Here is a 68,187-nt window from a genome sequence, read left to right on the forward strand (position 1 = left end):
AGGGTGTGTTCTCCCAGCTTTACACAACTGTCTGCTATTTGATTAGCATTAGTCAAAACATATAATGCAGATGGAAACTGTGTGCTATTGCCATGTATTTACAATGTACAGATGTCTCTTATGTCTGATACCAAATGATACCAAAACAGCACAAATCCTGTATTTTAAAGTAAGACATTCATCAAGTTGAATTTGGTCTCAGAACTTGAAAAGAAAGTAGATGTTTCTTGAATTACTAAATGAGTACTGTATATTTGGTGGGATAATGCAGTTTGCCATGTGTGAATATTAAAACCATTTCAGGGTCAGAAAACAAATGAGGAAGTAGCAGCACAATAGATGTAAACACGCTATACAGTAATAATGTAAACACACTATACAGTAATAATGTAAACACACTATACAGTAATAATGTAAACACACTATACAGTAATAATGTAAACACGCTATACAGTAATAATGTAAACACGCTATACAGTAATAATGTAAACACGCTATACAGTAATAATGTAAACACGCTATACAGTAATAATGTAAACACATTACAGCTGATTTGTTGTGCGTTGCAGAGTTACATCTGCCTTCAATACTATAGCCCAGTTACATCTGCCTTCAATACTATAGCCCTGTTACATCTGCCTTCAATACTATAGCCCAGTTACATCTGCCTTCAATACTATAGCCCAGTTACATCTGCCTTCAATACTATAGCCCAGTTACATCTGCCTTCAATACTATAGCCCAGTTACATCTGCCTTCAATACTATAGCCCAGTTACATCTGCCTTCAATACTATAGCCCAGTTACATCTGCCTTCAATACTATAGCCCAGTTACATCTGCCTTCAATACTATAGCCCAGTTACATCTGCCTTCAATACTATAGCCCAGTTACATCTGCCTTCAATACTATAGCCCAGTTACATCTGCCTTCAATACTATAGCCCAGTTACATCTGCCTTCAATACTATAGCCCAGTTACATCTGCCTTCAATACTATAGTCCAGTTACATCTGCCTTCAATACTATAGCCCAGTTACATCTGCCTTCAATACTATAGCCCAGTTACATCTGCCTTCAATACTATAGCCCAGTTACATCTGCCTTCAATACTATAGCCCAGTTACATCTGCCTTCAATACTATAGCCCAGTTACATCTGCCTTCAATACTATAGCCCAGTTACATCTGCCTTCAATACTATAGCCCAGTTACATCTGCCTTCAATACTATAGCCCAGTTACATCTGCCTTCAATACTATAGCCCAGTTACATCTGCCTTCAATACTATAGCCCAGTTACATCTGCCTTCAATACTATAGCCCAGTTACATCTGCCTTCAATACTATAGCCCAGTTACATCTGCCTTCAATACTATAGCCCAGTTACATCTGCCTTCAATACTATAGCCCAGTTACATCTGCCTTCAATACTATAGCCCAGTTACATCTGCCTTCAATACTATAGCCCAGTTACATCTGCCTTCAATACTATAGCCCAGTTACATCTGCCTTCAATACTATAGCCCAGTTACATCTGCCTTCAATACTATAGCCCAGTTACATCTGCCTTCAATACTATAGCCCAGTTACATCTGCCTTCAATACTATAGCCCAGTTACATCTGCCTTCAATACTATAGCCCAGTTACATCTGCCTTCAATACTATAGCCCAGTTACATCTGCCTTCAATACTATAGCCCTGTTACATCTGCCTTCAATACTATAGCCCAGTTACATCTGCCTTCAATACTATAGCCCAGTTACATCTGCCTTCAATACTATAGCCCAGTTACATCTGCCTTCAATACTATAGCCCAGTTACATCTGCCTTCAATACTATAGCCCAGTTACATCTGCCTTCAATACTATAGCCCAGTTACATCTGCCTTCAATACTATAGCCCAGTTACATCTGCCTTCAATACTATAGCCCACGTGCATGACGTCGTAGAGTATCTTTCATTACAACTAGCTCTGGTCCAGGGCGTTACTGCCGCCTCAGCATTAACAAGCTGCACTAAACGCCCTGGACCAGAGCTAGATGACAGCCATTGTGCACATACAGCATTAGATCTGCCAAGGGGTTTGAACATAGAGTATCACTCCAGACATGTCTCCCATGGAGTAGAAATGTGAGTTTCTGAATATAGGCCTACGATATTATTGTTTGCTTTTGGAATTTTAACTAATATATACACCCACAAAAAAAAGAAATGTGATTTTATGTGTGAGTTGACACGCTTTTGTTTTTTATTTCTGAATTCATGGTGTTTTTTATGATGACTTTATGTATCATTGTAACAAGAAAGGCTTTGCCATCCAGAGTGGAGAGTCCTGTGGGCTCCATCCAGAGTGGAGAGTCCTGTGGGCTCCATCCAGAGTGGAGAGCCCTGTGGGCTCCATCCAGAGTGGAGAGCCCTGTGGGCTCCATCCAGAGTGGAGAGTTCTGTGGGCTCCATCCAGAGTGGAGAGCCCTGTGGGCTCCATCCAGAGTGGAGAGTCCTGTGGGCTCCATCCAGAGTGGAGAGCCCTGTGGGCTCCATCCAGAGTGGAGAGTCCTGTGGGCTCCATCCAGAGTGGAGAGTCCTGTGGGCTCCATCCAGAGTGGAGAGTCCTGTGGGCTCCATCCAGAGTGGAGAGTCCTGTGGGCTCCATCCAGAGTGGAGAGCCCTGTGGGCTCCATCCAGAGTGGAGAGCCCTGTGGGCTCCATCCAGAGTGGAGAGTTCTGTGAACCACCACCCAGAGTGGAGAGCTCTGTGGATAGAAGGCTGCCTGTGGGCTCCTCCATGGAGTAGGCCTAGTGAGAGAATCACTGGTGTAATAAAGAAATCATCTTCATATGTAAAGCTCTGTTAATATGTTAACCAGTTCTATGTTTATATTCTGCTTGTATTGGTTTAAAGTAGGCTACTTGTAAGGCTCACAGTTATATAGCTATATAGTTATTTTCTCATTAAAAAGGAAATCTGTCATTTTGTGACTATTGATTTATTTTACCTATTCAAATATTGTCATCGTTTTTTTACACACACACACACACACACACACACACACACACACACACACACACACACACACACACACACACACACACACACACACACACACACACACACACACACACACACACACACATCAGCTGATATCTCAAAGTGCTGTACAGAAACCCAGCCTAAAACCACAAACAGCAAGCAATGCAGGTGTAGAAGCACGTTGGCTAGGAAACACTCCCTAGAAAGGCCAAAACCTAGGAAGAAACCTAGAGAGGAACCAGGCTATCCTCTCCGGGCTGTGCCGGGTAGAGATTATAACAGAACATGGCCAAGATGTATATAAGATGTATAAGATGCATAAATGACCAGCATGGTCAAATAATAGGTCTGGAACAGGTAGCATGTCCGGTGTACAGGTCAGGGTTCCATAGCCGCAGGCAGAACAGTTGAAACTGGAGCAGCAGCACGGCCAGGTGGACTGGGGACAACAAGGAGTCATCATGCCAGGTAGTCCTGAGGCATGGTCCTACGGCTCAGGTCCTCCAAGAGAGAGAAAGAAAGAGAGAAAGAGAGAATTAGATAGAGCATACTTAAATTCACACAGGACACCGGATAAGACAGGAGAAATACTCCAGATATAACAGACTGACCCTAGCCCCCCGACACATAAACTACTGCAGCATAAATACTGGAGGCTGAGACAGGAGGGGTCAGGAGACACTGTGGCCCCATCCGATGATACCCCCGGACAGGGCCAAACAGGCAGGATATAACCCCACCCACTTTGCCAAAGCACAGCCCCCACACCACTAGAGGGATATCTTCAACCACCAACTTACCATCCTGAGACAAGGCCGAGTATAGCCCACAAAGATCTCCTCCACGGCAAGGGGGGAGCGCCAACCCAGACAGGACACAATGACACAATAGCTTATATCAGGGGGGGGGCTAACTAATGTTCCTACAAAATAGGTGTATAAATATATGATTGAACCCAAAAAGATTGTATAGGCAATTCACTAATGTGGACGTTTGACTCGTGAAGTAGCAGTGTTCATTTCGTTAACACAAATAGTGACCTACTTTTCAGTAGCAATTGATGAGACGACAACTGACTAAATAGACCCAGACAAATCTATAACTAAACCAAAAATGATTTTTAATTTCACTAAAACAAGAAGAGACAAAATTTCCTCTGTGACTAAAATCAAACTACTAAATGGACAAGAGTTGTTTTTTTTGAGAGAGAGATTTAAGAGCTTTTCAGTGATAAGCACAATGAATATTAGCAGCACAGATGCGTTCAGCAACGGGAAGGAAACATCACACCTGGAAAAAAAACAGCCTAGAAAATGATTTGACACACTTGACGGCAATGGATGTAGATATTGGATGGTACAGAGGGTTTTTGTATTACAGCACATCCTCCTATCTACACAGGTGACCTCTCAAGGAATTTACCCTCCTGCTCCGGTGGGAGGAAGAAGATCCACTCAGAACCTGGAATAACGTGTATCTTGGTCGGAGACTCACAAAGCAGCACTTCCTAAAGAGAGATCTAGGAAACCTTTGAATTCGTATGAAAGGAAAGACACCTCATCCTAGTTGGTGAGCTGCGGGGGAGAAAGCGATGAGTGTGGGCAGACAGGTTGCTCCAATGCATTGAGCAGGCGACTCTCTTGCTTCGCCTTAGCTAACCTGTACCATCAGCCTTCTAGTGGCTACCTTTTGCCTGGTTAAGAAACACAAGCTGCCTTACGAAATTTTAAAAAACAAAGCAGCATTTTAATAGTTAAAACAACAGTCTAACTGTTTTTCTCTCCTTTGAGTATAGAAAAGTGGGCGGTCTTTGAATTTGTAATCTCTCTTAACCCCTCCCACTTCATTTCATATACAGACCTGTAGCGTCAGAGAAAACGGCTTGATTCTCAGGCTAGCTTCAGGCTAGCTTCAGGCTAGCTTCAGGCTAGCTTCAGGCTAGCTTCAGGCTAACTTCAGGCTAGCTTCAGGCTAGCTTCAGGCTAACTTCAGGCTAACTTCAGGCTAACTTCCAATATGATCCATAATACCAGCACTCCTTTTTGGTTTATTTCTTCTAGGCCTACAACAGCATTGGTAGGCAACATTTTACATTCATTAAGGATATCGAGGGCCGTTCTAAAACTAGGCTAGTTGCAGGACAGACCGTTAAAGATTCGTTTAAGTTACACCTTGTTCAGTCATGGTACCTCATTAGCTAGCTAACAACTTGGGGCACGTTCAGCAAGACGCAATGTGTTGGAACGTTCAGATAGAAATATGTTATGTTGAACAAACCTACTTCTCTGACATGTTGAATAAGGAAGGCTCTATTCATGGCCTTTCTATCTGCTACGTTGGAGACTGAACCGGACTCTGCATTACCAGTGGCTAAAACATTGTTTAGAAGCGCTTTGAGATTCCCTTCTGTTATGAAAAGTGCTATAGAAGTTTAATAAATCATTATTATTACCATCATATTGGGAGAGTTCAGTGACCATCCTGAGGAAGACGACACGACAGCACCCTCCTCAGGGGATCGGTACTCAGTGTACAGCCAATTAGTACACACCTGGGCCCACTAATTGCTTTGTGTCTTCCTCTATATAAACTACAGTTCAAAAGTTTGAGGTCACTTAGAAATGTCCTTGTTTTTGAAAGAAAATCACTTTTTTTTTGTCCATTAAAATAACATCAAATTGATCAGAAACACGGTGTAGACATTGTTAAAAGGTCGTCTGAAAGCAGAGTGGAGTTAGAGGGGTGAGGTGCTGACTACTAAAACCTCTGTTAGCTACTTAGGATGTATCCTTGATGGACTACGTTTTTGGCCAATAAGGTGCTAGGGAAGGCTAATGCCAGGACTACGTTTTTGGCCAATAAGGTGCTAGGGAAGGTTAATGCCAGGACTACGTTTTTGGCCAATAAGGTGCTAGGGAAGGTTAATGCCAGGACTATGTTTTTGGCCAATAAGGTGCTGGGGAAGGCTAATGCCAGGACTACGTTTTTGGCCAATAAGGTGCTAGGGAAGGCTAATGCCAGGACTACGTTTTTGGCCAATAAGGTGCTAGGGAAGGTTAATGCCAGGACTACGTTTTTGGCCAATAAGGTGCTAGGGAAGGTTAATGCCAGGACTACGTTTTTGGCCAATAAGGTGCTAGGGAAGGTTAATGCCAGGACTACGTTTTTGGCCAATAAGGTGCTAGGGAAGGTTAATGCCAGGACTACGTTTTTGGCCAATAAGGTGCTAGGGAAGGTTAATGCCAGGACTACGTTTTTGGCCAATAAGGTGCTAGGGAAAGTTAATGCCAGGACTACGTTTTTGGCCAATAAGGTGCTAGGGAAGGCTAATGCCAGGACTACGTTTTTGGCCAATAAGGTGCTAGGGAAGGTTAATGCCAGGACTACGTTTTTGGCCAATAAGGTGCTAGGGAAGGTTAATGCCAGGACTACGTTTTTGGCCAATAAGGTGCTAGGGAAAGTTAATGCCAGGACTACGTTTTTGGCCAATAAGGTGCTAGGTAAGGTTAATGCCAGGACTACGTTTTTGGCCAATAAGGTGCTAGGGAAGGTTAATGCCAGGACTATGTTTTTGGCCAATAAGGTGCTAGGGAAGGTTAATGCCAGGACTACGTTTTTGGCCAATAAGGTGCTAGGGAAGGTTAATGCCAGGACTATGTTTTTGGCCAATAAGGTGCTAGGGAAGGTTAATGCCAGGACTACGTTTTTGGCCAATAAGGTGCTAGGGAAGGTTAATGCCAGGACTATGTTTTTGGCCAATAAGGTGCTAGGGAAGGTTAATGCCAGGACTATGTTTTTGGCCAATAAGGTGCTAGGGAAGGTTAATGCCAGGACTACGTTTTTGGCCAATAAGGTGCTAGGGAAGGTTAATGCCAGGACTATGTTTTTGGCCAATAAGGTGCTAGGGAAGGTTAATGCCAGGACTACGTTTTTGGCCAATAAGGTGCTAGGGAAGGTTAATGCCAGGACTACGTTTTTGGCCAATAAGGTGCTAGGGAAGGTTAATGCCAGGACTACGTTTTTGGCCAATAAGGTGCTAGGGAAGGTTAATGCCAGGACTATGTTTTTGGCCAATAAGGTGCTAGGGAAGGTTAATGCCAGGACTATGTTTTTGGCTAGAAAGTCCAAGCTGCTTGATAAGGACTTTCTTGTATACAGGAGCCTCAGAATGGAATGAGTTGAGTTGCCTCTGCCTATAGTTGCCTCTGCTTTAAAAATACATTAAAATATGTTTGATGTCCTCTGTGCCCTTATGAATAACCCCTATGATGTAACTGGAATGATGAGATGGATGTTCTTCTTCTCTGTTTTTGATGAGATAGATGTTCTTCTTCTGTCTTTTTGATGAGATAGATGTTCTTCTTCTCTGTTTTTGATGAGATAGATGTTCTTCTTCTCTGTTTTTGATGAGATAGATGTTCTTCTTCTCTGTTTTTGATGAGATAGATGTTCTTCTTCTCTGTTTTTGATGAGATAGATGTTCTTCTTCTCTGTTTTTGTTTTATTATTTCACTTCCATACTGTGTTCCATCTTGTCTCAAGAGGACCACAAGTGTTATCCTCCATGATTTAACAGTGGAAATAAGTCCCAGACTGTATTGTGTGTTATCCTCTATGATTTAACAATGGAAATAAGTCCCAGACTGTATAGTGTGTTATCCTCTATGATTTAACAATGGAAATAAGTCCCAGACTGTATAGTGTGTTATCCTCCATGATTTAACAATTGAAATTGAAATAAGTCCCAGACTGTATAGTGTGTTATCCTCCATGATTTAACAGTGGAAATAAGTCCCAGACTGTATAGTGTGTTATCCTCCATGATTTAACAGTGGAAATAAGTCCCAGACTGTATTGTGAGTTATTCTCTATAATTTTATTCATGTGCTGTATGGCTTTTTCAAGTTTTAAGTGTGCTTGTTTTTTTAAATGGTCAAATTAATAAACCAAACTAAAAAACTAAACTAATGTTGTAAATGACTATTGTTGCTGGAAATGGCTGATTTTTAATGGAATATCTACATAGGAGTACATTTATTATGGAATATCTACATAGGAGTACAGAGGTCCATTATCAGCAACCATCACTCCTGTGTTCCAATGTTACGTTGTGTTAGCTAATCCAAGTTTATAATTTTAAAAAGGCTAATTGATCATTAGAAAACCCTTTTGCAATTATGTTAGCACAGCTGGAAACTGTAGTGCTGATTAAAGAAGCAATGCAATTGGCCATAAATACAGAGTTGCAAACAAAAAGCCATATCTCAGACTGGCCAATAAATATTTTAAAAAATGTTTAAAAAACCATGTTTTTAAATTTGATTTCACCTTTATTTAACCAGGTATTTATATATATATATAACCCTAACCCTTTATTTAACCAGGTAGGCTAGTTGAGAACAAGTTCTCGTTTACAACTGCGACCTGGCCAAGATAAAGCAAAGCAGTTCGACACAAACAACAACACAGAGTTACACATGGAACAAACTAAACATACAGTCAATAATACAGTAGAAAAAGTATTTATACAGTGTGTGCAAATGAGGTGAGATAAGGGCAATAAATAGGCCATAGTGGCGAAGTAATTACAGTATAACAATTAAACACTGGAGTGATAGATGTGCAGAAGATGAATGTGCAAGTAGAGATACTGGGGTGCAAAGGAGCAAAATAAATAAATACAGTATGGGGATGAGGTAGTTGGATGGGCTGTTTACAGATGGGCTATGTACAGGTGCAGTGATCTGTGAGCTGCTCTGACAGCTGGTGCTTAAAGTTAGTGAGGGAGATATGAGTCTCCAGCTTCGGTGATTTTTGCAGTTTGTTCCAGTCATTGGCAGCAGAGAACTGGAAGAAAAGTCAGCCAAAGGATGAATTGGATTTGGGGGTGACCCGTGCGATATACCTGCTGGAGCGCGTGCTACGGGTGGGTGCTGCTATGATGACCAGTGAGCTGAGATAAGGCGGGGCTTTACTTAGCAAAGACTTATAGATGACCTGGCAATGAGGCAGTGATCGCTGAGATCTGATGGGCAAAAGAACACAGACACTGGACAGAGGAACTCTGCCTAGAAGGCCAGCATCCCGGAGTCGCCTCTTCACTGTTGACGTTGAGACTGGACAGAGGAACTCTGCCTAGAAGGCCAGCATCCCAGAGTCGCCTCATCACTGTTGACGTTGAGACTGGACAGAGGCACTCTGCCTAGAAGGCCAGCATCCCGGAGTCGCCTCTTCACTGTTGACGTTGAGACTGGACAGAGGAACTCTGCCTAGAAGGCCAGCATCCCAGAGTCGCCTCTTCACACGTTGAGACTGGACAGAGGAACTCTGCCTAGAAAGCCAGCATCCCAGTCGCCTCATCACTGTTGACGTTGAGACTGGACAGAGGAACTCTGCCTAGAAGGCCAGCATCCCAGAGTCGCCTCATCACTGTTGACGTTGAGACTGGACAGAGGCACTCTGCCTAGAAGGCCAGCATCCCGGAGTCGCCTCTTCACTGTTGACGTTGAGACTGGACAGAGGAACTCTGCCTAGAAGGCCAGCATCCCAGAGTCGCCTCATCATAGTTGACATTGGACAGAGGAACTCTGCCTAGAAGGCCAGCATCCTAGAGTCGCCTCATCACTGTTGACACTGGACAGAGGAACTCTGCCTAGAAGGCCAGCATCCCAGAGTCGCCTCATCACTGTTGACGTTGAGACTGGACAGAGGAACTCTGCCTAGAAGGCCAGCATCCCAGAGTCGCCTCATCACTGTTGACGTTGAGACTGGACAGAGGCACTCTGCCTAGAAGGCCAGCATCCCGGAGTCGCCTCTTCACTGTTGACGTTGAGACTGGACAGAGGAACTCTGCCTAGAAGGCCAGCATCCCAGAGTCGCCTCATCATAGTTGACATTGGACAGAGGAACTCTGCCTAGAAGGCCAGCATCCCAGAGTCGCCTCATCACTGTTGACACTGGACAGAGGAACTCTGCCTAGAAGGCCAGCATCCCAGAGTCGCCTCATCACTGTTGATGTTGAGACTGGTGTTTTACGGGTACTATTTAATGAAGCTGCCAGTTGAGGACTTGTGAGGCGTCTGTGTCTCAAACTAGACACTCTAATGTACTTGTCCTCTTGCTCAGTTGTGCACCAGGGCCTCCCACTCCTCTTTCTATTCTGGTTAGAGACAGTTTGCTCTGTTCTGTGAAGGGAGTAGTACACAGTGTTGTACCTCTATGCATGTGTCTGTGTCTATCTTTGTGTTGCTTCACAGTCCCCGCTGTTCCATAAGGTGTTTTTAATCTGTTTTTTAAATTCAGATTCTACTGCTGCATGAGTTACCTGATGTGAAATAGAGTTCCATGTAGTCATGGCTCTATGTAGTACTGTGTGCCTGCCATAGTCTGTTCTGGACTTGGGGACTGTGAAGAGACCTCTGGTGGCATGTCTTGTGGGGTATGCATGGGTGTCTGAGCTGTGTGCCAGTAGTTTAGACAAACAGCTCGGTGCATTCAACATGTCAATACCTCTCATTAATAAAAGTAGTGATGAAGTCAATCTCTCCTCCACTTTCAGCCAGGAGAGATTGACATGCATATTATTAATATTAGCTCTCTGTGTACATCTAAGGGCCAGCCGGGATGCCATGTTCTGAGCCAATTGCAATTTTCCTAAGTGGTCACGTTGAGGGAGAGGTTGTTGTCCTAGCAACACACGGCCAGGTCTCTGACCTCCTCCCTATAAGCTGTCTCATCATTGTCGGTGATCAGGCCTACCACTGTTATCGGCAAACTTGATGGTGTTGGAGTCGTGCCTGGCCGTGCAGTCATGAGTGAACAGGGAATACAGGAGGGGACTGAGCACGCACCCCTGAGGGGCCCCCACGTATTGAGGATCAACTTGGCGGATGTGTTGTTACCTACCCTCACCACCTGGGGGCGGTCCATCAGGAAGTCCAGGATCCAGTTGCAGAGTGAGGTGTCTAGTCCCAGGGTCCTTGGCTTAGTGATGAGCTTTGAGGGCACTATGGTGTTGAACGCTGAGCTGCACTGTGGTGTTGAACACTGAGCTGTACTGTGGTACATAGCCTGTCTTCTCTTGAGAGTCAGGTCTGCCTACGGCGGCCTTTCTCAATAGCAAGGCTATGCTCACGGAGTCTGTACATAGTCAAAGCTTTCCTTAAATGTGTGTCAGTCACAGTGGTCAGGTGTTCTGCCACGGTGTACTCTCTTTTTAGGGCCAAATAGCATCCTGTGTTCTGGGTCTGTGTTCTCTCTCTCCCATGTAATATCTATGTAGGCTGAATTTACAGATCATTCTCATATAATATAAAGGTATTCTTCCATATGTTTGTCATATTTCTGTTGTTGGAAGAGAATAGGATGTTATGCAGAATAATCTGTTGGTAGGAGTAGGCTTTGTTTGTATGTATGTGTGTGTGTATGTATGTATGTATGTGTTACGCACGCCTCTATGAAGAGGGAACGCAACACCCTGCTACAACTAAACTCTCCGTGAAGTGAAAGAGGTATGGACTGTAGGTGCGAGTAAGAATGACAACAGGCAGAATGTGGTACCGTTTACAAGGACTTTATTCATTTACACGGTAATATGGGGAAAAGGGTCTGGACGGAACCAAAGCAAAGAAAGTAAATCTCAAAGCCCCCCCCCCCTCTCCTATCTTACCTGCCTACCCACTTCTTACCTAATTTAGCACCACCTGGTGCCCTAACCAAAATACAGGGGGTGGTCCGCCCAGGTCTTACCTATTGTGCATAGACAATGAATATACTATGGGTATATGTATGCCCGCGGGCCTCTTGCCTAAGCACTCTCTAGGTGCCTTCCCCTTCCCCCCTGGGAACAAATGAAACAGAATATTAAACAATTTTCACAAACAAACTAAGAAACAAAGGACATCAAATAAGCTCTACCTGAGCAACAAACTCACAGAACATACCACTTCCCAGCAATGAACTCCCAGCAAAATCAACCCCTAGCAAAATCGCTCTCAGCAATGACCTCCCAGCAAAATCTCTCCCTACTGAACAGAACACTGGCTTTTATATAGCTTCTGAAGGAATGGGTAATTGGAGACAGCTGTGTCTTGACGAGGGGGCGGGTTCAGCTCTCCAATTAGCCCTGGAGTCGACCAATCAGCTGCTTGAGGGATTTCAGGAAGCCATTTCCTGAAATAAACACATGCAAATACACAAACTACAACACATAATCTGGGGAACGTAACAGTATGTATGTATGTGTGTTTGTGCACATGGAAGTCAGTGATATACACTACCGTTCAAAAGTTTGGGGTCACTTAGAAATGTCCTTGTTTTTGAAAGAAAATCAAATTTTTTTTGTCCATTAAAATAACATAAAATTGATCAGAAATACAGTGTAGACATTGTTAATGTTGTAAATGACTATTGTTGCTGGAAACGGCTGATTTTATATGGAATATCTACATAGGAGTACAGAGGCCCATTATCAGCAGCCATCACTCCTGTGTTCCAATGGCACGTTGTGTTAGCCAATCCAAGTTCATCATTTTAAAAGGCTCTAAATGAAAACACTTTTGCAATTATGTTAGTGTTGGTTCCACTTTTCTGGTCTCCGTTAGTTACTTAACAAATAAGGAACTCAAAATGTGCACTTATAAATCATAACAATTTTAATATCAAACATACAACTGATGTATCTCCTGAGTTCTGCAAAATAGGAAAAGTCCAAGTTGCTTTTATATGTTTGCAGTCAACCCCTAGTGATGTAACTGCCTACATCAACACCTTCTACTCATGAGACCAAGGCCATGCATATACAGTTTTACAAACTTGCAGGAATAAAAACAATAGTTCCAGTGTTTTCTAAGTGCTCAGCAGTAATTTTCCACTTTTCCACAGTCAGTATGGGAATGATGATCAAACTTCCATTTCCTAACAATTCTATCCACAGGTGCCTGCTGGGATAATTACATCTTACAGAGTGGGTAGTTCTTACCACTGACTCACCTCTCCTGAGGTGAATTCTAGGTCATAGAGGGATCTGCCTGCTTCCTTCTACCACATTAGGTCAATTTGCTCCCTTCTTGTGACCACCCCAACATACATGTGTCCCATGATCCCCGGCTAACCTCTCAGTTCTTTTCCCAAAGAACAGTCCTGTGGTCTCCATTCGCCTAGTCAGTTGTTTCTCATTACCTCTCTGCATAAAGGATAAAAACCCACATCCAAACTCTGTCCTTCTCATGGGCTCAACCTGACTCCCGAACAGCTCAGTTGTTGATGTAGGCTTCCTAAATACTCAAATCTGGGTTCCTAGTAGTCTGATTTCTTAGTCTGATTTCCAATTTTTCTCACCATTTGTATCCATTTGTTGTTTACCTCAGATCCCCCAGGGGGTCCTGTGGCTGCGCCAACAAGGAGACCCATGGAAAGGATTATGGGGAAAACAAACCACCACACTAGTCTCTGTTTCCTAGTTATAGACCCTGAGTGTGAAATGACGTCTCCTCCTTCTGCTCGTTATCTAGAGCCTTCTTTTTCATCTTTCTTTCCAGCCTTTTGGTCTGGACCTTCTGCTTCTGTCCTTTGGTCTGGACCTTCTGCTTCTGTCATTTGGTCTGGGCCCTCTGCTTCTGTCCTTTGGCTCATACCTTCTTCCTCCTTCAGATGTCCTCGGGGCCCTGCTCTCCCTCCCTCCAGTCGCTCATCCATGGCTTCCACTCTGGGAGTTGCTTGCTGTGGGAGAGATGATGCCAGCTGGACCTCTTCGCCACCCGGATTGCAATCGGTGTTGCCATGGTCACCTGGAAGGGTCCCATTCATCTTGGCTGGTTCCATTTTCTTTTATGGACTTGTCTTTTCACTCAGTCTCCTACGCAGATGGCCAGAGCATCTGGATCCTCACCTGGCATTGGTTCTAATGCTTTCCTAGTGTGAGGGTGGAGAAAACTTACAACAGAGGTTAGTTCCTTCATGTACTCAAGATGGACACACTGTGTCTCAGTTTTGTCTATCTGTCGGTCAGTCATAGGTGGAACACCTGGTGTGTTCATGGGTCATCATGTTAACATTTCATAAGGTGTACATCCCATACCTTTGTTAAGGCTGCTGCACATTTTCCTGAGGACAAGGGGCAGCATTCCACCCAGCTCATTGTTGTGGAATGACAGGCTTTTGCAAGCCCCCCTTTGATCATTTAATTAGCCCTCTCTCTTATCCCGTCACTCCACGGTTGATAGATGGACACAAACTTCTAGTCAACACCCATCATTTTGGCTACTTGGGCAACCACATCTCCTATGAGATGGGTCCCATTGTCTGCAGATAAAACCTAAAACCTCAGTCACTCCGAACCTGGGTATGATTTCCCTGACTAGCCATTTTTCAACTGTTTCGCGCATCGCAGTTGGTGGTGGGAAATGCTTCCACCCACCTGGTGAACCTGTCAATTATCACCAGGCAGTATCTCTTTCTTTCTTTTCGCTCTACCATGTCTATGAAATCCATAACAAGGTCAAGGTTCCTTTTGGAGTGGAGAACTTCCCTGGTTACAGTGGAGTGGGGAACTTCCCTGGTTACAGTGGAGTGGGGAACTTCCCTGGTTACAGTGGAGTGGGGAACTTCCCTGGTTACAGTGGAGTGGGGAACTTCCCTGGTTACAGTGGAGTGGGGAACTTCCCTGGTTACAGTGGGAAGTACAGTGGGGAACTTCCCTGGTTACAGTGGAGTGGGGAACTTCCCTGGTTACAGTGGAGTGGGGAACTTCCCTGGTTACAGTGGGGAACTTCCCTGGTTACAGTGGAGTGGGGAACTTCCCTGGTCACAGTGGAGAACTTCCCTGGTTACAGTGGAGTGGGGAACTTCCTGGTTACAGTGGAGTGGGGAACTTCCCTGGTTACAGTGGAGTGGGGAACTTCCCTGGTTACAGTGGGGAACTTCCCTGGTTACAGTGGAGTGGGGAACTTCCCTGGTCACAGTGGAGAACTTCCCTGGTTACAGTGGAGTGGAGAACTTCCCTGGTTACAGTGGAGTGGGGAACTTCCCTGGTTACAGTGGGGAACTTCCCTGGTTACAGTGGAGTGGGGAACTTCCCTGGTTACAGTGGGGAACTTCCCTGGTTACAGTGGAGTGGGGAACTTCCCTGGTTACAGTGGAGTGGAGAATTCCCTGGTTACAGTGGAGTGGGGAACTTCCCTGGTTACAGTGGAGTGGGGAACTTCCCTGGTTACAGTGGAGTGGGGAACTTCCCTGGTTACAGTGGGGAACTTCCCTGGTTACAGTGGGGAACTTCCCTGGTTACAGTGGGGAACTTCCCTGGTTACAGTGGGGAACTTCCTGGTTACAGTGGGGAACTTCCCTGGTTACAGTGGAGTGGGGAACTTCCCTGGTTACAGTGGAGTGGGAACTTCCCTGGTTACAGTGGAGTGGGGAACTTCCCTGGTTACAGTGGAGTGGAGAACTTCCCTGGTTACAGTGGAGTGGGGAACTTCCCTGGTTACAGTGGAGTGGGGAACTTCCCTGGTCACAGTGGAGAACTTCCCTGGTTACAGAGGAGTGGGGAACTTCCCTGGTTACAGTGGAGTGGGGAACTTCCTGGTTACAGTGGAGTGGGGAACTTCCCTGGTTACAGTGGAGTGGGGAACTTCCCTGGTCACAGTGGGGAACTTCCCTGGTTACAGTGGAGTGGGGAACTTCCCTGGTCACAGTGGAGTTCCCTTGTCTATGTTATATAACAAATGTCGCGCAACGATAAATGAACTGTTTTACATGCTGATTCAAATTTAGGCAAAACCATTGGGCCGAAATCTTCTCCTCCTCCATATCCCCCCTTTGACGAATGGCTCCCTCCATGAGCCAATCGGCAAATAGTAGAGATCATGGTTGATGGTAAACAGGGCATGCCAGACAGAAGATGTAGCCCTAAGACAGACCTATTATTGCTCTCCAAACCCCACACCATGCTGAGTCTGAGTAGACAGTAAGGGCCTTCCCTTCCCCCAATTCACAAGCTGTATTCAGAGCTAATCAATCTGCCTGTTGCGCTGATAAGCATTTTCAGCTCTGGGTGAGTGGTACTGTGGCTGATAAGCATTTTCAGCTCTGGGTGAGTGGTACTGTGGCTGATAAGCATTTTCAGCTCTGGGTGAGTGGTACTGTGGCTGATAAGCATTTTCAGCTCTGGGTGAGTGGTACTGTGGCTGATAAGCATTTTCAGCTCTGGGTGAGTGGTACTGTGGCTGATAAGCATTTTCAGCTCTGGGTGAGTGGTACTGTGGCTGAGGAACATGTCCAGCTCCAGGTGAGTGGTACTGTGGCTGAGGAACATGTCCAGCTCCAGGTGAGTGGTACGGTGGTTGAGGAGCATGTCCAGCTCCAGGTGAGTGGTACGGTGGCTGAGGAACATGTCCAGCTCAGGTGAGTGGTACGGTGGCTGAGGAGCATGTCCAGCTCCAGGTGAGTGGTACTGTGGCTGAGGAGCATGTCCAGCTCCAGGTGAGTGGTACGGTGGCTGAGGAGCATGTCCAGCTCCAGGTGAGTGGTACGGTGGTTGAGGAGCATGTCCAGCTCCAGGTGAGTGGTACGGTGGCTGAGGAACATGTCCAGCTCCAGGTGAGTGGTACGGTGGCTGAGGAGCATGTCCAGCTCCAGGTGAGTGGTACTGTGGCTGAGGAGCATATTATTACCATGGCGGGTAGTACACACCAATATGTGCATTAGCAAAGCTTCCTCTTCCTCTGCCCCTATTGAAACCTCTTCCTCTTTCATTCACTGTGAACTCACGTGCCCCAACTGCCCACAGGACCAGCGTTGAGTGTTGTTCCAGTCACAAAGTGCCATGGCGGGCCAACCTCCTCTTCCTGTCCATGTCTGTGGGTCACCTTAATGCTGAGTGGTGAAAAGCACATACCCTGCAAGCACCAGGTTCACAGGTGTGACTGATGTGACTGTTGGGGGGAGCGGCAGACTGTGGTTGTGGTGAGCCTGTCGAAAACAACTTTGAGCAGCCATCATTTTGTGAGTAGAATCACCACTTCCTGTCTCGATCTGTGGGAGCCGGGGCCTTCTTCAGTGCAGTGTCTAGTCCTCCTTTTTCTTGCTCTCTGAATAGGTCAGCCATGGGATGGTGACACATTGTACTTTTTTTTTGCTTCTTTAGTAGTTAGTTGGGATATCGAGGGGAAACTCCCTCCAGGAACTGTGCCTCTTTTTTTCATCCAATTATATTGTTCTCATGCCACTTGCTGCTGCTGTTGTGTCATCCAACTCCTTCATCAGAGTCCCCTTGAAGATAATTGTGGTTGCTTCTCCATGTTCTTCTGTCAGTGGTATGAGAGGGTAGATCTGTGTATAGTCACCTCTGGGGTCCTCTGGGTTGAGTCTCACACAGCAGCGGGGCGGTGGGGAGTATTCCTGTCCTGCCTCTGTCCTGCCTCTGTCCTGCCTCTGTCCTGCCTCTGTCCTGCCTCTGTCCTGCCTCTGTTCTGCCTCTGTTCTGCCTCTGTTCTGCCTCTGTTCTGCCTCTGTTCTGCCTCTGTCCTGCCTCTCTTATTGTTTTCTCCAGCTTTAGTTTGGTCACGGTAGCCTTGTTCATGAAGATCTGTCCTGCCTCTGTCCTGCCTCTGTTCTGCCTCTGTTCTGCCTCTGTTCTGCCTCTGTTCTGCCTCTGTTCTGCCTCTGTCCTGCCTCTCTTATTGTTTTCTCCAGCTTTAGTTTGGTCACGGTAGCCTTGTTCATGAAGATCTGTCCTGCCTCTGTCCTGCCTCTGTCCTGCCTCTGTCCTGCCTCTGTCCTGCCTCTGTCCTGCCTCTGTCCTGCCTCTGTTCTGCCTCTGTCCTGCCTCTGTCCTGCCTCTGTCCTGCCTCTGTCCTGCCTCTGTCCTGCCTCTGTCCTGCCTCACAGAGGAAACCGCATGATAGACTTCAATTCTTAATATTATATCTTAAAGGTATAGAGTACCAGTAATATTATATCTTAAAGGTATAGAGTACCAGTAATATTATATCTTAAAGGTATAGAGTACCAGTAATATTATATCTTAAAGGTATAGAGTACCAGTAATATTATATCTTAAAGGTATAGAGTACCAGTAATATTATATCTTAAAGGTATAGAGTACCAGTAATATTATATCTTAAAGGTATAGAGTACCAGTAATATTATATCTTAAAGGTATAGAGTACCAGTAATATTATATCTTAAAGGTATAGAGTACCAGTAATATTATATCTTAAAGGTATAGAGTACCAGTAATATTATATCTTAAAGGTATAGAGTACCAGTAATATTATATCTTAAAGGTATAGAGTACCAGTAATATTATATCTTAAAGGTATAGAGTACCAGTAATATTATATCTTAAAGGTATAGAGTACCAGTAATATGATATCTTAAAGGTATAGAGTACCAGTAATATTATATCTTAAAGGTATAGAGTACCAGTAATATTATATCTTAAAGGTATAGAGTACCAGTAATATTATATCTTAAAGGTATAGAGTACCAGTAATATTATATCTTAAAGGTATAGAGTACCAGTAATATTATATCTTAAAGGTATAGAGTACCAGTAATATTATATCTTAAAGGTATAGAGTACCAGTAATATTATATCTTAAAGGTATAGAGTACCAGTAATATTATATCTTAAAGGTATAGAGTACCAGTAATATTATATCTTAAAGGTATAGAGTACCAGTAATATTATATCTTAAAGGTATAGAGTACCAGTAATATTATATCTTAAAGGTATAGAGTACCAGTAATATTATATCTTAAAGGTATAGAGTACCAGTAATATTATATCTTAAAGGTATAGAGTACCAGTAATATTATATCTTAAAGGTATAGAGTACCAGTAATATTATATCTTAAAGGTATAGAGTACCAGTAATATTATATCTTAAAGGTATAGAGTACCAGTAATATTATATCTTAAAGGTATAGAGTACCAGTAATATTATATCTTAAAGGTATAGAGTACCAGTAATATTATATCTTAAAGGTATAGAGTACCAGTAATATTATATCTTAAAGGTATAGAGTACCAGTAATATTATATCTTAAAGGTATAGAGTACCAGTAATATTATATCTTAAAGGTATAGAGTACCAGTAATATTATATCTTAAAGGTATAGAGTACCAGTAATATTATATCTTAAAGGTATAGAGTACCAGTAATATTATATCTTAAAGGTATAGAGTACCAGTAATATTATATCTTAAAGGTATAGAGTACCAGTAATATTATATCTTAAAGGTATAGAGTACCAGTAATATTATATCTTAAAGGTATAGAGTACCAGTAATATTATATCTTAAAGGTATAGAGTACCAGTAATATTATATCTTAAAGGTATAGAGTACCAGTAATATTATATCTTAAAGGTATAGAGTACCAGTAATATTATATCTTAAAGGTATAGAGTACCAGTAATATTATATCTTAAAGGTATAGAGTACCAGTAATATTATATCTTAAAGGTATAGAGTACCAGTAATATTATATCTTAAAGGTATAGAGTACCAGTAATATTATATCTTAAAGGTATAGAGTACCAGTAATATTATATCTTAAAGGTATAGAGTACCAGTAATATTATATCTTAAAGGTATAGAGTACCAGTAATATTATATCTTAAAGGTATAGAGTACCAGTAATATTATATCTTAAAGGTATAGAGTACCAGTAATATTATATCTTAAAGGTATAGAGTACCAGTAATATTATATCTTAAAGGTATAGAGTACCAGTAATATTATATCTTAAAGGTATAGAGTACCAGTAATATTATATCTTAAAGGTATAGAGTACCAGTAATATTATTTCTTAAAGGTATAGAGTACCAGTAATATTATATCTTAAAGGTATAGAGTACCAGTAATATTATATATCTTAAAGGTATAGAGTACCAGTAATATTATATCTTAAAGGTATAGAGTACCAGTAATATTATATCTTAAAGGTATAGAGTACCAGTAATATTATATCTTAAAGGTATAGAGTACCAGTAATATTATATCTTAAAGGTATAGAGTACCAGTAATATTATATCTTAAAGGTATAGAGTACCAGTAATATTATATTCACCAGTGCCCCTGGTAAAAGCATTACAAAGTCATTTTCTATGAAAATCTCGACAGAACTCAACTTCCATGTAATCATTTTGCTGGTATACTAAGGGTTGTACATTTCTTATACTGTCCTATGGTAGGAAAGTGTCCCTAACAAATATGTTCAACCTTTTATTCAAATATCTTCTGTCCTACTCATAACTTTTTATTCCACCATTGGGCCATTACCCAATAAAAAAAAACCTTTACAGGCCTTTTGCAGAGCGTCGGTTTGGTTTAATTTGACAGTCAGCCGTGTGATGATAGTAGGTGCCCTATGTTAGCCTTTCCTACCTATTATCTAACTTGCAATAAATATCAATAGTGGATCTTATATTCGTTTTATCTCTATTTCCTCCACTGTCTTCTCATCTGCCCATAACACACAACCTCCTCTCCACCAATTCACCTTAAAAGGCTCCTTAACTATCCTCCTACAAGTAATTATAGGTCATATTTCAATTAAATATGTTGAGGGTACTACTAGTTCCTCAAGGTGTAGGGTAATATGTTGAGGGTACTACTAGTTCCTCAGGGTGTAGGGTAATATGTTGAGGGTACTACTAGTTCCTCGGGGTGTAGGGTAATATGTTGAGGGTACTACTAGTTCCTCAGGGTGTAGGGTAATATGTTGAGGGTACTACTAGTTCCTCAGGGTGTAGGGTAATATGTTGAGGGTACTACTAGTTCCTCAGGGTGTAGGGTAATATGTTGAGGGTACTACTAGTTCCTCAGGGTGTAGGGTAATATGTTGAGGGTACTACTAGTTCCTCAGGGTGTAGGGTAATATGTTGAGGGTACGACTAGTTCCTCGGGGTGTAGGGTAATATGTTGAGGGTACTACTAGTTCCTCAAGGTAAAGGGTAATATGTTGAGGGTACTACTAGTTCCTCAAGGTGTAGGGTAATATGTTGAGGGTACTACTAGTTCCTCAGGGTGTACGGTAATATATTGAGGGTACTACTAGTTCCTCAGGATGTAGGGTAATATACATCTTATAGGTAATATCTTTATCAAACCCGCTTTTTCTTATACAATGACAGAACTCCTTCCTGCCGTCCTCACTTCCAAAAATCCCTTTCTTATACTATTCCAATTTAATGCCTTTAATATTCCACCATTCGTCGTCCTCCTCCGTATCAAATCCACTTATAAGCGGCTCTCAGTCCTCAAACAAAATAACCAATTCTCGATTCGTTTATCTCCCCACCCACTGCTCATTTCACTCACACCAAACACGTAAGGACAGACAACAGTTTATTTCTATCTTTCTGGTGTCCCATAGGTTTTCGCCTGTTTCAGAACGGTTCTCTCAGAAACAGCTTCTGTCCGTGATGCTTTTACATACCAGCGAAACACTGAACTCCCACTTCTTATAAATTACAGACTTCGATATAACAGGTGTCTGGTTACTTAATAATTTGGTGATCAGAGAAGGAGGTTCAGGTTCCATCCAGTAGTGTTACACTCACTCACTCCTGGCAAGCTCGCCAAATGTTGGTTCCACTTTTCTGGACTCCGTTATTTATTTAACAAATAAGGAATACTCAAAATGTGCACGTATAAATCATAACCATTTTAATCAAAATACAGCTGTAGACAGAAGTCAAAGATCAAACATCAGACATACAACTGATGTCTCTCCAGAGTTCTGCAAAATAGACAAGGTCTAAGTTGCTTTTATATGTTTGCAGTCAACCCCTAGTGATGTAACTGCCTACATCAACACCTTCTACACATGAGACCAAGGCCATGCATATACAGTTTTACAGACTTTTTTACCCCGTTTTATCCCCAATTTCGTGGTATCCAATTGTTTTAGTAGCTACTATCTTGTCTCCTCGCTACAACTCCCGTACGGGCTCGGGAGAGACAAGGGTTGAAAGTCATGCGTCCTCCGATACACAACCCAACCAAGCCGCACTGCTTCTTAACACAGCGCCATCCAACCCGGAAGCCAGCCGCACCAATGTGTCGGAGGAACCACAGTGCACCTGGCAACCTTGGTTAGCGCGCACTGCGACGGCCCGCCACAGGAGTCGCTGGTGCGCGATGAGACAAGGACATCCCTACCGGCCAACCCCTCCCTAAACCGGACGACGCTAGGCCAATTGTGCGTTGCCCCACGGACCTCCCGGTCGCGAACCCAGGGTCTCTGGTGGCACAGCTGGCGCTGCAGTACAGCGCCCTCAACCACTGCGCCACCCGAGAGGCCTGTTTTCGACATTTTGACAATAACGAGACAATCATTATCAGTGGTGTAAAGTACTTAAGTAAAAACACTTTAAAAGTACTACTTAAGTACAAACACTTTAAAGTGCTACTTAAGTAGTTTTTGGGGGTATCTGTACTTCACTTTACTATTTATATTTTTTGACAACTTTTACATTTACTACATTGCCTAAGAAAATTATGTACTTTTCCCCTGACACCCAAGAGTACTTGTTATATTTTGAATGGTTAGCAGGACAGGAACATGGTCCGATTCACACACTTATCAAGAGAACATCCTGGTTATCTCTACTGCCTCTGATCTGGAGGACTCACTAAACAGAGAACATCCCTGGTCATCCCTACTGCCTCTGATCTGGAGGACTCACTAAACAGAGAACATCCCTACTGCCTCTGATCTGGAGGACTCACTAAACAGAGAACATCCCTGGTCATCCCTACAGCCTCTGATCTGGAGGACTCACTAAACAGAGAACATCCCTGGTCATCCCTACTGCCTCTGATCTGGAGGACTCACTAAACAGAGAACATACCTGGTCATCCCTACTGCCTCTGATCTGGAGGACTCACTAAACAGAGAACATACCTGGTCATCCCTACTGCCTCTGATCTGGAGGACTCACTAAACAGAGAACATCCTGGTCATCCCTACTGCCTCTGATCTGGAGGACTCACTAAACAGAGAACATCCCTGGTCATCCCTACTGCCTCTGATCTGGAGGACTCACTAAACAGAGAACATCCTGGTCATCCCTACTGCCTCTGATCTGGAGGACTAACTAAACAGAGAACATACCTGGTCATCCCTACTGCCTCTGATCTGGAGGACTAACTAAACACAAATGCTACGTTTGTAAATTATGCCTGAGTGTTGGCGTGTGTCCCTGGCTATATCCATCAATAAATAAATCAAATACAAATGGGGCTGTGTTGTTTGCTTAATATAAGGAATATGAAAGTATTCAAACTTTTACTTTTGATACTTAAAAAGGATATTTAAAACCAAATACTTTTACTCAAGTAGTATTTTACTGGGTGACTTTCACTTTTACTTCAGTAACTTTCTGTTAAGGTATTTATACTTTTAATCAAGTCTGGTACTTTTTCCTCCACTAGTCATTATTCAAATGACAAAACATGTGATTTAATTATATTTTTGTCAAAATGACCAAGACTAGACTATATCACAAAAACGAATGCCAAAATGAACACTGTGCAGTTAGGCTTGTTTTAATATTTGTTCTGTGCCAACTTCCCTAAGAAGCTTTCGTACCACTCCCAGTCCCACCCAGTCTTTTGTCATCATGTACGTACATAATCTACTCTGTGAGCTCATGGCTCGGTTTGAAACACGGAACTAGACATGAATGGGTATTGGATAGGGTATGTCGTGATCAGTAAAGCGCAAATGTCTACAGTCATCCAGACATGGACAGGTGACATTCCTTGGTTAGTTTAGGCGTTGGGAGTGTAATCTGTCCATTTATTTTTAAAGTCTGCCTGTCGGTTTCTATCGGGACTAATCATGTTGTCATTCGGGAAAATGCGTAAACGCATCGAGCCGGTGGTTTTATGTGCCCAAATAGCCAGCGCGTTTTTCGACACCGGTTTGCAGATGGTGGTCAAGGAGAGATGCGCCAACATGACCGACGCGCTCTCTCCCACCCCCACCGAAGACAGCCGGCAGAAAGCTATGTCCAACTTCTACATGATATATAATATGCTGGCCAAATTCGTACCGATCCTACCCGCTATTCTTTTAGCCAAGGTAAATCGATACATTGTTTTATTCCTGGATCGTTTTTTTATATATAGCCTATTGTCGTACTTAAATGGCAACTTTGTGTGTTTCATTAAATATGTCTAATACAATTCATTCATACATCCATCCAAGGTAGGGGACCTGGGGTACCGGAAGATCCCCATCGTGATCCCTCTGGTGGGTTACCTGGTCTCCAGAGTGGTCCTGCTCCTGGTCATAGTGATGGATCTCCCGATACAGGCTATGTTCGGGGGGGTGGTGGTCCACGGACTCAGCGGCGGGTTCTGCTCCTACTGGGCCGGGGTCATGGCCCTGGTGTCGCTCACCTCCACCGAGGAGGACCGCTCTCTCCACATGATGCATATTGAACTGGTCTACGGAGTAGCCGGTCTCGTCGGTAGTCTAGCGTCGGGGCACCTCTTCCAGTTGTACAGTGTGGATTTTAAACAGGGGACTCTGTTAGTGAGCCTGAGTGTTTTCCTCTACTTTTTGTGTCTTATCTACACAACCTTCTTCTTTCTAATGCCAAGTGTCTCGACAAGCGCGCAGGAGCGCAACGAGACCAATGGCTTCTTCACTGAGCGAAATTCCAGGAATATATTGAACATTCTGCTTCTCTTCGCGAGCGGTATTTTATATGACGTGGCCGTGGGAGGTGGGATGGAGATACTGGTGACCTTTGAGATGAAGGAGCCCCTGAACTGGAGTGCTACACAGGTAAGTTCAAATATATTTTATTTGGGGGTAAAACAAAAAAATATACATATAAATATATATATTACATGATTAGTCCTGATTAAATCAAACAAGATGTGCATTTTGTAGCCTGGTTTTACCAGTCTGTTTGTACCATCATGTCACTCCTTGCCCTGTCATGCCAAACATGTTTGACAAAGAGTTGGAATGATGGCACAAAACAAAGATCTAGGACAAAAACCTTATTTCAGAGTTATGACTTGTGAGAATTAACTCTTGCAATATCGGGCTCTGGTTAAACCAAAACACATCAACAGGTAGGTTACGGTAACGCCGCCGGGTTCGTGGTCTTCCTGACGAGCTTCCTGGGTGTCATGGTAATGTCCAGATGGGTGAGTGACGTCACCCTCATCATCATCGGCATGGTGTCCTTCGCTGCCGGGATCTACTTCATGGCCTTCGTCACGGCAACATACATGTTCTATCTGGGTAAGATAATAATATGTTTTATTTACAGTGCCCTTATCAGAGTGTAATTACATGTATTTACAGTAGCCAATTACATTTAGTACAGTAGCCAATAATTTATGATAGATTTATGAGAACTGTACTTTGCCCAAGAAAATCTAACTGCTTGGACAAATGCCTGCAGGCAGGCAGACAGGCAGACAGGCAGACAGACAGGGAGACAGACAGGCAGACAGAGAGGCAGACAGGCAGGCACACATACATCTCCGCCTGCAGTAACTCTGTCATTGAGTTGGAATGAGGAAGGAGACTGTTCCAGGCCTCCACAATGTAGCATGGTGTGATGGTGTGTGAAGACTTGTTTTTAAATAAACAAGGTGCCGCTGTCTTTTTAAATATACTAAATCAGACATCCTCCTGTATGTTTCAGCTTCTCGTTTCTGACAGGGTTTACAGGTTGTGTAGATCAATGGTGTGGAGGGGGAGGGAGGTTAGTGTGTGTGTGTGTGTGTGTGTGTGTGTGTGTGTGTGTGTGTGTGTGTGTGTGTGTGTGTGTGTGTGTGTGTGTGTGTGTGTGTGTGTGTGTGTGTGTGTGTGTGTGTGGAGGGGGAGGGTAGTGTGTGTGTGTGGAAGGGGGAGGGTAGTGTGTAGAGGGGGAGGGTAGTGTGTGTGTGAGAGAAGGGGAGGGTAGTGTGTGTGTGTGTGTGGAAGGGGAGGGTAGTGTGTGTGTGTGTGTGTGTGTGTGTGGAAGGGGGGTAGTGTGTATGTGTGTGGAGGGGGGTAGGGTAGTGTGTGGAGGGGGAGGGTAGTGTGTGTGAGAGAAGGGGAGGGTAGTGTGTGTGTGTGTGTGGAAGGGGGAGGGTGTGTGTGTGTGTGTGTGTGTGTGTGTGTGTGTGGAAGGGGGGGAGGGTAGTGTGTGTGTGTGTGTGTGTGGAAGGAGGGCAGTGTGTGTGTGAGAGAAGGGGGAGGGTAGTAGGTGTGTGTGGAAGGGGGAGGGTAGTAGGTGTGTGTGTGTGTGGAAGGGGGTAGGGTAGTGTGTGTGTGTGGAGGGGGAGGTAGGGTAGTGTGTGTGTGGAGGGGGAGGTAGGGTAGTGTGTGTGTGTGTGGAAGGGGAGGTAGGGTAGTGTGTGTGTGTGTGGAGGGGGGAGGTAGGGTAGTGTGTGTGTGGAAGGGGGGGTAGGTAGGGTAGTGTGTGTGTGTGTGTGTGTGTGTGTGTGTGTGTGTGTGTGTGTGTGTGTGTGTGTGTGTGTGTGTGTGTGTGTGTGTGGAAGGGGGAGGTAGGGTAGTGTGTGTGTGTGGAAGGGGGAGGTAGGGTAGTGTGTGTGTGTGGAAGTGGGAGGTAGGGTAGTGTGTGTGTGTGGAGGGGGAGGTAGGGTAGTGTGTGTGTGTGTGTGGAAGGGGGAGGTAGGGTAGTGTGTGTGTGTGGAGGGGGAAGTAGGGTAGTGTGTGTGTGTGGAGGGGAGGTAGGGTAGTGTGTGTGTGGAGGGGGAGGTAGGGTAGTGTGTGTGTGGACAGGTAGTTACTACAGGGGAGGTAGTTACTATTGGGAGAGGTAGTTACTACAGGGAGAGGTAGTTACTACAGGGAGAGGTAGTTACTGTAGGAGAGGTAGTTACTACATGGAGAGGTAGTTACTACAGGGAGAGGTAGTTACTACAGGAGAGGTAGTTACTACAGGGAGAGGTAGTTACTACAGGGAGAGGTAGTTACTACAGGGAGAGGTAGTTACTACAGGAGAGGTAGTTACTACAGGGAGAGGTAGTTACTACAGGAGAGGTAGTTACTACAGGAGAGGTAGTTACTACAGGGAGAGGTAGTTACTACAGGAGAGGTAGTTACTACAGGGAGAGGTAGTTACTACAGGGAGAGGTAGTTACTGTAAGGAGAGGTAGTTACTACAGGAGAGGTAGTTACTACAGAGAGAGGTAGTTACTACAGGGAGAGGTAGTTACTACAGGGAGAGGTAGTTACTACAGGGAGAGGTAGTTACTACAGGAGAGGTAGTTACTACAGGGAGAGGTAGTTACTACAGGGAGAGGTAGTTACTACAGGAGAGGTAGTTACTACAGGAGAGGTAGTTACTACAGGGAGAGGTAGTTACTACAGGAGAGGTAGTTACTACAGGGAGAGGTAGTTACTACAGGAGAGGTAGTTACTACAGGGAGAGGTAGTTACTACAGGGAGAGGTAGTTACTACAGGGAGAGGTAGTGGAAACACTAGAGTATAAGTGGTGCTCCCCTATCGACGGGTTTCAACAGAATTGTGGTTAGACTCACTTCTTTCTTACAAAATCACCCAGGAGGCTGAACAGACTAGAACACAATAGTTACTACAGGGAGAGGTACCCAGGAGGCTGAACAGACTAGAACACAATAGACCCTAAACATATTCTGCTGGAATGGTCACCTGATCTTGTCTGTAATTCTTCACCTGAATTGTTTTTGTATTCACACCCTTCCTCACATTTCTGTTTCAGCTCGAGCCCTGACCCTGTTTGCTCTGATTCCCATGCCAACCATCCGGGCTCTGCTGTCTAAACAGGTGAACGGCTCATCGTACGGTAAGTCCTGTGGTTCATGTCTGTCTCTCAACCATAACTGCGGCCGTATGTGTCAAGCGTCTCAAAGTTAACGGTGCTGATTTAGGATCCGTTTTACCTTTTTAGATCACAATGAATATGATTACATGGATCTAGACCTGTTGGTGTTTACAATCCAGATCTAGACCTGTTTGTGTTTAATCCAGATCTAGACCTGTTTGTGTTTACAATCCAGATCTAGACCTGTTTGTGTTTAATCCAGATCTAGACCTGTTTGTGTTTACAATCCAGATCTAGACCTGTTTGTGTTTACAATCCAGATCTAGACCTGTTTGTGTTTACAATCCAGATCTAGACCTGTTTGTGTTTGCATTCCAGTCCTTGCCACTCCATTCATAATACGCCACACATATTTGGCAAATGACATAGAGGACAAGGAGGCGTCACTACAGACCCTGGTTCGATTCAAAGGTTGTATCACAACCGGCCGTGATTGGGAGTCCCATAGGGCGGTGTCCAATTGGCCCAGCGTCGTTAGGGTTTGGCCCGGGGTAGATCGTCATTGTAAATAACAATTTGTTCTTAACTGACTTTCCAAGTTAAATAATAAATAAAAGGTTCAATAAATAAGCAAACATAAGAGACTTCCTGACCTTTCCATTGATCACATACTGTACGCACCGATGTGTCATTCACTCACATCTGCTATGACACAACGCAGTTGGCTAACCACTGTTTATACTCACTTTCTGGAGCCTGCAACGTAGGGTGACGCAAGTCATGAATGACAACGCATTCCCTTACAACACAGAGTGCTAGGGTGAAGCCAGTAGGGTGGATTAGTGTCACCAGTAGGGTGGATTAGTGTCACCAGTAGGGTGGATTAGTGTCATGTTAGGGAGAAACCAGTAGGGTAGATTAGTGTCACCAGTAGGGTGGATTAGTGTCATGTTAGGGGAAACCAGTAGGGTGGATTAGTGTCATGTTAGGGAGAAACCAGTAGGGTAGATTAGTGTCATGTTAGGGAGAAACCAGTAGGGTAGATTAGTGTCACCAGTAGGGTGGATTAGTGTCATGTTAGGGTGAAACCAGTAGGGTAGATTAGTGTCACCAGTAGGGTGGATTAGTGTCACCAGTAGGGTGGATTAGTGTCACGTTAGGGAGAAACCAGTAGGGTAGATTAGTGTCATGTTAGGGAGAAACCAGTAGGGTGGATTAGTGTCACCAGTAGGGTGAATTAGTGTCATGTTAGGGAGAAACCAGTAGGGTAGATTAGTGTCATGTTAGGGAGAAACCAGTAGGGTAGAATAGTGTCATGTTAGGGAGAAACCCGTAGTGTAGATTAGTGTCATGTTAGGGAGAAACCAGTAGGGTGGATTAGTGTCATGTTAGGGAGAAACCAGTAGGGTGGATTAGTGTCACCAGTAGGGTGGATTAGTGTCATGTTAGGGGAAACCAGTAGGGTGGATTAGTGTCATGTTAGGGAGAAACCAGTAGGGTAGATTAGTGGCATGTTAGGGAGAAACCAGTAGGGTAGATTAGTGTCACCAGTAGGGTGGATTAGTGTCATGTTAGGGTGAAACCAGTAGGGTAGATTAGTGTCACCAGTAGGGTGGATTAGTGTCACCAGTAGGGTGGATTAGTGTCACGTTAGGGAGAAACCAGTAGGGTAGATTAGTGTCATGTTAGGGAGAAACCAGTAGGGTGGATTAGTGTCACCAGTAGGGTGAATTAGTGTCATGTTAGGGAGAAACCAGTAGGGTAGATTAGTGTCATTTTAGGGAGAAACCAGTAGGGTAGAATAGTGTCATGTTAGGGAGAAACCCGTAGTGTAGATTAGTGTCATGTTAGGGAGAAACCAGTAGGGTGGATTAGTGTCATGTTAGGGAGAAACCAGTAGGGTGGATTAGTGTCACCAGTAGGGTGGATTAGTGTCATGTTAGGGAGAAACCAGTAGGGTAGATTAGTGTCATGCTAGGGAGAAACCAGTAGGGTAGAATAGTGTCATGTTAGGGAGAAACCCGTAGGGTAGATTAGTGTCATGTTAGGGAGAAACCAGTAGGGTGGATTAGTGTCATGTTAGGGAGAAACCAGTAGGGTGGATTAGTGTCACCAGTAGGGTGGATTAGTGTCACCAATAGGGTGGATTAGTGTCACCAGTAGGGTGGATTAGTGTCATGTTAGGGAGAAACCAGTAGGGTAGAATAGTGTCATGTTAGGGAGAAACCAGTAGGGTAGAATAGTGTCATGTTAGGGAGAAACCTGTAGGGTAGATTAGTGTCATGTTAGGGAGAAACCAGTAGGGTAGATTAGTGTCACCAGTAGGGTAGATTAGTGTCATGTTAGGGAGAAACCAGTAGAGTAGATTAGTGTCACCAGTAGGGTAGATTAGTGTCATGTTAGGGAGAAACCAGTAGAGTAGATTAGTGTCATGTTAGGGAGAAACCAGTAGGGTAGATTAGTGTCACCAGTAGGGTAGATTAGTGTCATGTTAGGGAGAAACCAGTAGGGTGGATTAGTGTCATGTTAGGGAGAAACCAGTAGGGTAGATTAGTGTCATGTTAGGGGGAAACCAGTAGGGTAGATTAGTGTCATGTTAGGGAGAAACCAGTAGGGTAGATTAGTGTCACCAGTAGGGTGGATTAGTGTCATGTTAGGGAGAAACCAGTAGGGTAGAATAGTGTCATGTTAGGGAGAAACCCGTAGGGTAGATTAGTGTCATGTTAGGGAGAAACCAGTAGGGTGGATTAGTGTCATGTTAGGGAGAAACCAGTAGGGTGGATTAGTGTCATGTTAGGGAGAAACCAGTAGGGTGGATTAGTGTCACCAGTAGGGTGGATTAGTGTCACCAATAGGGTGGATTAGTGTCACCAGTAGGGTGGATTAGTGTCATGTTAGGGAGAAACCAGTAGGGTAGAATAGTGTCATGTTAGGGAGAAACCAGTAGGGTAGATTAGTGTCATGTTAGGGAGAAACCAGTAGGGTAGATTAGTGTCATGTTAGGGAGAAACCAGTAGGGTGGATTAGTGTCATGTTAGTGAGAAACCAGTAGGGTGGATTAGTGTCATGTTAGGGAGAAACCAGTAGAGTAGATTAGTGTCATGTTAGGGAGAAACCAGTAGGGTAGATTCGTGTCACCAGTAGGGTAGATTGGTGTCATGTTAGGGAGAAACCAGTAGGGTGGATTAGTGTCACCAGTAGAGTAGATTCATGTCATGTTAGGGAGAAACCAGCAGAGTAGATTAGTGTCACCCGTAGGGTAGATTAGTGTCATGTTAGGGAGACACCAGTAGAGTAGATTAGTGTCATGTTAGGGAGAAACCAGTAGGGTAGATTAGTGTCACCAGTAGGGTAGATTATTGTCATGTTAGGGAGAAACCAGTAGGGTAGATTAGTGTCACCAGTAGTTTAGATTAGTGTCATGTTAGGGAGAAACCAGTAGGGTAGATTAGTGTCATGTTAGGGTGAAACCAGTAGGGTAGATTAGGGTCATGTTAGGGAGAAACCAGTAGGGTAGATTAGTGTCACCAGTAGGGTAGATTAGTGTCATGTTAGGGAGAAACCAGTAGGGTAGATTAGTGTCACCAGTAGGGTAGATTAGTGTCATGTTAGGGAGAACCCAGTAGGGTAGATTAGTGTCATGTTAGGGTGAAACCAGTAGGGTAGATTAGTGTCACCAGTAGGGTAGATTAGTGTCATGTTAGGGAGAAACCAGTAGGGTAGATTAGTGTCACCAGTAGGGTAGATTAGTGTCATGTTAGGGAGAAACCAGTAGGGTAGATTAGTGTCACCAGTAGGGTAGATTAGTGTCATGTTAGGGAGAACCCAGTAGGGTAGATTAGTGTCATGTTAGGGTGAAACCAGTAGGGTAGATTAGTGTCATGTTAGGGAGAAACCAGTAGGGTAGATTAGTGTCATGTTAGGGAGAAACCAGTAGGGTAGATTAGTGTCATGTTAGGGAGAAACCAGTAGGGTAGATTAGTGTCACCAGTAGGGTGGATTAGTGTCATGTTAGGGAGAAACCAGTAGGGTAGATTAGTGTCATGTTAGGGAGAAACCAGTTTGGTAGATTAGTGTCACCAGTAGGGTGGATTAGTGTCATGTTAGGGAGAAACCAGTAGGGTAGATTAGTGTCACCAGTAGGGTAGATTAGTGTCATGTTAGGGAGAAACCAGTAGGGTAGATTAGTGTCACCAGTAGGGTAGATTAGTGTCATGTTAGGGAGAAACCTGTAGGGTAGATTAGTGTCACCAGTAGGGTAGATTAGTGTCATGTTAGGGAGAAACCAGTAGGGTAGATTAGTGTCATGTTAGGGTGAAACCAGTAGGGTAGATTAGTGTCATGTTAGGGAGAAACCAGTAGGGTAGATTAGTGTCACCAGTAGGGTAGATTAGTGTCATGTTAGGGAGAAACCTGTAGGGTAGATTAGTGTCACCAGTAGGGTAGATTAGTGTCATGTTAGGGAGAAACCAGTAGGGTAGATTAGTGTCATGTTAGGGAGAAAACAGTAGGGTAGATTAGTGTCATGTAGGGAGAAACCAGTAGGGTGGATTAGTGTCATGTTAGGGAGAAACCAGTAGGGTAGATTAGTGTCATGTTAGGGAGAAACCAGTAGGGTAGATTAGTGTCACCAGTAGGGTGGATTAGTGTCATGTTAGGGAGAAACCAGTAGGGTAGATTAATGTCATGTTAGGGAGAAACCAGTAGGGTAGATTAGTGTCATGTTGGACCACTACGTATACCACACTACATTTTAGTTCTGGTTTAACCGAGATTAGGTCCCAATATAGTCCACTACTAAGCCTTTCATATCTTTAGGGGTTAAGGTGCCATTTGGGGCTCACCCTGTTTTCTGACGAGGAGAATAACAATAACAACGCTGTCGTTAGTATGTGGTTGAACCAGAACAGGTGATCCTCTTCCCTGTTCTGCTGTTACGAGGTTAAAAAGGGGAAGATACAACTGGCATGCAACACGTCAAGCTATTGAACACCCCGGCATGAAGAGATGTGCTTTCCTTCTGACGCCATCTTTAGCCAGGCGTCCTCAACTAGCTTGTTCATCCAGTTCTGGTTTAATTATAACATACCATCCCAAATAGAACCCTATTCCCTGTATAGTGCACTACTTTAGACCAGAGCCCTATGGAACCCTATTCCCTATATAGTGCACTACTTTAGGCCAGAGCCCTATGGAACCCTATTCCCTATATAGTGCACTACTTTAGACCAGAACCCTATGGAACCCTATTCCCTATATAGTGCACTACTTTTGACCAGAGCTATATGGAACCCTATTCCCTATATAGTGCACTACTTTAGACCAGAGCCCTAATAGAACCCTATTCCCTATATAGTGCACTACTTTAGACCAGAGCCCTATGGAACCCTATTCCCTATATAGTGCACTACTTTTGACCAGAGCTATATGGGTTAAGTTTACACCATAGGGAATAGGGTGCCATTTGAGATGGAGACTGCCTGTTATTATAACCCTCTCCATGATATTTATACAGTCAGAATGGCTTTCTGTTTGTTAAGAATTGAATAGACTTGGAAACGAGAGAAGATAGGAAATGTATTTTACCCATTGACATAATCCCTGCACCAAGCTGCTTCCTTCTCAGACCAACAGTAGCACCCTCTATATTCTAGTCTGTAAGAACCAAATATACCTTCCAGATCATTGCACTTTTTGATACAAGTACCAAACTTGGTACACTAATACCAGATCCCTTTATGTAGTTTTGCAGACTACACATTAGGTTTGCAGACTACACATTAGGTTTGCAGACTACACATTAGGTTGGAGTGGGCAGACTACACATTAGGTTAGCAGACTACACATTAGGTTAGCAGACTACACATTAGGTTAGCAGACTACACATTAGGTTAACAGACTACACAATAGGTTAGCAGACTACACATTAGGTTAGCAGACTACACATTAGGTTAGCAGACTACACATTAGGTTAGCAGACTACACATTAGGTTAGCTGACTACACATTAGGTTAACAGACTACACAATAGGTTAGCAGACTACACATTAGGTTAGCAGACTACACATTAGGTTAGCAGACTACACATTAGGTTAGCAGACTACACATTAGGTTAGCTGACTACACATTAGGTTAGCAGACTACACATTAGGTTAGCAGACTACACATTAGGTTAGCAGACTACACATTAGGTTGGAGCGAGCAGACTACACATTAGGTTAACAGACTACACATTAGGTTAGCAGACTACACATTAGGTTGGAGCGGGCAGACTACACATTAGGTTTGCAGACTAGACATTAGGTTAGCAGACTACACATTAGGTTAGCAGACTACACATTAGGTTAGCAGACTACACATTAGGTTAGCAGACTACACATTAGGTTAGCTGACTACACATTAGGTTAGCAGACTAGACATTAGGTTAGCAGACTACACATTAGGTTAGCAGACTACACATTAGGTTAGCAGACTACACATTAGGTTAGCAGACTACACATTAGGTTGGAGCGAGCAGACTACACATTAGGTTAACAGACTACACATTAGGTTAGCAGACTACACATTAGGTTGGAGCGAGCAGACTACACATTAGGTTGGAGCGAGCAGACTACACATTAGCTTAACAGACTACACATTGGGTTAGCAGACTACACATTAGGTTAGCAGACTACACATTAGGTTGGAGCAGGCAGACTACACATTAGGTTTGCAGACTAGACATTAGGTTAGCAGACTACACATTAGGTTAGCAGACTACACATTAGGTTAGCAGACTACACATTAGGTTAACAGATTAGACATTAGGTTGGAGCGGGCAGACTACACATTAGGTTTGCAGACTAGACATTAGGTTAGCAGACTACACATTAGGTTAGCAGACTACGCATTAGGTTAGCAGACTACGCATTAGGTTAGCAGACTACACATTAGGTTAGCAGACTACACATTAGGTTTGCAGACTACACATTAGGTTTGCAGACTACACATTAGGTTTGCAGACTACACATTAGGTTTGCAGACTACACATTAGGTTAGCAGACTACACATTAGGTTAGCAGACTACACATTAGGTTTGCAGACTACACATTAGGTTAGCAGACTACACATTAGGTTAGCAGACTACACATTAGGTTAGCAGACTACACATTAGGTTTGCAGACTACACATTAGGTTTGCAGACTCCACATTAGGTTGGAGTGGGCAGACTACACATTAGGTTACCAGACTACACAATAGGTTAGCAGACTACACATTAGGTTAACAGACTACACATTAGGTTAACAGACTACACATTAGGTTAGCAGACTACACATTAGGTTAGCAGACTACGCATTAGGTTAGCAGACTACACATTAGGTTAGCAGACTACACATTAGGTTAGCAGACTACACATTAGGTTGGAGCGAGCAGACTACACATTAGGTTAACAGACTACACATTAGGTTAGCAGACTACACATTAGGTTAGAGCAGGCAGACTACACATTAGGTTTGCAGACTAGACATTAGGTTAGCAGACTACACATTAGGTTAGCAGACTACACATTAGGTTAACAGACTACATATTAGGTTAGCAGACTACACATTAGGTTAGCAGACTACACATTAGGTTAGCAGACTACACATTAGGTTAGCAGACTACACATTAGGTTAGCAGACTACGCATTAGGTTAGCAGACTACGCATTAGGTTAGCAGACTACGCATTAGGTTAGCAGACTACACATTAGGTTAGCAGACTACACATTAGGTTTGCAGACTACACATTAGGTTTGCAGACTACACATTAGGTTTGCAGACTACACATTAGGTTTGCAGACTACACATTAGGTTAGCAGACTACACATTAGGTTAGCAGACTACACATTAGGTTTGCAGACTACACATTAGGTTAGCAGACTACACATTAGGTTAGCAGACTACACATTAGGTTAGCAGACTACACATTAGGTTTGCAGACTACACATTAGGTTTGCAGACTCCACATTAGGTTGGAGTGGGCAGACTACACATTAGGTTACCAGACTACACAATAGGTTAGCAGACTACACATTAGGTTAACAGACTACACATTAGGTTAACAGACTACACATTAGGTTAGCAGACTACACATTAGGTTAGCAGACTACGCATTAGGTTAGCAGACTACACATTAGGTTAGCAGACTACACATTAGGTTAGCAGACTACACATTAGGTTGGAGCGAGCAGACTACACATTAGGTTAGCAGACTACACATTAGGTTAGCAGACTACACATTAGGTTAGCAGACTACACATTAGGTTGGAGCGAGCAGACTACACATTAGGTTAACAGACTACACATTAGGTTAGCAGACTACACATTAGGTTAGAGCAGGCAGACTACACATTAGGTTTGCAGACTAGACATTAGGTTAGCAGACTACACATTAGGTTAGCAGACTACACATTAGGTTAACAGACTACATATTAGGTTAGCAGACTACACATTAGGTTAGCAGACTACACATTAGGTTAGCAGACTACACATTAGGTTAGCAGACTACACATTAGGTTAACAGACTACATATTAGCTTAGCAGACTATACAGGTTAGCAGACTAGACATTAGGTTAGCAGACTACACATTAGGTTAGCAGACTACACATTAGGTTAACAGACTACACATTAGGTTAGCAGACTACACATTAGGTTAACAGACTTCATATTAGGTTAGCAGACTACACATTAGGTTAGCAGACTACACATTAGATTAACAGACTACATATTAGATTAGCAGACTACACAGGTTAGCAGACTAGACATTAGGTTAGCAGACTAGACATTAGGTTAGCAGACTACACATTAGGTTAGCAGACTACACATTAGGTTGGAGCGAGCAGACTACACATTAGGTTAACAGACTACACATTAGGTTAGCAGACTACACATTAGGTTAGAGCAGGCAGACTACACATTAGGTTTGCAGACTAGACATTAGGTTAGCAGACTACACATTAGGTTAGCAGACTACACATTAGGTTAACAGACTACATATTAGGTTAGCAGACTACACATTAGGTTAGCAGACTACACATTAGGTTAGCAGACTACACATTAGGTTAGCAGACTACACATTAGGTTAGCAGACTACGCATTAGGTTAGCAGACTACGCATTAGGTTAGCAGACTACGCATTAGGTTAGCAGACTACACATTAGGTTAGCAGACTACACATTAGGTTTGCAGACTACACATTAGGTTTGCAGACTACACATTAGGTTTGCAGACTACACATTAGGTTTGCAGACTACACATTAGGTTAGCAGACTACACATTAGGTTAGCAGACTACACATTAGGTTTGCAGACTACACATTAGGTTAGCAGACTACACATTAGGTTAGCAGACTACACATTAGGTTAGCAGACTACACATTAGGTTTGCAGACTACACATTAGGTTTGCAGACTCCACATTAGGTTGGAGTGGGCAGACTACACATTAGGTTACCAGACTACACAATAGGTTAGCAGACTACACATTAGGTTAACAGACTACACATTAGGTTAACAGACTACACATTAGGTTAGCAGACTACACATTAGGTTAGCAGACTACGCATTAGGTTAGCAGACTACACATTAGGTTAGCAGACTACACATTAGGTTAGCAGACTACACATTAGGTTGGAGCGAGCAGACTACACATTAGGTTAGCAGACTACACATTAGGTTAGCAGACTACACATTAGGTTAGCAGACTACACATTAGGTTGGAGCGAGCAGACTACACATTAGGTTAACAGACTACACATTAGGTTAGCAGACTACACATTAGGTTAGAGCAGGCAGACTACACATTAGGTTTGCAGACTAGACATTAGGTTAGCAGACTACACATTAGGTTAGCAGACTACACATTAGGTTAACAGACTACATATTAGGTTAGCAGACTACACATTAGGTTAGCAGACTACACATTAGGTTAGCAGACTACACATTAGGTTAGCAGACTACACATTAGGTTAACAGACTACATATTAGCTTAGCAGACTATACAGGTTAGCAGACTAGACATTAGGTTAGCAGACTACACATTAGGTTAGCAGACTACACATTAGGTTAACAGACTACACATTAGGTTAGCAGACTACACATTAGGTTAACAGACTTCATATTAGGTTAGCAGACTACACATTAGGTTAGCAGACTACACATTAGATTAACAGACTACATATTAGATTAGCAGACTACACAGGTTAGCAGACTAGACATTAGGTTAGCAGACTAGACATTAGGTTAGCAGACTACACATTAGGTTAGCAGACTACACATTAGGTTAGCAGACTACACATTAGGTTAGCAGACTACACATTAGGTTAGAGCAGGCAGACTACACATTAGGTTGGCAGACTACACATTAGGTTAGCAGACTACACATTAGGTTAGCAGACTACACATTAGGTTAGCAGACTACACATTAGGTTAGCAGACTACACATTAGGTTAGAGCTGGCAGACTACACATTAGGTTAGAGCAGGCAGACTACACATTAGGTTAGCAGACTACACATTAGGTTAGCAGACTACACATTAGGTTAGCAGACTACACATTAGGTTAGCAGACTACACATTAGGTTAGCAGACTACACATTAGGTTGGAGCGAGCAGACTACACATTAGGTTGGAGCGAGCAGACTACACATTAGCTTAACAGACTACACATTGGGTTAGCAGACTACACATTAGGTTAGCAGACTACACATTAGGTTGGAGCAGGCAGACTACACATTAGGTTTGCAGACTAGACATTAGGTTAGCAGACTACACATTAGGTTAGCAGACTACACATTAGGTTAGCAGACTACACATTAGGTTAGCAGACTACACATTAGGTTGGAGCGAGCAGACTACACATTAGGTTAACAGACTACACATTAGGTTAGCAGACTACACATTAGGTTAGAGCAGGCAGACTACACATTAGGTTTGCAGACTAGACATTAGGTTAGCAGACTACACATTAGGTTAGCAGACTACACATTAGGTTAACAGACTACATATTAGGTTAGCAGACTACACATTAGGTTAGCAGACTACACATTAGGTTAGCAGACTACACATTAGGTTAGCAGACTACACATTAGGTTAGCAGACTACGCATTAGGTTAGCAGACTACGCATTAGGTTAGCAGACTACGCATTAGGTTAGCAGACTACACATTAGGTTAGCAGACTACACATTAGGTTTGCAGACTACACATTAGGTTTGCAGACTACACATTAGGTTTGCAGACTACACATTAGGTTTGCAGACTACACATTAGGTTAGCAGACTACACATTAGGTTTGCAGACTACACATTAGGTTAGCAGACTACACATTAGGTTAGCAGACTACACATTAGGTTAGCAGACTACACATTAGGTTTGCAGACTACACATTAGGTTTGCAGACTCCACATTAGGTTGGAGTGGGCAGACTACACATTAGGTTACCAGACTACACAATAGGTTAGCAGACTACACATTAGGTTAACAGACTACACATTAGGTTAACAGACTACACATTAGGTTAGCAGACTACACATTAGGTTAGCAGACTACGCATTAGGTTAGCAGACTACACATTAGGTTAGCAGACTACACATTAGGTTAGCAGACTACACATTAGGTTGGAGCGAGCAGACTACACATTAGGTTAGCAGACTACACATTAGGTTAGCAGACTACACATTAGGTTAGCAGACTACACATTAGGTTGGAGCGAGCAGACTACACATTAGGTTAACAGACTACACATTAGGTTAGCAGACTACACATTAGGTTAGAGCAGGCAGACTACACATTAGGTTTGCAGACTAGACATTAGGTTAGCAGACTACACATTAGGTTAGCAGACTACACATTAGGTTAACAGACTACATATTAGGTTAGCAGACTACACATTAGGTTAGCAGACTACACATTAGGTTAGCAGACTACACATTAGGTTAGCAGACTACACATTAGGTTAACAGACTACATATTAGCTTAGCAGACTATACAGGTTAGCAGACTAGACATTAGGTTAGCAGACTACACATTAGGTTAGCAGACTACACATTAGGTTAACAGACTACACATTAGGTTAGCAGACTACACATTAGGTTAACAGACTTCATATTAGGTTAGCAGACTACACATTAGGTTAGCAGACTACACATTAGATTAACAGACTACATATTAGATTAGCAGACTACACAGGTTAGCAGACTAGACATTAGGTTAGCAGACTAGACATTAGGTTAGCAGACTACACATTAGGTTAGCAGACTACACATTAGGTTGGAGCGAGCAGACTACACATTAGGTTAACAGACTACACATTAGGTTAGCAGACTACACATTAGGTTAGAGCAGGCAGACTACACATTAGGTTTGCAGACTAGACATTAGGTTAGCAGACTACACATTAGGTTAGCAGACTACACATTAGGTTAACAGACTACATATTAGGTTAGCAGACTACACATTAGGTTAGCAGACTACACATTAGGTTAGCAGACTACACATTAGGTTAGCAGACTACACATTAGGTTAGCAGACTACGCATTAGGTTAGCAGACTACGCATTAGGTTAGCAGACTACGCATTAGGTTAGCAGACTACACATTAGGTTAGCAGACTACACATTAGGTTTGCAGACTACACATTAGGTTTGCAGACTACACATTAGGTTTGCAGACTACACATTAGGTTTGCAGACTACACATTAGGTTAGCAGACTACACATTAGGTTAGCAGACTACACATTAGGTTTGCAGACTACACATTAGGTTAGCAGACTACACATTAGGTTAGCAGACTACACATTAGGTTAGCAGACTACACATTAGGTTTGCAGACTACACATTAGGTTTGCAGACTCCACATTAGGTTGGAGTGGGCAGACTACACATTAGGTTACCAGACTACACAATAGGTTAGCAGACTACACATTAGGTTAACAGACTACACATTAGGTTAACAGACTACACATTAGGTTAGCAGACTACACATTAGGTTAGCAGACTACGCATTAGGTTAGCAGACTACACATTAGGTTAGCAGACTACACATTAGGTTAGCAGACTACACATTAGGTTGGAGCGAGCAGACTACACATTAGGTTAGCAGACTACACATTAGGTTAGCAGACTACACATTAGGTTAGCAGACTACACATTAGGTTGGAGCGAGCAGACTACACATTAGGTTAACAGACTACACATTAGGTTAGCAGACTACACATTAGGTTAGAGCAGGCAGACTACACATTAGGTTTGCAGACTAGACATTAGGTTAGCAGACTACACATTAGGTTAGCAGACTACACATTAGGTTAACAGACTACATATTAGGTTAGCAGACTACACATTAGGTTAGCAGACTACACATTAGGTTAGCAGACTACACATTAGGTTAGCAGACTACACATTAGGTTAACAGACTACATATTAGCTTAGCAGACTATACAGGTTAGCAGACTAGACATTAGGTTAGCAGACTACACATTAGGTTAGCAGACTACACATTAGGTTAACAGACTACACATTAGGTTAGCAGACTACACATTAGGTTAACAGACTTCATATTAGGTTAGCAGACTACACATTAGGTTAGCAGACTACACATTAGATTAACAGACTACATATTAGATTAGCAGACTACACAGGTTAGCAGACTAGACATTAGGTTAGCAGACTAGACATTAGGTTAGCAGACTACACATTAGGTTAGCAGACTACACATTAGGTTAGCAGACTACACATTAGGTTAGCAGACTACACATTAGGTTAGAGCAGGCAGACTACACATTAGGTTGGCAGACTACACATTAGGTTAGCAGACTACACATTAGGTTAGCAGACTACACATTAGGTTAGCAGACTACACATTAGGTTAGCAGACTACACATTAGGTTAGAGCAGGCAGACTACACATTAGGTTAGAGCAGGCAGACTACACATTAGGTTAGCAGACTACACATTAGGTTAGCAGACTACACATTAGGTTAGCAGACTACACATTAGGTTGGAGGCGAGCAGACTACACATTAGGTTGGAGCGAGCAGACTACACATTAGCTTAACAGACTACACATTGGGTTAGCAGACTACACATTAGGTTAGCAGACTACACATTAGGTTGGAGCAGGCAGACTACACATTAGGTTTGCAGACTAGACATTAGGTTAGCAGACTACACATTAGGTTAGCAGACTACACATTAGGTTAGCAGACTACACATTAGGTTAACAGATTAGACATTAGGTTGGAGCGGGCAGACTACACATTAGGTTTGCAGACTAGACATTAGGTTAGCAGACTACACATTAGGTTAGCAGACTACGCATTAGGTTAGCAGACTACGCATTAGGTTAGCAGACTACACATTAGGTTAGCAGACTACACATTAGGTTTGCAGACTACACATTAGGTTTGCAGACTACACATTAGGTTTGCAGACTACACATTAGGTTTGCAGACTACACATTAGGTTAGCAGACTACACATTAGGTTAGCAGACTACACATTAGGTTTGCAGACTACACATTAGGTTAGCAGACTACACATTAGGTTAGCAGACTACACATTAGGTTAGCAGACTACACATTAGGTTTGCAGACTACACATTAGGTTTGCAGACTCCACATTAGGTTGGAGTGGGCAGACTACACATTAGGTTACCAGACTACACAATAGGTTAGCAGACTACACATTAGGTTAACAGACTACACATTAGGTTAACAGACTACACATTAGGTTAGCAGACTACACATTAGGTTAGCAGACTACGCATTAGGTTAGCAGACTACACATTAGGTTAGCAGACTACACATTAGGTTAGCAGACTACACATTAGGTTGGAGCAGAGCAGACTACACATTAGGTTAACAGACTACACATTAGGTTAGCAGACTACACATTAGGTTAGAGCAGGCAGACTACACATTAGGTTTGCAGACTAGACATTAGGTTAGCAGACTACACATTAGGTTAGCAGACTACACATTAGGTTAACAGACTACATATTAGGTTAGCAGACTACACATTAGGTTAGCAGACTACACATTAGGTTAGCAGACTACACATTAGGTTAGCAGACTACACATTAGGTTAGCAGACTACGCATTAGGTTAGCAGACTACGCATTAGGTTAGCAGACTACGCATTAGGTTAGCAGACTACACATTAGGTTAGCAGACTACACATTAGGTTTGCAGACTACACATTAGGTTTGCAGACTACACATTAGGTTTGCAGACTACACATTAGGTTTGCAGACTACACATTAGGTTAGCAGACTACACATTAGGTTAGCAGACTACACATTAGGTTTGCAGACTACACATTAGGTTAGCAGACTACACATTAGGTTAGCAGACTACACATTAGGTTAGCAGACTACACATTAGGTTTGCAGACTACACATTAGGTTTGCAGACTCCACATTAGGTTGGAGTGGGCAGACTACACATTAGGTTACCAGACTACACAATAGGTTAGCAGACTACACATTAGGTTAACAGACTACACATTAGGTTAGCAGACTACACATTAGGTTAGCAGACTACACATTAGGTTAGCAGACTACGCATTAGGTTAGCAGACTACACATTAGGTTAGCAGACTACACATTAGGTTAGCAGACTACATTAGGTTGGAGCGAGCAGACTACACATTAGGTTAGCAGACTACACATTAGGTTAGCAGACTACACATTAGGTTAGCAGACTACACATTAGGTTGGAGCGAGCAGACTACACATTAGGTTAACAGACTACACATTAGGTTAGCAGACTACACATTAGGTTAGAGCAGGCAGACTACACATTAGGTTTGCAGACTAGACATTAGGTTAGCAGACTACACATTAGGTTAGCAGACTACACATTAGGTTAACAGACTACATATTAGGTTAGCAGACTACACATTAGGTTAGCAGACTACACATTAGGTTAGCAGACTACACATTAGGTTAGCAGACTACACATTAGGTTAACAGACTACATATTAGCTTAGCAGACTATACAGGTTAGCAGACTAGACATTAGGTTAGCAGACTACACATTAGGTTAGCAGACTACACATTAGGTTAACAGACTACACATTAGGTTAGCAGACTACACATTAGGTTAACAGACTTCATATTAGGTTAGCAGACTACACATTAGGTTAGCAGACTACACATTAGATTAACAGACTACATATTAGATTAGCAGACTACACAGGTTAGCAGACTAGACATTAGGTTAGCAGACTAGACATTAGGTTAGCAGACTACACATTAGGTTAGCAGACTACACATTAGGTTGGAGCGAGCAGACTACACATTAGGTTAACAGACTACACATTAGGTTAGCAGACTACACATTAGGTTAGAGCAGGCAGACTACACATTAGGTTTGCAGACTAGACATTAGGTTAGCAGACTACACATTAGGTTAGCAGACTACACATTAGGTTAACAGACTACATATTAGGTTAGCAGACTACACATTAGGTTAGCAGACTACACATTAGGTTAGCAGACTACACATTAGGTTAGCAGACTACACATTAGGTTAGCAGACTACGCATTAGGTTAGCAGACTACGCATTAGGTTAGCAGACTACGCATTAGGTTAGCAGACTACACATTAGGTTAGCAGACTACACATTAGGTTTGCAGACTACACATTAGGTTTGCAGACTACACATTAGGTTTGCAGACTACACATTAGGTTTGCAGACTACACATTAGGTTTGCAGACTACACATTAGGTTAGCAGACTACACATTAGGTTAGCAGACTACACATTAGGTTTGCAGACTACACATTAGGTTAGCAGACTACACATTAGGTTAGCAGACTACACATTAGGTTAGCAGACTACACATTAGGTTTGCAGACTACACATTAGGTTTGCAGACTCCACATTAGGTTGGAGTGGGCAGACTACACATTAGGTTACCAGACTACACAATAGGTTAGCAGACTACACATTAGGTTAACAGACTACACATTAGGTTAACAGACTACACATTAGGTTAGCAGACTACACATTAGGTTAGCAGACTACGCATTAGGTTAGCAGACTACACATTAGGTTAGCAGACTACACATTAGGTTAGCAGACTACACATTAGGTTGGAGCGAGCAGACTACACATTAGGTTAGCAGACTACACATTAGGTTAGCAGACTACACATTAGGTTAGCAGACTACACATTAGGTTGGAGCGAGCAGACTACACATTAGGTTAACAGACTACACATTAGGTTAGCAGACTACACATTAGGTTAGAGCAGGCAGACTACACATTAGGTTTGCAGACTACACATTAGGTTAGCAGACTACACATTAGGTTAGCAGACTACACATTAGGTTAACAGACTACATATTAGGTTAGCAGACTACACATTAGGTTAGCAGACTACACATTAGGTTAGCAGACTACACATTAGGTTAGCAGACTACACATTAGGTTAACAGACTACATATTAGCTTAGCAGACTATACAGGTTAGCAGACTAGACATTAGGTTAGCAGACTACACATTAGGTTAGCAGACTACACATTAGGTTAACAGACTACACATTAGGTTAGCAGACTACACATTAGGTTAACAGACTTCATATTAGGTTAGCAGACTACACATTAGGTTAGCAGACTACACATTAGATTAACAGACTACATATTAGATTAGCAGACTACACAGGTTAGCAGACTAGACATTAGGTTAGCAGACTACACATTAGGTTAGAGCAGGCAGACTACACATTAGGTTAGAGCAGGCAGACTACACATTAGGTTAGCAGACTACACATTAGGTTAGCAGACTACACATTAGGTTAGCAGACTACACATTAGGTTAGCAGACTACACATTAGGTTAACAGACTACACATTAGGTTAACAGACTTCATATTAGGTTAGCAGACTACACATTAGGTTAGCAGACTACACATTAGGTTAGCAGACTACACATTAGGTTAGCAGACTACGCATTAGGTTAGCAGACTACGCATTAGGTTAGCAGACTACACATTAGGTTAGCAGACTACACATTAGGTTTGCAGACTACACATTAGGTTTGCAGACTACACATTAGGTTTGCAGACTACACATTAGGTTTGCAGACTACACATTAGGTTAGCAGCCTACACATTAGGTTAGCAGACTACACATTAGGTTTGCAGACTACACATTAGGTTAGCAGACTACACATTAGGTTAGCAGACTACACATTAGGTTAGCAGACTACACATTAGGTTTGCAGACTCCACATTAGGTTGGAGTGGGCAGACTACACATTAGGTTACCAGACTACACATTAGGTTAACAGACTACACATTAGATTAACAGACTACATATTAGGTTAGCAGACTACACAGGTTAGCAGACTAGACATTAGGTTAGCAGACTAGACATTAGGTTAGCAGACTACACATTAGGTTAGCAGACTACACATTAGGTTAGAGCAGGCAGACTACACATTAGGTTAGCAGACTACACATTAGGTTAGCAGACTACACATTAGGTTAGAGCAGGCAGACTACACATTAGGTTAGAGCAGGCAGACTACACATTAGGTTAGCAGACTACACATTAGGTTAGCAGACTACACATTAGGTTAGCAGACTACACATTAGGTTAGCAGACTACACATTAGGTTAACAGACTACACATTAGGTTAACAGACTTCATATTAGGTTAGCAGACTACACATTAGGTTAGCAGACTACACATTAGGTTAGCAGACTACACATTAGGTTAGCAGACTACGCATTAGGTTAGCAGACTACGCATTAGGTTAGCAGACTACACATTAGGTTAGCAGACTACACATTAGGTTTGCAGACTACACATTAGGTTTGCAGACTACACATTAGGTTTGCAGACTACACATTAGGTTTGCAGACTACACATTAGGTTAGCAGACTACACATTAGGTTAGCAGACTACACATTAGGTTTGCAGACTACACATTAGGTTAGCAGACTACACATTAGGTTAGCAGACTACACATTAGGTTAGCAGACTACACATTAGGTTTGCAGACTACACATTAGGTTTGCAGACTCCACATTAGGTTGGAGTGGGCAGACTACACATTAGGTTAACAGACTACACATTAGGTTAACAGACTTCATATTAGGTTAGCAGACTACACATTAGGTTAGCAGACTACACATTAGATTAACAGACTACATATTAGGTTAGCAGACTACACAGGTTAGCAGACTAGACATTAGGTTAGCAGACTAGACATTAGGTTAGCAGACTACACATTAGGTTAGCAGACTACACATTAGGTTAGAGCAGGCAGACTACACATTAGGTTAGCAGACTACACATTAGGTTAGCAGACTACACATTAGGTTAGCAGACTACACATTAGGTTAGAGCAGGCAGACTACACATTAGGTTAGAGCAGGCAGACTACACATTAGGTTAGAGCAGGCAGACTACACATTAGGTTAGAGCAGGCAGACTACACATTAGGTTAGAGCAGGCAGACTACACATTAGGTTAGCAGACTACACATTAGGTTAGCAGACTACACATTAGGTTAGCAGACTACACATTAGGTTAGCAGACTACACATTAGGTTAGCAGACTACACATTAGGTTAGCAGACTACACATTAGGTTAGCAGACTCCACATTAGGTTGGAGTGGGCAGACTACACATTAGGTTACCAGACTACACATTAGGTTAACAGACTACACATTAGATTAACAGACTACATATTAGGTTAGCAGACTACACAGGTTAGCAGACTAGACATTAGGTTAGCAGACTAGACATTAGGTTAGCAGACTACACATTAGGTTAGCAGACTACACATTAGGTTAGAGCAGGCAGACTACACATTAGGTTAGCAGACTACACATTAGGTTAGCAGACTACACATTAGGTTAGCAGACTACACATTAGGTTTGCAGACTACACATTAGGTTTGCAGACTACACATTAGGTTTGCAGACTACACATTAGGTTTGCAGACTACACATTAGGTTAGCAGACTACACATTAGGTTAGCAGACTACACATTAGGTTTGCAGACTACACATTAGGTTAGCAGACTACACATTAGGTTAGCAGACTACACATTAGGTTAGCAGACTACACATTAGGTTTGCAGACTACACATTAGGTTTGCAGACTCCACATTAGGTTGGAGTGGGCAGACTACACATTAGGTTACCAGACTACACATTAGGTTAACAGACTACACATTAGGTTAACAGACTTCATATTAGCTTAGCAGACTACACATTAGGTTAGCAGACTACACATTAGATTAACAGACTACATATTAGGTTAGCAGACTACACAGGTTAGCAGACTAGACATTAGGTTAGCAGACTAGACATTAGGTTAGCAGACTACACATTAGGTTAGCAGACTACACATTAGGTTAGAGCAGGCAGACTACACATTAGGTTAGCAGACTACACATTAGGTTAGCAGACTACACATTAGGTTAGCAGACTACACATTAGGTTAGAGCAGGCAGACTACACATTAGGTTAGAGCAGGCAGACTACACATTAGGTTAGAGCAGGCAGACTACACATTAGGTTAGAGCAGGCAGACTACACATTAGGTTAGCAGACTACACATTAGGTTAGCAGACTACACATTAGGTTAGCAGACTACACATTAGGTTAGCAGACTACACATTAGGTTAGCAGACTACACATTAGGTTAGCAGACTACACATTAGGTTAGAGCAGGCAGACTACACATTAGGTTAGAGCAGGCAGACTACACATTAGGTTAGAGCAGGCAGACTACACATTAGGTTAGCAGACTACACATTAGGTTAGCAGACTACACATTAGGTTAGCAGACTACACATTAGGTTAGCAGACTACACATTAGGTTAGCAGACTACACATTAGGTTAGCAGACTACACATTAGGTTAGCAGACTACACATTAGGTTAACAGACTACACATTAGGTTAGCAGACTACACATTAGGTTAACAGACGCTAGACGTGACGCTTTGCATTCAGGCCAAAGACTTCAATCTTGGTTTCATCTGAGCCTCTAATTACAGTAAAGTTGGTTCCTGTCTTGGTCACGTTCGTGCTGTTGAACCACCCCCCGCAAAAAACAATAGTTTGATAATAGCTTCTCCCACTAGCCAGGCGACTGCTGCATGGTGCAGCCGGCAAAACGCAAAAGCAGTGAACATGACCTTAGATCACACAAAGGCAACAGTCAAACTATTTGTATCCCATAATGCAACACATTTTGAAAGGCATTTGTGCTTCACAGGGATCACCCTCATCTCACTGCAGCTGTCCTTTAAGATCGCTAGCCTGGCCTACACTCCCATCTACACCAAGGTGTACCAGGCTACGCTGGACTGGTTCCCGGGTTCGTCTTCACCCTGTCCAGCATTATCACCGTCCTGGCCACCATACCTGTCAGGTACGTTATGACATCATCAGTCCTAGCCACCATACCTGTCAGGTAAGATGTGACATCATCAGTCTTAGCCATCATACCTGTCAGGTAGGTTATGACATCATAAGTCCTGGCCACCATACCTGTCAGGTACGATATGACATCATCAGTCCTGGCCACCATACCTGTCAGGTACGATATGACATCATCAGTCCTGGCCACCATACCGGTCAGGTACGATATGACATCATCAGTCCGGGCCACCATACCTGTCAGGTACGATATGACATCATCAGTCCTGGCCACCATACCAGTCAGGTACGATATGACATCATCAGTCCTGGCCACCATACTAGTCAGATAAGATGTGACATCATCAGTCCTAGCCACCATACCTGTCAGGTACGATATGACATCATCAGTCCTAGCCACCATACCTGTCAGGTAAGTCGTGACATCATCAGTCCTAGCCACCATACCTGTCAGGTAAGCTGTGACATCATCAGTCCTAGCCACCATACCTGTCAGGTAAGATGTGACATCATCAGTCCTAGCCACCATACCTGTCAGGTACGATATGACATCATCAGTCCTAGCCACCATACCTGTCAGATAAGATGTGACATCATCAGTCCTAGCCACCATACCTGTCAGGTACGATATGACATCATCAGTCCTAGCCACCATACCTGTCAGGTAAGTCGTGACATCATCAGTCCTAGCCACCATACCTGTCAGGTAAGCTGTGACATCATCAGTCCTAGCCACCATACCTGTCAGGTAAGATGTAACATCATCAGTCCTAGCCACCATACCTGTCAGGTAAGATGTGACATCATCAGTCCTAGCCACCATACCTGACAGGTAAGATGTGACATCATCAGTCCTAGCCACCATACCTGACAGGTAAGATGTGACATCATCAGTCCTAGCCACCATACCTGACAGGTAAGATGTGACATCATCAGTCCTAGCCACCATACCTGTCAGGTAAGATGTGACATCATCAGTCCTAGCCACCATACCTGACAGGTAAGATGTGACATCATCAGTCCTAGCCACCATACCTGACAGGTAAGATGTAACATCATCAGTCCTAGCCACCATACCTGACAGGTAAGATGTGACATCATCAGTCCTAGCCACCATACCTGACAGGTAAGATGTGACATCATCAGTCCTAGCCACCATACCTGTCAGGTAAGATGTGACATCATCAGTCCTAGCCACCATACCTGACAGGTAAGATGTGACATCATCAGCCCTAGCCACCGTTTTTTACCCTGAGTTTCCACTTGCCTTGAACTCACTGAAGTGGGAGAGTTCCCAGTTCACAGCTGTTTTGAACACAGCACCAGTACGGGGTTACAAAGAACATTTCCAATACTTGTTACACGGTACAAGAATAATGACAGAAATAAGGACCCTGTCATGTAAAGCGTCACCACATTTCCTTTGTACGATGTTTCTCTCTCCTCCAGCATGGTGGGCTGCAGATCTGGCCGGGCTGACTGTTACGAGAGGATCCTGGGGAACTGACGGTTAGGCCCTCCTCGCCGTCTCTGTGACACTGGAGCCGATGTCAGCAGCACTTACCATGAATGCAATCGCTGCAAAAACGCATTGTTGGTAGTTACACAACGCGTCTTTTGAATAAATCCCAGGCCTGAGCCCAATCAACATGTCCAACACAGGGCTGATACAGGGCTGATACAGGGCACTATTGAAAACACTGGCATTCTCTAGAGCCCTCAAATTCTGGACCTCCAAGCCAGTTTGATGTTCCCGTCACTGTGAAAGAACTCTGGTGAAACAGAGCTGAATTAACTTGAAATACTTTACTGTCACTTTTTAATGCATTATGTTTTTGCATTTGAACTATTGTGTTCTTTATTGTGTATCAAAAGCATTTGAGTGAACAGATTAAATACGTTTCTTTATTGGTCCAATATCTAAAATCATTTGAGGTAAAGATAGTTGCATCATATCCAGGCTATTATTTAAATATGTTGGTCCAACATCAACATGTACATATTTTGATTCAATAGTAAACAATGCACACTGAAAAGGAGGACAGTAGAGAGAGAGAGAGAACAACAGGAGGACAGTAGAGAGAGAGAGAACAACAGGAGGACAGTAGAGAGAGAGAGAACAACAGGAGGACAGTAGAGAGAGAGAGAACAACAGGAGGACAGTAGAGAGAGAGAGAGAACAACAGGACAGTAGAGAGAGAGAGAGAACAACAGGAGGACAGTAGAGAGAGAGAACAACAGGAGGACAGTAGAGAGAGAGAGAGAACAACAGGAGGACAGTAGAGAGAGAGAACAACAGGAGGACAGTAGAGAGAGAGAGAGAGAACAACAGGACAGTAGAGAGAGAGAGAGAACAACAGGACAGTAGAGAGAGAGAGAGAACAACAGGAGGACAGTAGAGAGAGAGAGAGAGAACAACAGGAGGACAGTAGAGAGAGAGAGAGAACAACAGGAGGACAGTAGAGAGAGAGAGAGAGAACAACAGGAGGACAGTAGAGAGAGAGAGAGAACAACAGGAGGACAGTAGAGAGAGAGAACAACAGGAGGACAGTAGAGAGAGAGAGAGAACAACAGGACAGTAGAGAGAGAGAGAACAACAGGACAGTAGAGAGAGAGAGAGAACAACAGGAGGACAGTAGAGAGAGAGAGAGAACAACAGGAGGACAGTAGAGAGAGAGAGAGAACAACAGGAGGACAGTAGAGAGAGAGAGAGAACAACAGGAGGACAGTAGAGAGAGAGAGAGAACAACAGGAGGACAGTAGAGAGAGAGAGAACAACAGGAGGACAGTAGAGAGAGAGAGAGAGAACAACAGGACAGTAGAGAGAGAGAGAGAACAACAGGAGGACAGTAGAGAGAGAGAACAACAGGAGGACAGTAGAGAGAGAGAGAGAACAACAGGACAGTAGAGAGAGAGAGAGAACAACAGGACAGTAGAGAGAGAGAGAGAGAACAACAGGACAGTAGAGAGAGAGAACAACAGGAGGACTGTAGAGAGAGAGAGAGAACAACAGGAGGACAGTAGAGAGAGAGAGAACAACAGGAGGACAGTAGAGAGAGAGAGAGAACAACAGGACAGTAGAGAGAGAGAGAGAACAACAGGAGGACAGTAGAGAGAGAGAGAGAACAACAGGAGGACAGTAGAGAGAGAGAACAACAGGAGGACAGTAGAGAGAGAGAGAGAACAACAGGAGGACAGTAGAGAGAGAGAGAACAACAGGAGGATAGTAGAGAGAGAGAACAACAGGAGGACAGTAGAGAGAGAGAGAACAACAGGAGGACAGTAGAGAGAGAGAGAACAACAGGAGGACAGTAGAGAGAGAGAGAGAACAACAGGACAGTAGAGAGAGAGAGAGAACAACAGGAGGACAGTAGAGAGAGAGAGAGAACAACAGGAGGACAGTAGAGAGAGAGAGAACAACAGGAGGACAGTAGAGAGAGAGAGAACAACAGGAGGACAGTAGAGAGAGAGAGAGAACAACAGGAGGACAGTAGAGAGAGAGAGAGAACAACAGGAGGACAGTAGAGAGAGAGAGAGAACAACAGGAGGACAGTAGAGAGAGAGAGAACAACAGGAGGACAGTAGAGAGAGAGAGAACAACAGGAGGACATTAGAGAGAGAGAGAACAACAGGAGGACAGTAGAGAGAGAGAACAACAGGAGGACAGTAGAGAGAGAGAGAGAACAACAGGAAGACAGTAGAGAGAGAGAGAGAACAACAGGAGGACAGTAGAGAGAGAGAGAGAGAACAACAGGAGGACAGTAGAGAGAGAACAACAGGAAGACAGTAGAGAGAGAACAACAGGAGGACAGTAGAGAGAGAGAGAGAACAACAGGAGGACAGTAGAGAGAGAGAGAGAACAACAGGAGGACAGTAGAGAGAGAGAGAGAACAACAGGAGGACAGTAGAGAGAGAGAGAACAACAGGAAGACAGTAGAGAGAGAGAGAGAACAACAGGAGGACAGTAGAGAGAGAGAGAGAACAACAGGAGGACAGTAGAGAGAGAGAGAGAACAACAGGAGGACAGTAGAGAGAGAGAGAACAACAGGAGGACAGTAGAGAGAGAGAACAACAGGAGGACAGTAGAGAGAGAGAGAACAACAGGAGGACAGTAGAGAGAGAGAGAACAACAGGAGGACAGTAGAGAGAGAGAACAACAGGAGGACAGTAGAGAGAGAGAGAACAACAGGAGGACAGTAGAGAGAGAGAGAGAACAACAGGAGGACAGTAGAGAGAGAGAGAACAACAGGAGGACAGTAGAGAGAGAGAGAGAACAATAGGACAGTAGAGAGAGAGAACAACAGGAGGACAGTAGAGAGAGAACAACAGGAGGACAGTAGAGAGAGAGAGAGAACAACAGGAGGACAGTAGAGAGAGAGAGAGAGAACAACAGGAGGACAGTAGAGAGAGAGAGAGAACAACAGGAAGACAGTAGAGAGAGAGAGAACAACAGGAGGACGGTAGAGAGAGAGAGAGAACAACAGGAGGACAGTAGAGAGAGAGAGAACAACAGGAGGACAGTAGAGAGAGAGAGAGAACAACAGGAGGACAGTACAGAGAGAGAGAACAACAGGAGGATAGTAGAGAGAGAGAGAGAACAACAGGAGGACAGTAGAGAGAGAGAGAGAACAACAGGAGGACAGTAGAGGGGGACCAACAGGAGGACAGTAGAGAGAGAGAACAACAGGAGGATAGTAGAGAGAGAGAGAGAACAACAGGAGGACAGTAGAGAGAGAGAGAACAACAGGAGGACAATAGAGAGAGAGAGAGAACAACAGGAGGACAGTAGAGAGAGAGAGAACAATAGGAGGACAGTAGAGAGAGAGAGAACAACAGGAGGACAGTAGAGAGAGAGAGAACAACAGGAGGACAGTAGAGAGAGAGAACAACAGGAGGACAGTAGAGAGAGAGAGAACAACAGGAGGACAGTAGAGAGAGAGAGAGAACAACAGGACAGTAGAGAGAGAGAGAGAACAACAGGAGGACAGTAGAGAGAGAGAGAGAACAACAGGAGGACAGTAGAGAGAGAGAGAACAACAGGAGGACAGTAGAGAGAGAGAGAGAACAACAGGAGGACAGTAGAGAGAGAGAGAACAACAGGAGGACAGTAGAGAGAGAGAGAACAACAGGAGGACAGTAGAGAGAGAGAGAGAACAACAGGACAGTAGAGAGAGAGAACAACAGGACAGTAGAGAGAGAGAGAGAGCAACAGGAGGACAGTAGAGAGAGAGAGAACAATAGGAGGACAGTAGAGAGAGAGAACAACAGGAGGACAGTAGAGAGAGAGAACAACAGGAGGACAGTAGAGAGAGAGAGAGAACAACAGGACAGTAGAGAGAGAGAGCGAGAGAGAGCAACAGGAGGACACTAGAGAGAGAGAGAGAACAACAGGTGGACAGTAGAGAGAGAGAGAACAACAGGAGGACAGTAGAGAGAGAGAGAGAACAACAGGAGGACAGTAGAGAGAGAGAACAACAGGAGGATAGTAGAGAGAGAGGGAGAACAACAGGAGGATAGTAGAGGGGAGAACAACAGGAGGACAGTAGAGAGAGAGAACAACAGGAGGACAGTAGAGAGAGAGAGAGAACAACAGGAGGACAGTAGAGAGAGAAACAGGAGGACAGTAGAGAGAGAGAGAGAGAACAACAGGAGGACAGTAGAGAGAGAGAGAGAACAACAGGAGGACAGTAGAGAGAGAACAACAGGAGGACAGTAGAGAGAGAGAGAGAGAACAACAGGAGGACAGTAGAGAGAGAGAGAGAGAACAACAGGAGGACAGTAGAGAGAGAAACAACAGGAGGACAGTAGAGAGAGAGAGAACAACAGGAGGACTGTAGTGAGGGAGAACAACAGGAGGACAGTAGAGAGAGAGAGAGAACAACAGGAAGACAGTAGAGAGAGAGAGAACAACAGGAGGACAGTAGAGAGAGAGAGAGAGAGAACAACAGGAGGACAGTAGAGAGAGAGAGAGAGAACAACAGGAAGACAGTAGAGAGAGAGAGAGAGAGAGAGAACAACAGGAGGACAGTAGAGAGAGAGAGAGAGAGAACAACAGGAGGACAGTAGAGAGAGAGAACAACAGGAGGACAGTAGAGAGAGAGAGAACAACAGGAGGACAATAGAGAGAGAGAGAGAGAAAACTACAGGAGGACAGTAGAGAGAGAGAGAACAACAGGAGGACAGTAGAGAGAGAGAGAGAGAAAACTACAGGAGGACAGTAGAGAGAGAGAGAGAACAACAGGAGGACAGTAGAGAGAGAACAACAGGAGGACAGTAGAGAGAGAGAGAGAGAACAACAGGAGGACAGTAGAGAGAGAGAGAGAGAACAACAGGAGGACAGTAGAGAGAGAAACAACAGGAGGACAGTAGAGAGAGAGAGAGAACAACAGGAGGACTGTAGTGAGGAGAACAACAGGAGGACAGTAGAGAGAGAGAGAGAACAACAGGAAGACAGTAGAGAGAGAGAACAGGAGGACAGTAGAGAGAGAGAGAGGGAGAACAACAGGAGGACAGGAGAGAGAGAGAGAGAGAGAGAACAACAGGAGGACAGAGAGAGAACAACAGGAGGATAGTAGAGAGAGAGAGAACAACAGGAGGACAGTAGAGAGAGAGAGAACAACAGGAGGACAGTAGAGAGAGAGAGAACAACAGGAGGACAGTAGAGAGAGAGAGAACAACAGGAGGACAGTAGAGAGAGAGAACAACAGGAGGACAGTAGAGAGAGAGAGAGAACAACAGGAGGACAGTAGAGAGAGAGAGAACAACAGGAGGACAGTCGAGAGAGAGAGGATAACAGGTGGACAGTAGAGAGAGAGAGAGAGATAGAGAGAACAACAGGAGGACAGTAGAGAGAGAGAGAACAACAGGAGGACAGTAGAGAGGAGAACAACAGGAGGACAGTAGAGAGGGAGAACAACAGGAGGACAGTAGAGGAGAACAACAGGAGGACAGTAGAGAGGGAGAACAACAGGAGGACAGTAGAGAGGGAGAACAACAGGAGGACAGTAGAGAGAGAGAACAACAGGACAGTAGAGAGAGAGAACAACAGGACAGTAGAGAGAGGGAGAACAACAGGAGGACAGTAGAGAGAGAGAACAACAGGAGGACAGTAGAGAGGAGAACAACAGGAGGACAGTAGAGAGAGAGAACAACAGGAGGACAGTAGAGAGGGAGAACAACAGGAGGACAGTAGAGAGAGAACAACAGGAGGACAGTAGAGATAGAACAACTTGAGGACAGTAGAGAGAGAACAACTTGAGGACAGTAGAGAGAGAGAACAACAGGAGGACAGTAGAGAGAGAGAACAACAGGAGGACAGTAGAGAGAGAACAACAGGAGGACAGTAGAGAGAGAGAGAGAACAACAGGAGGACAGTAGAGATAGAACAACTTGAGGACAGTAGAGAGAGAACAACAGGAGGACAGTAGAGAGAGAGAACAACAGGAGGACAGTAGAGAGAGAGAACAACAGGAGGACAGTAGAGAGAGAGAACAGGAGGACAGTAGAGAGAGAACAACAGGAGGTCAGTAGAGAGAGAGAACAACAGGAGGACAGTAGAGAGAGAACAACAGGAGGACAGTAGAGGGAGAACAACAAGAGGACAGTAGAGATAGAGAACAACAGGAGGACAGTAGAGAGAAAGAGAACAACAGGAGGACAGTAGAGAGAGAGAGAGAACAACAGGAGGACAGTAGAGAGAGAGAGAGAACAACAGGAGGACAGTAGAGAGGGAGAACAACAGGAGGACATTAAAGAGAGAGAACAACAGGAGGACAGTAGAGGGAGAACAACAGGAGGACAGTAGAGAGAGAGAGAGAGAACAACAGGAGGACAGTAGAGAGAAAGAACAACAGGAGGACAGTAGAGAGAGAGAACAACAGGAGGACAGTAGAGAGAGAGAGAGAACAACAGGAGGACAGTAGAGAGAGAGAGAGAACAACAGGAGGACAGTAGAGAGGGAGAACAACAGGAGGACATTAAAGAGAGAGAACAACAGGAGGACAGTAGAGGGAGAACAACAAGAGGACAGTAGAGAGAGAGAGAACAACAGGAGGACAGTAGAGAGAGAGAGAGAACAACAGGAGGACAGTAGAGAGAGAGAACAACAGGAGGACAGTACAGAGAGAGAGAACAGGAGGACAGTAGAGAGAGAGAACAACAGGAGGACAATAGATTGAACAACAGGAGGACAGGAGAGAGAGAACAACAGGAGGACAGTAGAGAGAGAGAGAACAACAGGAGGACAGTAGAGAGAGAGAGAGAGAACAACAGGAGGACAGTAGAGAGAGAACAACAGGAGGACAGTAGAGAGAGAACAACAGGAGGACAGTAAAGAGAGAGAACAACAGGAGGACAGTAGAGGGAGAGAACAGGAGGACAGTAGAGAGAGAGAGAGAACAACAGGAGGACAGTAGAGAGAGAGAGAACAACAGGAGGACAGTAGAGAGAGAGAGAGAACAACAGGAGGACAGTAGAGAGAGAGAACAGGAGGACAGTAGAGAGAGAGAGAACAACAGGAGGACAGTACAGAGAGAGAGAACAACAGGAGGACAGTAGAGAGAGAGAACAACAGGAGGACAATAGATTGAACAACAGGAGGACAGTAGAGAGAGAGAGAACAGGAGGACAGTAGAGAGAGAGAACAACAGGAGGACAGTAGAGAGAGAGAACAACAGGAGGACAATAGATTGAACAACAGGAGGACAGTAGAGAGAGAACAGGAGGACAGTAGAGAGAGAGAGAGAACAGGAGGACAGTAGAGAGAGAGAGAACAACTAGGAAGCCCACATAATCATAGGGAGTCATTGGATCTGATTGTGGGTAAAGCCACAACACAGCCACACCAGATCTGACCCACTCTAAAACAGTAGGACCCAATCAGGGATACCTGGGGGTACTTAGCCTATCCACATGGGGTGCTTGACAATAGTCATGAGACCACAGACAAAACTCTGTCCAGCTGCTTGAAGAAGAGAAAACCATCTATTCTGAAAGGACAGGTTGAAGGACTGGTCGGTTGACTAGTTCAGAGACAGCTTGAAGAACTGGTCGGTTGACTAGTTCAGAGACAGGTTGAAGGACTGGTCGGTTGACTAGTTCAGAGACAGGTTGAAGGACTGGTCAGTTGACTAGTTCAGACAGATTGAAGGACTGGTCGGTTAACTACTTCAGAGACAGGTTGAAGGACTGGTCGGTTGACTAGTTCAGAGACAGGTTGAAGGACTGGTCTGGGTTGACTAGGTCAGAGACAGCTTGAAGGACTGGTCGGTTGACTAGTTCAGAGACAGGTTGAAGGACTGGTCGCTTGACTAGTTCAGAGACAGGTTGAAGAACTGGTCGGTTGACTAGTTCAGAGACAGGTTGAAGGACTGGTCGCTTGACTAGTTCAGACAGATTGAAGGACTGGTCGGTTAACTACTTCACAGACAGGTTGAAGGACTGGTCGGTTGACTAGTTCAGAGACAGGTTGAAGGACTGGTCGGTTGACTAGGTCAGAGACAGGTTGAAGGACTGGTCGGTTGACTAGTTCAGAGACAGGTTGAAGGACTGGTCGGTTGACTAGTTCAGAGACAGGTTGAAGGACTGGTCGGTTGACTAGTTCAGAGACAGGTTGAAGGACTGGTCGGTTGACTAGTTCAGACAGATTGAAGGACTGGTCAGTTGACTAGTTCAGAGAGGTTGAAGGACTGGTTGGTTGACTAGTTCAAAGACAGGTTGAAGGACTGGTCGTTTGACTAGTTCAGAGTAAACCAACAGGGGTGTATTCATTAGTGCACACTGTAGCTAAGCGTTTTTCAATAGTAAACTGTTTGCAATGAAAACGAGAGCATCTTACTGGGCAAATTCAGGTCGGTCCCTCCTCATTTGGTCTTGTTTGCTTCTGTTTGGTTCCTAGAGAATTGTTCCCTCTTTCCGGGTAGGGGGTTTCATCAAGCTGGTACAGACCCACCTATGAACCCTGGCCTAAAGTAGTGCACAATATAGGGAATAGGGTTCCATAGGGCTCTGGTCTAAAGTAGTGCACTATATAGGGAATAGGGCTCCATACGCCTCTGGTCTAAAGTAGTGCACTATATAGGGAATAGGGTTCTGGTCTAAAGTAGTGCACTACATAGGGAATAGGGTTCCATAGGGTTCTGGTCTAAAGTAGTGCACTATATAGGGAATAGGGTTCCATAGGGTTCTGGTCAAAAGTAGTGCACTATATAGGGAATAGAGTTCCATAGGACTCTGGTCTAAAGTAGTGCACTATATAGGGGATAGGGTTCCACTTGGGACACAGACAGAGAGCAGGAAGGTTTATATCTGGTGTCTCCAAAGCAACATGATGAAGATGAAGACAATGAAAGAAATATTTGAATTCTTTATTCCAACTGGTTTCAGAACATAAACATAAAACACATGAGAATAGTTCCTTCCTGCAGAACAATCAATGAGGGAGAAAGTACAGTTTCACCATGGCAACAACATTATACAGAGAATACAAATGTGTAACTGTGCATCCCAAATAGAACCCTATTCCCTATATAGTACACTACTTTAGACCAGAGCCCTATGGAACCCTATTCCCTATATAGTCCACTACTTTAGACCAGAGCCCTATAGAACCCTATTCCCTATATAGTGCACTACTTTTAGACCAGAGCCCTATAGAACCCTATTCCCTATATAGTGCACTACTTTAGACCAGAACCCTATAGAACCCTATTCCCTATATAGTGCACTACTTTAGACCAGAGCCCTATGGAACCCTATTCCCTATATAGTGCACTACTTTAGACCAGAGCCCTATGGAACCCTATTCCCTATATAGTGCACTACTTTAGACCAGAGCCCTATGGAACCCTATTCCCTATATAGTGCACTACTTTAGACCAGAGCCCTATGGAACCCTATTCCCTATATAGTGCACTACTTTAGACCAGAGCCCTATGGAACCCTATTCCCTATATAGTGCACTACTTTAGACCAGAGCTCTATGGAACCCTATTCCCTACTATAGTGCACTACTTTTGACCTGAGCCCTATGGAACCCTATTCCCTATGTAGTGCACTACTTTAGACCAGAACCCTATAGAACCCTATTCCCTATATAGTACACTACTTTAGACCAGAGGCCTATGGAACCCTATTCCCTATATAGTGCACTACTTTAGACCAGAGCCCTATTCCTATATAGTGCACTACTTTAGACCAGAGCCCTATTCCCTATGTAGTGCACTACTTTAGACCAGAACCCTATGGAACCCTGTTCCCTATATAGTGCACTACTTTAGACCAGAGCCCTATTCCCTATGTAGTGCACTACTTTAGACCAGAACCCTATGGAACCCTGTTCCCTATATAGTGCACTACTTTAGACCAAATCAAATCAAATAAAATGTATTTATGAAGCCCTTCTTACATCAGCTGATGTCTCAAAGTGCTGTACAGAAACCCAGCCTAAAACCCCAAACAGCAAGCAATGCAGGTGTAGAAGCACGGTGGCTAGGAAAAACTCCCTAGAAAGGCCAAAATCTAGGAAGAAACCTAGAAAGGAACCAGGCTATGTGGGGTGGCCAGTCCTCTTCTGGCTGTGCCGGGTGGAGATTATAACAGAACATGGCCAAGATGTTCAAATGTTCATAAATGACCAGCATGAACAGAGCCCTATGGAACCCTATTCCCTATATAGTGCACTACTTTAGACCAGAGCCCTATGGAACCCTATTCTCTATATAGTGCACTACTAAAGACCAGAGCCCTATGGAACCCTATTCCCTATATAGTGCACTACTTTAGACCAGAGCCCTATGGAACCCTATTCCCTATATAGTGCACTACTTTAGACCAGAGCCCTATGGAACCCTATTCCCTACATAGTACACTACTTTAGACCAGAGCCCTATGGAACCCTATTCCTATATAGTGCACTACTTTTGACTTTGCCCACTACTCAGAGATGTCACCACCCACACTGTGTTACATAAGTAAGTGGGGGAGGGAGGAGCCCAACTCTAGTTGGCACTACATAGCATGCATCCCAAATGGGACCCTAATCCCTATATTGTGCTCTATTTTTTTTTAAACAAAAGTAGCACTATACAGGAAATAGGGTGCCATTTGCTCCCGAGTGGCGCTGCGGTCTAAGGCGCTGCATCTCAGTGCAAGAGGCGTCACTACAGTCCCTGGTTCGAATCCAGGGACTGTGATCGGGAGTCCCATTGGGCGGCGCACACTTCCGGGTTTGGCCCCGGTAGGCTGTCATTGTAAATAAGAATGTGTTCTTAACTGACTTGACTAGTTAAATAAAAAGGTTAAATAAAAAAATAAACAACTAATTTGGGACACAGATATGATTTCCACCAGTTAAACTCCAACCTCATCCCCAGACTATTTGGCACAGGAGGAAGTGTCTGGGCACAGGAGGAAGTGTCTGGGCACAGGAGGAAGTGTCTGGTCATAGGAGGAAGTGTCTGGTCATAGGAGGAAGTGTCTGGGCACAGGAGGAAGTGTCTGGTCATAGGAGGAAGTGTCTGGGCACAGGAGGAAGTGTCTGGTCATAGGAGGAAGTGTCTGGGCACAGGAGGAAGTGTCTGGTCATAGGAGGAAGTGTCTGGTCATAGGAGGAAGTGTCTGGTCATAGGAGGAAGTGTCTGGTAGGAGGAAGTGTCTGGTCATAGGAGGAAGTGTCTGGGCACAGGAGGAAGTGTCAGGTGATAGGAGGAAGTGTCTGGTGTGTGTAATCTTGACAACCCAGAACCAAATCTTGTATGATCTCGCGGTTCATGTTTCTTTGTAACGAGAGACTAGGTGTGTATTCATTAGCGAACAGAAAACCTTTTGCAATGAAAGAAAAACGTTTCTTATTGGATAAATCAAGGTTATTCTCTCCCCATTTCAGCCTGCTTGCTATACCAGTGAACACGCCCTGGTGTGCAAGACCATCGACCAGGAGAAGTCAGACGGTATGTTTAACAGTAAGGCAGGTTCCTCTATATGTTTGGCCAGAGGATTGCTGCTCTTCAACAATCTGTAAACAGACAGAAACACAATGATGCTGCTGCTTCACTCATCAGAGGCTTTAGGCTACATCGAAGACCATTAGAGACCATTAAAGATCAGCATCGTTTATATAAAAAAAGGATAATTGGCAACAAACATTTCTCAACAGACTAGAAAATTACAACAGGAATTCAGCCTGTCTGTGGTGTCAGAGTCACATTCATTAGTGCACATTGGACAAGTTCAAGTAGTCCCTCCTGGTTTCTTTCTGCCCCCCCCCCGTTTGGTTTCTAGTGAATACGACCAAGGCTAGTTTGGTGTGCAACAAGGAACAAAATGGGCCTTCCAGACAGACATGATATCATCCATCCACTCTGCTCTTCTGGGTTCCAGCAGGCAAGATGGGACGTCAGAATGGACTGGGTTTCACAAATAGAAAAGAGTTCTGTCTGTAGACCCAAAGGCTCATTTCCTTGGCAATATCCCTTTGAGAGAGTGTCTGTTGACACCGGTAACTCCGGTAGAGAAGTGTTTGAGATGCAATGTCCAGAGGAAGAGTGGCAGGCTCTCAGTCTTCCTCTGTTTCTGTCTCCTGTGGCTGCTTGTCCCGTAATAGTGGAATGACAGACTCCCACGCTGCAAGGCACTGAAACAGAGAGAGAGGGAGAGAGGAGGACATTAGTTAGCGCGAGAGAGGAGGAGAGAGGAGGACATGAGAAAGGGGGAGAGAGGAAGACATGAGAGAGGGAGAGAGAGGAGGACATGAGAGAGAGAGGAGAGAGAGAGAGGGAGGATGAGAGAGGAGGACATGAGAGAGAGAGGGAGGAGAGAGAGGAGGACATGAGGAGAGAGAGAGGGAGAGAGAGGAGGACATGAGAGAGAGAGGGAGAGAGAGGGAGAGAGAGAGGAGGACATGAGAGAGAGAGGGAGAGAGAGAGGAGGACATGAGAGAGAGAGGGAGAGGAGGACATGAGAGAGAGAGGGAGAGAGAGAGGAGGACAGGAGAAAGAGGGAGAGAGAGGAGGACGAGAGAGAGGAGAGAGAGGAGGACATGAGAGAGAGGGAGAGAGAGGAGGACATGAGAGAGGAGAGAGAGAGAGGAGGACATGAGAGAGAGAGAGAGGAGAGGACAGGGAGAGAGAGAGAGAGAGAGGAGGACATGAGAGAGAGAGGGAGGAGAGAGAGGGAGAGAGGGAGGAGAGAGAGAGAGAGGAGAGAGGAGAGAGGGAGGACATGAGAGGAGAGGGAGAGAGAGAGAGGGAGGACATGAGGAGAGAGAGAGAGAGAGGGAGAGAGAGAGAGAGAGGAGAGGGAGAGAGAGAGAGGGAGAGGGAGAGAGAGGAGGACATGAGAGAGAGAGAGGACATGAGAGAGAGGGGAGAGAGAGGAGGACATGAGAGAGAGAGAGAGGAGGAGGACATGAGAAAGAGAGGGAGAGAGAGGAGGACATGAGAGAGGGAGAGAGAGGAGGACATGAGAGAGAGAGGGAGAGAGAGAGGAGGACATGAGAGAGAGAGGAGAGGAGAGAGGAGAGGAGGACAGGGAGAGAGAGGAGGACATGAGAGAGAGAGGGAGAGGGAGAGAGGACACATGAGAGAGAGAGAGAGAGAGAGGAGGACATGAGAGAGGGAGAGAGGGAGAGAGAGAGAGAGAGGAGGACATGAGGAGAGAGAGAGGGAGAGAGAGAGAGGAGGACATGAGAGAGAGAGGAGAGAGAGAGAGGAGGAGGACAGAGAGAGAGGGAGGGAGAGAGAGAGAGAGGAGGACATGAGAGAGAGAGGAGAGAGAGAGAGAGAGGAGGACATGAGAGAGAGAGGAGAGAGAGAGAGAGGAGGACATGAGAGAGAGAGGGAGAGAGAGAGAGAGGAGGACATGAGAGAGAGAGGGAGAGAGAGAGAGGAGGACATGAGAGAGAGAGAGGGAGAGAGAGAGGAGGACATGAGAGAGAGAGGGAGAGAGAGAGGAGGACATGAGAGAGAGAGGGAGAGAGAGGAGGACATGAGAGAGAGAGGGAGAGAGGAGGACATGAGAGAGAGAGGGAGAGAGGAGGACATGAGAGAGAGAGGGAGAGAGGAGGACATGAGAGAGAGGGGGAGAGAGGAGGACATGAGAGAGAGAGGGAGAGAGGAGGACATGAGAGAGAGAGGGAGAGAGGAGGACATGAGAGAGAGAGGGAGAGAGGAGGACATGAGTTAGCGGGAGAGAGGAGGACATGAGTTAGCGGGAGAGAGGAGGACATGAGTTAGCGGGGAGAGAGGAGGACATGAGTTAGCGGGAGAGAGGAGGACATGAGTTAGCGGGAGAGAGGAGGACATGATTTGGAGGGAGGGGGACATGATTTGGAGGGAGGGGGAGGGAGAGAGAGATGCTGCAAGGCACTGAAACTAAGAGCGAGACAAGGACAGGAGTTAGAGAGTGAGAGAGAGAAAAAGAGACGACAGAGAGAGGGACGTGAGAGAGAGACGAGAGAGAGAGGACAGAGACGAGAGAGGACAGACGAGAGAGAGAGACAGAGAGAGATGAGAGAGAGAGACGAGAGAGAGACAGAGAGAGAGACAGAGAGAGAAGAGAGAGAGACAAGAGAGAGACGAGAAAGAGAGAGAGAGGGAGAAAGGAGGGAGACGACAGAAAAGAGAGAGGAGGGAGAGAGGGAGACGAGAGAGAGAAGGGAGAGAGGGAGACGAGAGAGAGAGAGATGAGAGAGAGACGAGAGAGAGAGAGATGAGAGAGAGAGAGAGAGAGACGAGAGAGAGAGAGAGAGAGACGAGAGAGAGAGACGAGAGAGAGAGAGAGAGAGACGAGAGAGAGAGAGAGAGAGAGAGAGAGAGAGAGGGAGACGAGAGACAACAGAGAGAGGGAGACGAGAGACAACAGAGAGAGGGAGAGAGCGAGAGAGAGAGACAACAGAGCGAGGGAGAGAGAGAGAGAAAGAGAAGACAGAGAGAGACGACAGAGAAAGAGAGACGAGAGAGAGAGGGAAACGAGAGAGAGGGAGAAGAGAGAGAGAGAGAGAGAGACGACAGAGAAAGAGAGAGACGACAGAGAAAGAGAGAGACGGCAGAGAAAGAGAGAGACGACAGAGAGGGAGACGAGAGAGAGGAGAGAGACGAGAGAGAGGAGAGAGAGAGACGAGAGAGAGAGAGATGACAGAGAGAGGGAGGAGACAGAGACGAGAGGGAGGGAGACGACAGAGAGGGAGGAGACAGAGACGAGAGGGAGGGAGACGACAGAGAGGGAGGGAGATGACAGAGAGGGAGGGAGACGACAGAGAGGGAGGGAGACGACAAAGAGGGAGGGAGACGACAGAGAGGGAGGGAGAGAGAGAGAGGGAGGCAGAGAGAGAGAGGGAGGCAGAGAGAGAGAGAGAGAGAGAGAGAGACAGAGAGAGAGAGAGGGAGGCAGAGAGAGAGAGGCGAGAGAGGCGAGAGAGAGGCGAGAGAGAGAGGCGAGAGAGAGGAGGCGAGAGAGAGGAGAGAGAGAGAGAGAGAGAGAGAGAGAGAGAGGACAGAGGGAGAGAGGACAGAGGGAGAGAGAAGACAGAGAGAGAGAGAACATCCCTGGTCATCTCTACTGCCTCTGATCTGGAGGACTCACTAAACAGAGAACATCCCTACTGCCTCTGATCTGGAGGACTCACTAAACAGAGAACAACCCTGGCACAAGCTTCAGCGCTCACCGGTCCCATTCTGTGAGCTTGTGTGCCCTTCATCCCTACATCTACTACTACATCTACTACTACTTCGCAGCTGAGCCATTGTTACTCCTAGACGTCACAATGACAGCACTTATAGTTGACCGGGGAAGCTCTTACAGGGCTTGTTGGAAAGGTGGCATCCTATGACGGTGCCACGTTGAACATCACAGAGCTCTTCAGTCAGGCCATTCTACTGCCAATGTTTGTCTATGGAGATTGCACTGCTGTGTGGTCGATTTTATACACCTGTCAGCAACGGGTGTGGCTGAAATAACCGGACGAACTAGAGGTTCTACAGGAGGATCTCTGGGTTCTACAGGAGGATCTAGAGGGTCTGTAGGAGGATCCAAAGGTTCTACAGGAGGATCTATACGTTCTACAGGAGGATCTATAGGTTCTATAGGAGGAACCAGAGGTTCTACAGGAGGATCTATAGGTTCTATAGGAGGAACCAGAGGTTCTACAGGAGGATCTAGAGGTACTACAGGAGGAACTAGAGGTTCTACAGGAGGATCTAGAGGTACTACAGGAGGATATAGAGGTTCTACAGGAGGATCTATACGTTCTACAGGAGGATCTATAGGTTCTATAGGAGGAACCATAGGTTCTATAGGAGGATCTAGAGGTACTACAGGGGAACTAGAGGTACTACAGGAGGATCTAGAGGTACTACAGGAGGATCTATAGGTTCTACAGGAGGATATAGAGGTTCTACAGGAGGATCTATAGGTTCTACAGGAGGACCTAGAGGTTCTACAGGAGGACCTAGAGGTTCTACAGGAGGAAGTAGAGGTTCTACAGGAGGTTCTACAGGAGGAAGCAGAGGTTCTACAGGAGGAGCTAGTGGTTCTACAGGAGGATTTAGAGGTTCTACAGGAGGATCTAGAGGTTCTACAGGAGGAACTAGAGGTTCTACAGGAGGAACTAGAGGCTCTACAGGAGGAACTAGAGGCTCTACAGGAGGAGGTAGAGGTACTAGAGAGACTAGAGGAACTACGGGTAAAAGAGGAACTAGAGGTTCTACAGGAGGAGGTAGAGGTACTAGAGAGACTAGAGGAACTACGGGTAAAATAGGAACTAGAGGTTCTACAGGAGGAACAAGAGGTTCTACAGGGAATCTAGAGATTCTACAGGAGGAAGTAGATTCTACAGGAGGAAGTAGAGGTTCTACAGGAGGAACTAGAAGTTCTACAGGAGGAACTAGAGAGACTAGAGGAACTACGGGTAAAAGAGGGACTAGAGGTATTACAGGAGTTTATACAGGAGGAGCTAGAGGTTCTACAGGGGATCTAGAGATTCTACAGGAGGAACTATAGGTTCTACAGGAGGACCTAGAGGTTCTACAGGAGGATCTAGAGGTTCTACAGGAGGATCTAGAGGTTCTACAGGAGGAGCTAGAGGTTCTACAGGAGGAAGTAGCGGTTCTACAGGAGGAGCTAAAGGTTCTACAGGAGGATCTAGAGGTTCTACAGGAGGATCTAGAGGTTCTACAGGAGTAGCTAGAGGTTCTACAGGAGTAGCTAGAGGTTCTACAGGAGTAGCTAGAGGTTCTACAGGAGGAGCTAGAGGTTCTACAGGAGGAAGTAGCGGTTCTACAGGATGAAGTAGAGGTTCTACAGGAGGACCTAGAGGTTCTACAGGAGGACCTAGAGGTACTAGAGAGACTAGAGGCACTACGGGTAAAAGAGGATCTAGAAGTTCTACAGGAGGAACTATAGGTTCTACAGGAGGAACTAGAGGTTCTACAGGAGGAACTAGAGGTTCTACAGGAGGAACTAGAGGTTCTACAGGAGGAACTAGAGGTTCTACAGGAGGAACTAGAGGTTCTACAGGAGGAACTAGAGGTTCTACAGGAGGAACTAGAGGTTCTACAGGAGGAACTAGAGGAGAAATCAGAGCTGAGACCATTTTCTTCTAGTTGAACTATGATCACCTGGGTTACACCAAGAAAACCAAAACAAACCATTTACCAGGTCAGGGTCGAGATAAGGGCTGGGCTAGGATTAAGATTTTGGCAAGGGACAATTATATATATTATAACAAAAGGCAGTGGGTAGTCTCCCCTCTTACCTTCTCATAGTACTGGATGTTGTGGTCTGCCATGCCAGTGAGTAACTGTCTGAAGTCTTGTCTCTTGTTGTTCTGCCAGCGGTCCCAGTCTGACTTCAGGTCAGCATTGCAACACTCCACTCTGTCATGGCACTTCTCCACATCTGTAGGCACCTGCTGTAGGGAGGGGTCAGAACTAATCACCTGCTGTAGGGAG

At 44.4% G+C, this 68,187-nt stretch overlaps 2 protein-coding genes across 4 annotated transcripts in view; one reads left to right on the top strand and one right to left on the bottom strand.

Moving 5' to 3' along the window:
- Positions 1–23,682: 23,682 nt before the first annotated feature.
- On the top strand, positions 23,683–51,157 carry LOC121838632 (thymic stromal cotransporter homolog). The gene is made up of 6 exons (XM_042326372.1): positions 23,683–24,127; positions 24,254–24,838; positions 25,135–25,306; positions 27,763–27,846; positions 49,080–49,235; positions 50,693–51,157. The coding sequence occupies exons 1-6, from the start codon at positions 23,885–23,887 to the stop codon at positions 50,755–50,757; spliced, it is 1,305 nt and encodes a 434-aa protein (XP_042182306.1). The 5' UTR covers positions 23,683–23,884; the 3' UTR covers positions 50,758–51,157.
- An 11,179-nt stretch (positions 51,158–62,336) lies between these two features.
- The window catches only part of snx30 (sorting nexin family member 30), a 58,641-nt gene continuing 52,790 nt past the window's right edge, over positions 62,337–68,187 (bottom strand). For 2 of the 3 annotated variants that reach the window (XM_042326375.1, XM_042326373.1), the window contains 2 exons: positions 67,992–68,147; positions 62,337–62,873 (listed from right to left, as the gene is read on the bottom strand). In XM_042326375.1, coding sequence (XP_042182309.1) covers positions 62,796–62,873; positions 67,992–68,147 — 234 coding nt within the window. In that variant the 3' untranslated portion in view covers positions 62,337–62,795. The remainder of the gene's footprint in view (positions 62,874–67,991; positions 68,148–68,187) is intronic. The other variant, XM_042326374.1, reaches the window with a different exon arrangement.

Source organism: Oncorhynchus tshawytscha, linkage group LG09, assembly GCF_018296145.1.
Source record: "Oncorhynchus tshawytscha isolate Ot180627B linkage group LG09, Otsh_v2.0, whole genome shotgun sequence".
Lineage (NCBI taxonomy): Eukaryota > Metazoa > Chordata > Actinopteri > Salmoniformes > Salmonidae > Oncorhynchus > Oncorhynchus tshawytscha.

What these genes read in the sequence shown, in the direction of transcription:
- LOC121838632 (XM_042326372.1), top strand. Translation starts at nt 23,885, where the DNA reads ATGTTGTCATTCGGGAAAATGCGTAAACGCATCGAGCCGGTGGTTTTA. An exon ending in GGTGAACGGCTCATCGTACG is followed by an intron (nt 27,847 to 49,079) that starts GTAAGTCCTGTG and finishes TGTGCTTCACAG; the next exon opens with GGATCACCCTCATCTCACTG. An exon ending in CTGGCCACCATACCTGTCAG is followed by an intron (nt 49,236 to 50,692) that starts GTACGTTATGAC and finishes TCTCTCCTCCAG; the next exon opens with CATGGTGGGCTGCAGATCTG.